Source organism: Chlorocebus sabaeus, chromosome 23, assembly GCF_047675955.1.
Source record: "Chlorocebus sabaeus isolate Y175 chromosome 23, mChlSab1.0.hap1, whole genome shotgun sequence".
In the NCBI taxonomy this organism is placed as follows: Eukaryota; Metazoa; Chordata; class Mammalia; order Primates; family Cercopithecidae; genus Chlorocebus; species Chlorocebus sabaeus.
Genome location: NC_132926.1, coordinates 62,236,634 through 62,308,722, shown reverse-complemented (window position 1 = coordinate 62,308,722; position 72,089 = coordinate 62,236,634). Strand labels below are relative to the sequence as shown.

General features: G+C 38.8%; 2 protein-coding genes and 1 pseudogene across 5 annotated transcripts; 2 read left to right on the top strand and 1 right to left on the bottom strand.

Moving 5' to 3' along the window:
- Nucleotides 1-13,901: 13,901 nt before the first annotated feature.
- On the top strand, nt 13,902-28,150 carry FAM170A (family with sequence similarity 170 member A). 4 transcript variants are annotated; one of them, XM_073010744.1, is made up of 5 exons: nt 13,902-16,332; nt 22,324-22,464; nt 23,571-24,360; nt 24,651-24,709; nt 25,324-25,368. In XM_073010744.1, exons 2-4 carry the CDS (start codon nt 22,326-22,328, stop codon nt 24,655-24,657), a joined length of 936 nt encoding a protein of 311 aa, XP_072866845.1. In that variant the 5' UTR covers nt 13,902-16,332; nt 22,324-22,325; the 3' UTR covers nt 24,658-24,709; nt 25,324-25,368. The 4 variants fall into 4 exon arrangements, with proteins under 4 accessions (XP_072866845.1, XP_008012413.3, XP_037864602.2 ...); XM_008014222.3 differs by lacking the exon at nt 13,902-16,332 and adding an exon at nt 19,223-19,411; XM_038008674.2 differs by lacking the exon at nt 13,902-16,332 and adding an exon at nt 27,623-28,150 and having other exon boundaries at nt 19,464-22,464.
- LOC103244398 (large ribosomal subunit protein uL10m-like) lies at nt 25,596-62,816 on the top strand (annotated as a pseudogene).
- Nucleotides 42,497-48,355, bottom strand: LOC140709996 (tubulin alpha chain-like). The gene is given in 2 exon segments (XM_073010797.1): nt 42,497-43,119; nt 48,295-48,355. Coding segments are annotated over 2 exon segments (555 nt in total). The 3' UTR covers nt 42,497-42,625.
- Nucleotides 62,817-72,089: the final 9,273 nt, after the last annotated feature.

Genomic DNA, 72,089 nt, shown 5'->3' with positions numbered 1-72,089 from the left:
CATATATGTGCTCTTTTCTCATCTTGGAGCAAATATTTGGCAGCCAAGTCTTTAAAGTAATAAGAGCAAAAGATATTTGGAATAATTCTTTCAGAACCATTTGTTATTTTCCACAGACCTGTGAGCAAATAGGATCGAGCCAAGGCATTTACTATATTGTATGGTTCTGCAGAGGCTGCCATGCTATTATATATACTTTTATCTCGGGTAAAACTCTGTGGCTGCTGCTACCACAATTACTCAAATACCTGAAGTGTCAAAGAAAAAATAATAATAATAATTGAAATAGCAAAGTCAGAGTCAAGAGTTTTTCCGTTGTTTCTTGAAGTCTTAGAAAGAGTGTTTCCTTTGTATTCCCTATATTCAGAATATAAAAGACTCTCAGAAATCCAATCTTTACTAGGTCAAACATTTCAAAAGGGAGTAAAATTATTTTGCAGTTGCTTTTCAGTTTAAGGCATGTGCTTTAGGAGCTTCCAAACCTTCCTCCTGAAGCTATTTATGAATAAGAAAAACAAAACAAAAAACTAAGTAAATACCATATAATCCCAGCTACATGGTCCTCACGTAAACATCCTAACGCAGCATGATGGAAAAAGTTCCAAATTGTGACCTCTGAGATCTGAGTTCCAGCCCTAGTTTTGTGAAAATATAGCTTGATGGGTTTGTCAAGTTTTGTATTTAATGATAAGGAATCAGGATTTTTTATACAGTTTCTGTGCTATTCAGTAGTACTGTCCACAAGCATTAAAAAAAAAATAGAGACAGGGTCTTGCTCTGTTGCCCAGGCTTCTGTGCAGTGGTGCGATCGTAGCTTAGCTTATTCTTGATTGACATAGTCTCTAAAGAGTGTAATGGTGATGAATGAGGGAAAGTTTCATACTTACAAAAGGTCTTCTTTTTTCTTAAATTAAAATTTTACAGAGCTTTCTATAGATAGATGTTTAAACTGCTTTTAGGGGAAGCAAGTTTCCTATCACTGGCAATAGTGAAATGTGGACTGGGCAACCTCCTGATGGAGGTTGCTATAGAAATTGAAGAATAAAAGGTGGTTAGAGAATTTCAAAGTTCATTCTAGTTTGAAGGTATTCAGATTTGCAATTCCTGAGGGTAACTCTTGCACCTTACATTTTTGCAGCAGGTATGGTTTATAAAGTGCTTTCTCCAGTGTTAACTTATTTGCTCTCCTGTGAATAGCAAGAAATTTAATCTACTGTGCCTTCCATGGAGACCTGCACAGGTGTTAAGAAAAATGTGTTTTGTAGGAGAAGCAAGATAATTACTTACCTGAATCCCATAGCGACCAACCTCGATCTTTAAAATTTTTTTTTTTTAATTTTTGTAGGTATATAGTAGGTGTATATATTTATGGGGTATATAGGTGTATATATTTATATATAGTAATTATATATAAATATATACACTATAGGTGTATATATTTAATGTATTTTATATATTAAAACCTGAGATGTTTTGATACAGGCATACAACATGGAATAATCACATCACGGAAAATGTAATATCCATCCCCTCAAGCATTATCCCTGTGTTACAAACAATCCAGTTACTCTGTTAGTTATTTTAAAATGTGCAAATAAATTATTATTGACTATAGTCAACCTGTTGTGCTATCAAGTACTAGGCCTTATTCGTTCTTCCTAACAATTTTTTTTTTTTGTACACATTAACTATCTCCACCTCCCCATCAACCCCCCACAACCCCTCCCAGCCTCTGGTAATTATCCTCCTACTCTCTATTTCTGTGAGTTCAATTGTTTTGATTTTAAGATCCTCCAAATAAGTGAGAATATGTGATATTTGTCTTTCCCTGCCTGGCTTATTTCAATTAGCATAATTACCTCTAGATCCATCATGTTGTTGCAAATAACAGGATCATTCTTTTTTTATGGCCGAATAGTACTCCATTGCATATATGTGCCACATTTTCTTTATCTATTCATCTGTTGATGGACACTTAGGTTGCCTCCAAATTATGGCTATTGTGAGCAGTGCTGCAACAAACATAGGAGTGCAGATATCTCTTCGATGTACTGACTTCCTTTCTCTTGGGTATATACGCAGTAGTGGGATTGCTGGATCATGTGGTAGCTTTATTTTTTGTTTTTTGAGGAACGGCCAAACTGTTCTCCATAGTGGTTGTACTAATTTACCTTCCTACCAACAGTGTCCAAAGGTCCCCTTGGCTTTACATCCTCACTAGCATTTGTTATTGTCCATCTTTCAGATTTAAGCCATTATAACTAGGGAGAGATAATATCTCATTATAGTTTTGATTTGTATTTCTCTGATGATCAACGATGTGATGTTGACCACCTTTTCCTATGCCTGTTCGTCATTTGTATGTTTTCTTTTCATAAATGTCTATTCAAATATTTGGCCCATTGTAAAATCAGATTATTAGATTTTTTACCCATAGAGTTTTTGAGTTCCCTATATATTCTGGTTATTAATCCCTTGTCAGATCGGTAGTTTGCAAATATTTTCCCACATTCTGTGGGTTGCCTCTTTACTTTGTTGATTGTCTCCTTTGCTGTACAGAAGCTTTTTAACTTGATGTAATCCCATTTGTCCATTTTTGCTTTGATTGACTGTGCTTGCCTCAAGAAATTTTTGTTCAGACTAATGGCCTCAAGAGTTTGCCCTATGTTTTCTTCTAGTAGTTTTATAGTTTGAGGTCTTAAATTTAAGCCTTAACTCAATTTTGATTTGATTTTTGTATATGGTGAGAGATAGGAGTCTAGTTTCATTCTTCTGAATTTGGATATCCAGTTTCCCCAGCACTACTTACTGAGGGATCATCTTTTCCCCAGTGTAAGCTCTTAGCACTGTTGTCAAAAGTGAGTTCACTGTGGTTGTGTGGATTTGTTTCTGGGTTCTTTATTCTGTTTCACTGGTCAATGTGCCTGTTTTTATGTCAGTACCATGCTGTTTTGGTTACTGAATCTCCATAGTATAATTTGAAATCAGGTTATGTGATTCCTCTAGTTTTGTTCTTTTTGCTCAGGAAAGCTTTGGCTATTCTGTGTCTTTTGTGGTTCCATATAAATTTTAGGATTGTTTTTTCTATTTCTTTGAAGAATGTCATTAGTAGAATAGTACAGAATCAATAGACTGCTCTGTGTAGTATTGACATTTTAATAATACTGATTTTACAATCCATTAGCATGGAATACCTTTCCATTTTTTTGTATCCTCTTCAAATTCTTTTTTTTAAAATTTTTTAAAATTTTTATTTTTTAAATTATACTTTAAGTTCTAGGGTACACGTGCACAACGTGCAGGTTTGTTACATATGTATACATGTGCCATGTTGGTGTGCTCCACCCATTAACTCGTCATTTACATTAGGTGTATCTCCTAATGCTATCCCTCCCCCCTCCCCCCCAACCACACTACAGGCCCCCGTGTGTGATGTTCCCCTTCCTGTGTCCAAGTGATCTCATTGTTCAATTCCCACCTGTGAGTGAGAACATGTGGTGTTTGGTTTTCTGTTCTTGTGATAGTTTGCTGAGAATGATGGTTTCCAGCTTCATCCATGTCCCTACAAAGGACATGAACTCATCCTTTTTTATGGCTGCATAGTATTCTGTGGTGTATATGTGCCACATTTTCTTAATCCAGTCTGTCATTGATGGACATTTGGGTTGGTTCCAAGTCTTTGCTATTGCGAATAGTGCCGCAGTAAACATACGTGTGCATGTGTCTTTATAGCAGCATGATTTATAATCCTTTGGGTATATACCCAGTAATGGGATGGCTGGGTCATATGGTACATCTAGTTCTAGATCCTTGAGGAATCACCACACTGTCTTCCACAATGGTTGAACTAGTTTACAGTCCCACCAACAGTGTAGAAGTGTTCCTATTTCTCTACATTCTCTCCAGCACCTGTTGTTTCCTGACTTTTTAATGAACGCCATTCTAACTGGTGTGAGATGGTATCTCATTGTGGTTTTGATTTGCATTTCTCTGATGGCCAGTGATGATGAGCATGTTTTCATGTGTCTGTTGGCTGCATAAATGTCTGCTTTTGAGAAGTATCTGTCTGTTCATATCCTTTGCCCACTTTTTGATGGGGTTGTTTTTTTCTTGTAAATTTGTTCTAGTTCTTTGTAGGTTCTGGATATTAGCCCTTTGTCAGATTAGTAGATTGCAAAATTTTTCTCCCATTCTGTAGGTTGCCTGTTCACTCTGATGGTAGTTTCTTTTGCTGTGCAGAAACTCTTTAGTTTAATTAGATCCCATTTGTCAATTTTGACTTGTTGCCATTGCTTTTGGTGTTTTAGACATGAAGTCCTTGCCCATGCTTGTGTTCTGAATGGTATTGTCTAGGTTTTCTTCTAGGGTTTTTATGGTTTTAGGTCTAACATTTAAGTCTCTAATCCATCTTGAATTAATTTTTGTATAAGGTGTAAGGGAGGGATCCAATTTCAATTTTCTACATATGGTTAGCTAGTTTTCCCAGCACCATTTATTAAATAGGGAATCTTTCCCCATTTCTTGTTTTTGTCAGGTTTGTCAAAGATCAGATGGCTGTAGATGTGTGGCATTATATCTGAGGGCTCTGTTCTGTTCCATTGGTTTATATGTCTGTTTCGGTACCAGTACTATGCTATTTTGGTTACTGTAGCCTTGTAGTATAGTTTGAAGTCAGGTAGCATGATGCCTCCAGTTTTGTTCTTTTGGCTTAGGATTGTCTTGGCAATGCAGGCTCCTTTTTGGTTCCATATGAACTTTAAAGTAGTTTTTTCCAATTCTGTGAAGAAAGTCATTGGTAGCTTGATGGGGATGGCATTGAATCTATAAATTACCTTGGGTAGTATGGCCATTTTTGCAATATCGATTCTTCCTATCCATGAGAATGGAATGTTCTTCCATTTGTTTGTGTCCTCTTTTATTTCATTGAGCAGTGGTTTGTAGTTCTCCTTTGAAGAGGTCCTTCACATTACTTGTAAGTTGGATTCCTAGTTATTTTATTCTCTTTGAAGCAATTGTGAATGGGAGTTCACTCATGATTTGGCTCTCTGTTTGTCTGTTATTGGTATATAAAAATGCTTGTGATTTTTGCACATTAATTTTGTATCCTGAGACTTCGCTGAAGTTGCTTATCAGCTTAAGGAGATTTTGGACTGAGATGATGGGGTTTTCTAAATATACAATCATGTTACCTACAAATAGGGACAATTTGACTTCCTCTTTTCCTAATTGAATACCCTTTATTTCTTTCTCTTGCCTGATTGCCCTGGCCAGAACTCCCAACAATATGTTGAATAGGAGTGATGAGAGAGGGTATCACTGTCTTGTGCCAGTTTTCAAAGGGAATGCTTCCAGTTTTTGCCCATTCAGTATGATATTGGCTGTGGGTTTGTCATTAATAGCTCTTATTATTTTGAGATACGTTCCATCAATACTGAATTTATTGAGAGTTATTAACATGAACAGCCGTTGAATTTTGTCAGAGGCCTTTTCTGCATCTATTGAGATAATCATGTGGTTTTTGTCTTTGGTTCTGTTTATATGCTGGATTACGTTTATTGATTTGTGTGTGTTGAACCAGTCTTGCATCCCAGGGATAAAGCCCACTTGATCATGGTGGATAAGCTTTTTGATGTGCTGCTGGATTCGGTTTGCCAGTATTGTATTGAGGATTTTGCAGGATATTATCCAGGAGAACTTCCCCAACCTACCAAGGCAGGCCAACATTCAAATTCAGGAAATAGAGAAAATGCCACAAAGATACTCCTTGAGAAGAGCAACTCCAAGACACATAATTGTCAGATTCACCAAAGTTGAAATGAAGGAAAAAATGAGGACATTCATCAGGGATATTGGTCTAAATTTCTCTTTTTCTGTTGTGTCCCTGCCAAGCTTTGGTATCAGGATGATTTTGGCCTCATAAAATGAGTTAGGGAGGATTCCCTCTTTTTCTATTGATTGGAATAGTTTCAGAAGGAATGGTACCAGCTCCTTCTTGTACCTCTAGTAGAATTCAACTGTGAATCCGTCTGGTCCTGGACATTTTTTGGTTGGTAGACTATTAATTATTGCCTCAATTTCAGAGCCTGCTATTGGTCTATTCAGGGATTCAACTTCTTCCTAGTTTAGTCTTGGGAGAGTATAAGTGTCCAGGAACTTATCCATTTCTTCTAGGTTTTCTAGTTTATTTGCATAGAGGTGTTTATAGTATTCTCTGATGGTAGTTTGTATTTCTGTGGGATCGGTGGTGATATCCCCTTTATCATTTTTTATTGCGTCTATTTGATTCTTCTCTTTTTTCTTCTTTATTAGTCTTGCTAGTGGTCTATCAATTTTGTTGATCTTTTCAAAAACCAACTCTTGGATTCATTGATTTTTTGAAGGGTTTTTTGTGTCTCTATCTCCTTCAGTTCTGCTCTGATCTTAGTTATTTCTTGCCTTCTGCTAGCTTTTGAATGTGCTTGCTCTTGCTTCTCTAGTTCTTTTAATTATGATGTTAGGGTGTCAGTTTTAGATCTTTCCTGCTTTCTCTTGTGGGCGTTTAGTGCTATAAATTTCCCTCTATACATTGCTTTAAATGTGTCCCAGAGATTCTGGTATGTTGTATCTTTGTTCTCATTGGTTTCAAAGAACATCTTGATTTCTGCCTTCATGTCATTATGTACCCAGTAGCCATTCAGGAACAGGTTGTTCAGTTTCCACGTAGTTGAGCAGTTTTGAGTAAATTTCTTAATCCTGAGTTCTAGTTTGATTGCACTGTGATCTGAGAGACAGTTTGTTATAATTTCTGTTCTTTTACATTTGCTGAGGAGTGCTTTACTTCCAATTATGTGGTCAATTTTGGAATAAGTGTGATGTAGTGCTGAGAAGAATGTATATTCTGTTGATTTGGGGTGGAGAGTTTTGTAGATATCTATTAGGTCTGCTTGGTGCAGAGCTGAGTTCAATTCCTGGATATCCTTGTTAACTTTCTGTCTCGTTGATCTGTCTAATGTTAACAGTGGAGTGTTAAAGTCTTATATTATTATTGTGTGGGAGTCTAAGTCTCTTTGTAAGTCTCTGAGGACTTGCTTTATGAATCTGGGTGCTCCCGTATTGGTTGTATATATATTTAGGATAGTTAACTCTTCTTGTTGAATTGATCCCTTTACCATTATGTAATGGCCTTCTTTGTCTCTTTTGATCTTTGTCAGTTTAAAGTCTGTTTTATCAGAGACTAGGATTGCAACCCCTGCCTTTTTTGTTCTCCATTTGCTTAGTAGATCTTCCTCCATCCCTTTATTTTGAGCCTATGTGTGTCTCTGCATGTGAGATGGGTCTCCTGAATACAGCACACTGATGGGTCTTGACTCTTTACCCAATTTGCCAGTCTGTGTCTTTTAATTGGAGCATTTAGCCTATTTACATTTAAGGTTAATATTGTTTTGTGTGAATTTGATCCTGTCATTATGATGTTAGCTGGTTATTTTGCTTGTTAGTTGATGCAGTTTCTTCCTAGTATCAATGGTCCTTACATTTTGGCATATTTTTTCAATGACTGGTACTGGTTGTTCCTTTCCATGTTTAGTGCTTCCTTCAGGAGCTCTTGCAGAGCAGGCCTGGTAGTGACAAAATCTCTAAGCATTCGCTTGTCTGTAAAGGATTTTATTTCTCTTTCATTTATGAAACTTAGTTTGGCTGGATATGAGATTCTGGGTTGAGAATTCTTTTCTTTAAGAATGTTGAATATTGGTCCTCACTCTCTTCTGGCTTGGAGAGTTTCTGCTGAAAGATCCACTGTTATTCTGATGGGCTTCCCTTTGTGGGTAACCCGACCTTTCTTTCAGGCTGCCCTTAACATTTTTTCCTTTATTTCAACTTTGGTGAATCTGACAATTATGTGTCTTGGAGTTGCTCTTCTCGAGGAGTCTTTGTGGCATTCTCTGTACTTCCTGAATTTGAATGCTGGCCTGCCTTGGTAGGTTGGGAAGTTCTCCTGGATAATATCCTGCAGAGTGTTTTCCAACTTGGTTCCATTCTCCCTGTCACTTTCAGGTACACCAATTAGACATAGATTTGGTCTTTTCACATAGTCCCATATTTCTTGGAGGCTTTGTTCGTTTCTTTTTACTCTTTTTTTCTCTAAACTTCTCTTCTCACTTCATTTCATTCATTTGATCTTCAATCACTGATACCCTTTCTTCCAGTTGATCAAATCAGTTACTGAAGCTTGTGCATTTGTCACGTAGTTCTCGTGCCATAGTTTTGAGCTCTATCAGGCCATTTAAGGACTTCTCTACATTGGTTATTCTAGTTAGCCATTCGTCTAATCTTTCTTCAAGGTTTTTAGCTTCTTTGCGATGGGTTTGAACTTCCTTCTTTAGCTCGGAGAAGTTTGATCATCTGAAGCCGCCTTCTCTCAACTCGTCAAAGTCATTATCCATACAGCTTTGTTCCCTTGCTGGCGAGGAGTTGTGTTCCTTTGGAGGGGGGAGAGGCACTCTGATTTTTAGAATTTTCAGCTTTTCTGCTCTGTTTTTTCCCCATCTTTGTGGTTTTATCTACCTTTGGTCTTTGATGATGGTGGCGTACAGATGGAGTTTTGGTGTCGATGTCCTTTCTGTTTGTTAGTTTTCCTTCTAAAAGTCAGGACGCTCAGCTGCAGGTCTCTTGGAGTTTGCTGGAGGTCCACTCCAGACCCTGTTTGCCTGGGTTTCAGCAGCGAAGCCTGCAGAAGAGTGAATATTGCTGAACAGCAAATGTTGCTGCTGATCATTCCTTTGGAAGCTTCGTCTCAGATGGGCACCCGGTTGTGTGAGGTTTCAGTCTGCCCCTACCAGGGGGGTGCCTCCCAGTTAGGCTACTTGGGGGTCAGGGACCCACTTGAGGAGGCAGTCTGTCCATTCTCAGATCTCAAACTCCATGCTGGGAGAACCACTACTCTCTTCAAAGCTGTCAGACAGGGATATTTAAATCTGCAGAAGTTTCTGCTGCCTTTTGTTTGGCTATGCCCTGCCCCCAGAGGTGGAGTTTACAGAGGCAGGCAGGCCTCCTTGAGCTGCGGTGGGCTCCACCAGTTTGAGCTTCCCAGCCACTTTGTTTACCTACTCAAGCCTCAGCAATGGTAGGTGCCCCTCCCCAAGCCTCACTGCTGCCTTGCAGTTTGATCTCAGACTGCTGTGCTAGCAATGAGGGAGGCCCTGTGTGCGTGGGACCCTCTGAACCAGGCGCAGGATATAATCTGGTGTGCTGTTTGCTAAGACCCTTGGAAAAGCTCAGTATTAGGGTGGGAGTGACCCAATTTTCCAGGTGCTGTGTGTCACGGTTTCCCTTGGCTAGAAAAGGGAATTCCCTTACCCCTTTCGCCCCCTGGGTGAGGCCATGCCTTGCTGTGCTTTGGCTCTCACTCGGTGGGCTGCACCCACTGTCCTGCACCCACTGTCCGACATGCCCCAGTGAGATGAACCCAGTACCTCAGTTGGAAATGCAGAAATCACCCATCTTCTGTGTTGCTCATGCTGGGAACTATAGCCTGGAGCTGTACCTATTGGGCCATCTTGGAACTGATACCCCTCTCCAAATTCTTTAATCCATGTTTTATAGTTTTCATTATAGAGATATTTCACTTCTTTGGTTAATTCCTAGGTATTTAATTTCATTTGTGGTTGTTGTAAATGAGATTAATTTTTTTTTTCAGATTGTTCACTATTGGTATATAGAAATGCTGCTGATTTTTGTATGTTGAGTTTGTATCCTGCAACTTTACTGAATTTTTTTTATCAGTTGTAATAGTTTTTTGGTAGAGTTTTTAGGTTTCTTCCGAATATAAGAGCATATCCTCTGCAAATAAGGATAATTTGACTTCTTCCTCTCTGATTTGGATGCCCATTATTTTTTCTCTTGTCTCATTGCTCTAGCTAGTACTTCTTGTACTATGTTGAACCACAGTGTTGAAAGTGGGCATCCTTATATTCCAAATCTTAGAGGAAAGGCTTTCAGTTTTTCCCCATTCAGTATGCTATGAGCTGTGGGTCTATTGCATATGTCTTTTATTATGTTGAGGTGTGTTCCTTCTATACCTAGTTTTTCTAGGTTTTTTTTCATGAAGGGATGTTGAAATTTATCAAATGCTTTTCTAATGTCAATTAAAATGATCATATGGTTTTTGTCCTTCATTCTGTTGATATGATGTATCGCATTGATTTATTTGCATATGTTGAACCATGCTTGCATCCCTGGGATAAATCCCACTTGGTCATGATGAATGATCTTTTTAACACATTATCGAATTTGGTTTGCTAGTATTTTGTTGAGGATTTTTGCATCAATATTCATCAGAGATATTGGCCTGCAGTTTTCTTTTTTAATGTGTCTTTATCAGGTTTTGGTACCGGGGTAATACTGGCCTCATAGAATGAGTTTGGAAGTAGTCCCTTCTCTATTTTTTGGAATAGCTCGAGTAGGATTGGTACTAGTTTTTCTTTAAATGTTTGGTAGAATTCAGCAGTGAAGTCATTGAGTCCTGGCCTTTTCTTTACTGGGAGACATTTTATTATGGTTTCATCTTGTTTCTTGTTATTGGTCTGTTCAGGCTTTGGACTTCTTCATGGTTCAATCTTATAGGTTGTATGTATCTAGGGATTTGTCTATTTCTTCTAGGTTTTTCAGTTTATTGGCATATAGTTGTTCCTACTAGCCACTGATGATCATCTGACTTTCTGTGGTATAAATTGTAATGTCTCCTTTTTCATCTCTGATTTATTTGGATCTTTTCTCTTATTTTCTTAGTCTGGCTAAAGGTTTGTCAATTTTGTTTAACTTTTCAAAAATCCAACTTTTTGTTTCATTGATATTTTGTATTGTCTTCTTTCAGTTTCACTTAGTTCTGCTCTGATTTTTATTATTTATTTGATTAATTTTGCATTTGGTGTGCTCTTGCTTTTCTAGTTCTTTAAGGTGCATTGTTAGTTTGTTTGAAGTTTTTCTTCCTTTTTGATGTTGTAGGTACTTGTAGGTATAACATTTGCTCTCAGAGCTGCTTTTGCTGTGCCTCATAGGTTTTGGTATGTTGTGTTTCCATTATCATTTGCTTCAAAAATTTTTTCAATTTCCTTCTTAATTTCTTCATTGACCCACTGGTCATTCAGGAGCATATGTTTAATTTCCATGTATTTGTATAGCTTCCAAAATTCCTCTTGTTATTGATTTCTAGTTTTATTTCATTGTGATCAGAGAAGATGCTTGACATGATTTCATCTTTTTGAATGTTTTTAGACATGCTTGGTGACTTAACATATGATCTGTCCTTGGGAATAACCCATATTCTGAGGAAAAAAATTTGTATTCTGTAGCTACTGGATGAAATGTTCTGTAAATATCTATTAGGTCAATTTGGTCTGTAGTGCAGACTAAGTGTGATGTTTCTTTGTTTATTCATCTACAAGATCTTTCCAATGCTGAATGTGGGGTGTTGAAGTCATCAGCTATTATTACATTGATGTCTGTCTCTCTCTTCAGCTCTAATAATATTTCCTTTATCTATCTATGTGCTCCAGTGTTGGGTGCATATATAAGATTGTTATATCCTCTTGCTGGATTGACCCCTTTATTATCATATAGTGGCCTTCTTTGTCTCCTTGTATAGTTTTTGTCTTAAAATCTATTTTGTCTGATATAAGTATAGGTACTTCTGCTCCTTTTCAGTTTCTATTGGCATGGATTATCTTTTTTCCTCCCCTTTCTTTTATTTCTATGTGTGTCTTCATAGGTGAACTGTATTTCCTGCATGCAACAGATCACTAGGTCCTGTTCTTTTTAAATCCATGCAGCCATTTCATGTCTTTTGATAGAATAATTTAGTCCATTTATATTCGTTGTTAATATTGATAAGTAAGGACTTACTCCTACCATTTTCTTATTTGTTTTCTGGTCTTCTCTCCCTTCTTTCTTCTCTTTCTGTTTTCCTTTTAGTGAAGGCACTTTTCTTTGGTGATATGATTTAGTTTCTTGCTTTTCATTTTTTCTGTATTCGTTATATGTTTTTTGGTTTGAGGTTACCATGTGGCTTGCAAATAGTATCTTATAACCCATTATTTTAAGTTGATAACAACTGTTTGCATAAACAAGCAAGCCAAAGGAAAGCTAATAAAGATGTTATGCCTTAATTTTGTCTCCTGATTTTTAACTTTTTGTTATTTCTATTTGTATGTTATTGTACTATCTATGTCTTGAAAAGTCATTGTAGTAATTATGTTTGATTGGTCCATCATTCAGTCTTTCTACTTAAGATGGTTTATACACTGCAGCTACAGGTTTTTAATATTCTGTGTACTTACTATTACCAGTGAGGTTTTTTGTTTTTTGTTTTTTGTTTTGTTTTTTTACCTTCAGATGATTTCTTATTGCTCATTAGCATCCTTTCTTTCTGACTGAAGCACTCCCTTTAGCATTTCTTGTAGGACAGGTGTGGTGTTGATTAAATCCCTCAGTTTTTGTTTGTCTGAAAAAGTCTTTGTTTTTCCTTCATGTTTGAAGGATATTTTCATGGATATATTACTTCTAGGGTAAACTTTTTTCCTTCAGCACTTTAAATATGTCATGCCACTCTCTCCTGGTTTGTAAGGTTTCCACTGAAAAGTCTGGTGCCAGATGTATTGGAGCTCCATTGTATGTTATTTGTTTTTTGTTTTTTGTTTTTTCTCTTGCTGCTTTTAGGATCCTCTTTTAATTCTTGACCTTTGGGAGTTTGACGACAAAATGCCTTGAGGTTGTGTTCTTTGGGTTAAATATGCTTGGTGTTCTATAACATTCTTATACTTGGATATTGATATCTTTCTCTAGGTTTGGAAAGCTTTCTGTTATTATTAATTTGAATAAACTTTTTGCTCCTATCTCACTCTCCACCTCCTCTTTAAAGCCAACAACTCTTAGTTTTGCCCTTTTGAGACTATTTTCTAGATCCTGCAGATGTGCTTCATTGTTTTTTTTTTTTAAGTCTTTTTTTCTTTTGTCTCCTCTGACTGTATATTTTCAAACAGCCTGTCTTTAAGCTCAATGAATTCTTTCTTCTTCTTGATCAGTTCTTCTATTAAAAGACTCTGGTGTATTCTTCAATATGTCAGTTGTGTTTTTCTGGTCCTCAATTTCTGCTTAATTTTTAAAAATTATTTCAATCTCTTTGTTAAATTTGACATATAGAACTCTGAGTTCCTTCTGTGCGTTATCTCGAATTTATTTGAATTTCCTCAAAACAGCTACTTTGAATTCCTTTTCTGAAAGATTTCGTATTTCTATTTCTCCAGGATTGATTCCTAGTGCCTTATTTCATTCATTTTATGAGGTTATGTTTTCTTGGATGGTCTTGATACTGGTGGATGTCTGTCTGTGTGGGCATTGAAGAGATAGGTATTTACTGTTGTCTTCTCAGTCGGGACTTAGCACTTGTCCTTGAGAATACTTTTTTTGAAAGGACTTGGGTATTGTGATCTAAGCTGTATCTGCTTCAGGGTGCACCCCAAGCCCAGTAACGCTGTGGTCCTTGCAGACTCCTAGAGGTACCACCTTGGTGGTCTTGGACAAGATCTGGAAAAATTCTCTGTATTACCAGGCAGAGACTTTTGTCGTCTTCCCTTACTTTCTCCCAAACAAACACAGTCTCTCTGTTCTGAGCCACCTGGAGCTGGGGATGAAGTGATGCAAACTCCCATGAGGCCACCACCACTATGATTGTACTGGGTCAGACCTGAAGGCAGCACAGCACCAGGTCTCACTGAAAGCCTACTATAACCACTCCCTGGCTACCACTTATGTTCACTTCAGGCCCTGTGACTCTACTGTCAGCAGGTGGTAAAGCCAGAGAGGCTTGTGTCCTTCCCTTCAGGGTGGTGAGTTCCCTGAGGCCCTAGGCATTTTCAGAGGTGCCATCCAGAAGTCAGGGACTGGAGTCAAAAACCTTAGAAGTTTACCTGGTGTCCTATTGTACTGCAGCTGAGTTGGCACTCAAACCAGAAGATGCAGTCTTTCCCACTCTTCCCTCCCCTTTCCAAAGGAAGAGGAGCCACACCCCATGGTGTGAGTGGCAGTGGGATGCTCTTTTATAGCCACACTCTCTTTTCTCTCACTCTCACCCCCTCCTTCACCACTGGCAACCATTAATTGATTTTTCATTTTTATACTTTCCTTATTCCAGGAATGTTTTATAAGTGGAATTACACAGTATATAACATTTTGGCATTGACTTTTTTTCCCCCTCTCTGCGTAATCCTCTGAAGATTCATCCAAGTTTGATCATTTTATTGCTAAGTAGTATTCAAAGTAAGAAAGTACCACAGTTTGTTTAATAACTTACCTACTGAAGGACATCTGAGTTGTTTCTTGTTTTTGGCTATTATGAATGAGCTATTATGTAGGTTTTTGTATGTAGGTTTTTCATTTCTTTGGGATAAATGCCCAATAATGTAATTGCGGGGTAATAAGGTAGTTATATGTTTCAGCTGCCATACTTTTGGCTATAACATTTTACATTTCTAGCAGCAGTGTATGAATGATTCAACATCCTCATCAATATTTGATGTTGTCACTATTTTTTATTGTAATCATTCTGATAGGTGTGTAGTGATACACTGTGGTTTTACTTTGCATTTTCCTAATGGCTAATGATATTGAATATCATTTCATGTGCTTAGGCTTCCGAGTAGCTAGGACCAGAGCCATATGCTACCACCCCCAGCTAATTTTTAAAAATTTCTTTTTGTAGAGATGGGTTCTTGCTATGTTGCGCAGGTTGGTCTGGAACTCCTGGGCTCAAGGGATTTTCTTACCTCCACCTCTCAAAGTTCTGGAATTACAGGCATAAGCCACTGTGCTTGGCCAGTGATACTGTTTTAATTTTGGTGTTCTTGTGTCTGTTACTAATATATAGAAATACAATTGATGTAATTTTATCTTCTGCCCTGTAACTTTGCTGAATTCCTTTATAGAAGTTTTCTCTCTCTTTCTTTTTTCCTTTTCCTTCCTTCTTTACCTTTTTTCCTCCTCTTCCTCCTCCTCCTCCTGCTTTTTCTCCTCCTCCTCTTCTTTCTGTAGATTTTCTGAGATTTTGTACACAAACATGTCACCTGGAAATAGGAAATTTTATTTCTTTCATTCTCACTTGTGTGACTTTTGTTTCCCTTTTGTGCCCTTTGCACTGGCTTGAACATCCAGTTGTATGATAAGAGCATTATTATTGAGAACATTGAGAGTAGATGGCTTTGCCATGTTCCTGATCTAACACTCAGTTTTACCATCAATGTTAACTGTAGGCTTTATGTAGATTCTCTGTACTGCATTGTGAAAGTTCCTCTCTATTCCTACTTTTATAAGAACAACTTTTAAAAAAAAAGATATGGGGTCTTTCTATGTTGTCAGGATGGCCTCAAACTCCCGGGCTCAAGTAACCTTCTCACCTCAGCCTCCCCAGTAGCTGGGACTATAGGAGTACCACACCAACCCAGCTAGAATGAATATTTTTAAATGCTTTAAAAATTTTCTCATCAGTTGATTTTCTTTTCTTCAGCCTATGTGATTTTTCTTTTTTAGCCTATAAATAGAGTGGATTATACCGATTGAATTTTGAATGTTGAATCAGTCTTGCATCCTTGGAATAGACCCCACTTGGTCATGGTGTGTAATTCTTTACACATATTGCTGAATTCTGTTTTCTAATATTTTGTTAATAATTTTTGCATCTATGTTTATTAGGAATATCGGTATGTAGTTTTCTTTTTTGTACTATCTTTGTCTGATTTGGTATCAGGGTTTTACTAACTTCATAAAATGAATTGAGAAATCATCTCTCTTCCTCTTTTCCTGGAAGAGATTGTGTAGAATTAATGTTAATTCTTCTTTCAACATTTGACAGAATTGCCCAGTGAAACTATGTAGTCATGGAGATTTCTTTTTTGGGAGTTTAACAATTACAAATTCAATTTCCTTTATAGTTATAGGGCATGCAATGTACTTATTTAATATTGGGTGAGTTTTAGCAGTTTGTGTTTTTTGAGGAATTTGTCCATTTCATCTAAGTTGTCAAATTCATGTCCATAGCATTGTTTATGGGGTTCCCTTGCTATTTTTTTTGATGTCTGCAGGGTCTGTAATTATATCTTCTGCTTCATTCTCAATATTCTCAATTTTCTAGGAGTGGCAGGCTCCCTGGTTTGTTCTTAATATGTGTATATTTTTAGTTACACAAGTTATATGTTGGTACATTTTTGTTACAGAATTCTAACCACCCAGAGTATGAAATATAAGGAGTAGAGTTCTCTTTCATTATCTTCTGCACCTGTTCCTCTCATCCTCCTTCTTGACTCAGAGGTAAGGAAAGTGAACAGTTTGGGGTGTGTCTTCCGGGACTGTGACTCCTACCCCTAAGTAATATTTGGTCACCTGGTGGACATTTTTTCTCCGACTCTTCAAGGATCAGAAGGAGCTTTGATGATGAAACTGGTGGTGGGGAAAGTCAAGGAGGAAAAGAGGAAAGCCAGAGGGGGAGGTCAGAGGGAGGAACAAACAGCCATCTTTCTCTGCTATAAGAGGAAGCTCCTTCTATCTAGTGTCCCCACATGTTCCCCATATGAAGGCTATGACTTCAGGGGCAGATGTAGAATGGGCTTGTTTGGTGGTGTACCAGATGAAGGAGTCCAGAAGCCTAGCTTCTGGAAAATATCTGATCTTTCAGCAAATTCTGTTGTCTCTTCCTTCAAAATATATCCAGAAGATGACCATTATCCATTGTTTTCACAACTAACATTGTGATCCAAACCAATCTCATCTGTCTCCTGGATTATTGCAAAAGGCCCACTGTTCTCTCTGATTCTGCCTTTGCCTTCTAAAAGTCTATTCTCAACACAGTTACCAGAGTGATCTTTTCAAATGTAATTTCTCATGCAAAACTCTCCAAGCTTCCCATGTCACTGAATCTAAAACTAATCAATTAGCAAGACCTAACTACCTGTTTACAAGGCAATGCAGCTAATAGGGAAACATCTTAGATAACACCACAAGGACACAATCAACCATTTCCAAACTGTGGAAAATTCTGGAAGATAAATTAGTTTTTTCCAACAGGTAAATGCCTTTAAAAAGGAGGGAGAACTGTTGTAGATTAAAAGATGTAATGTTGACCAATTGCAATATGTGGACTTTGTTTGGCTCTTGATCTCAACAATAGAGTTATACAAAGATATTTTAGCATATTGGGAGGAAATTGAGTATGGCTTGGTTATTAAATTATATAAAATAATTATGGTTAAATTCATTTGGTGAGATAATGATATTTCTGTTATGCTTTTTAAAAGTTCATATCTTTGGAGGTACATACTGCTGCCTTCAAGGAGAAATGACATAATGTCTGGAATTTGCTTTAAAATACAGCAAATCCCCCACTCCTCTATCTCAAACAACTAAATAAAAAGAAATGAACAAAAGATTAAAAGTGTGTGTATGCAGTGGATGGAACAAGAATGGCAGAATACTGATAACTGTTGAAACTGGATTATGTGTACATGAAGCTGCATTCCTATTATACAATTCTCTCTACTTTAGTCTGAAAATTTTTACCACACAAAAAATGCTCCTTGGCCCCTCTTTTTTAGGGATTCTTTAAGAAACTAGAGATTTAATCTCATCAGCAATTTTTTACAAGGCTACATTTGCCCTATCTTCATTCTCCCTCTGCCTGGGGACAGTCTGCAGTGCCCTTTCAAATTTGGGCCTACCTTGGTCCTCTGGGTATTTCTACTGCTTTTTTAATGCAGTGACTTCTGGGAGTCCTCCTCATACTTGTCAACTAGTAGTCCCACTGGATTGGGGTCACTGCCCCAAATGAGGTATCTCTAATTTTAGATTGGAATCAGGGAAATCCAGATGGGTTGCCACTTATAACGGGTATACATTTCAGCCCATGAGCAGAGATGTGCAGGAGATAGTATGCAATTTTCTTATATAACTCCATTTAATTTGTAATTTAAGCCTTGGTTCTATTGATGTCCTGTTTGGATTTCCACCTCTCCCTATTTGGAAATCATACAGGGCTGAGGTTTTGAGGGTGGGGTGAGAGCATAGTCTCTGGTTATTGGAGCATACAGCTGAAGTTTAGATGCCCATCAGCTCAGTTGCCAGGGCATCTTTAGGTGGTGTGGCTCCTATGCCATGTGTGAGATAGGTTGCCATGATTCTGCTTATATGCATAATACAGCCAGCCCTTCTTGAAGTTTTTGCCACATGTACCTCTTCAGCCACATTTCAGAGGGCTCCTCTCCTCCACAGTTTGAAGATCTCTCTCTCTCCCTGACCTAATCAGTACCTCTCAACACTGTAGCAGAGTAAGAAGGGGGCATGCCTAATTAAAAAAATCCTGCTTCCATTATGTTTCTGCTAACTTTCCTCTTTCCTATGGAGTTTGAGATTTTAGACATAAAAGTCAGGTAGGGTGTGGTGGCTCATGCCTGTAATCCTAGCACTTTGGGAGCCTGAGGCAGGAGGATATCTTGAGGCTAGGAGTTCAAGACCAACCTGGGCAACATACTGAGACCCTGTTTCTAAAAAAGAAAAAAAAAAAATTAGTGAGGTGTGGTGGTTTGTGCCTGGTGCCGGTTGTTCCAGCTACTTGGGAGGCTGAAGTGTGAGGATCACTTGAGCCAGGGGCTGAAGTGACCTATGATCACACCACTGCACTCCAGCCTGGGTGACAGAGGGAGACCCTATCTCTCACAAAACAAAACAAAATAAAAACAACAGCAGCAGCAACAAATAAAAAACATAGAAAGAAAAGTCAAGATGATTAACATGCTATTGCTGCTTTCAGCCCTGCCATACCCTTCCTCTGAGCAATGAACACAAAGCCTGCTACCTGCTTGAGTCCAGAAGGGAAAGGGTGAAAAAAAAGGAGAAAAGAAAAAAATTAAATAGAAACATGTTAACATCTCAAAATATTCTGCCACATTTGAGATACGAGAGAGTTGAATTCATTAGAGGACTTCTACTGGAAAAAAGGAATTGTTCTTGAAAAGGAAGTCTCTGCAGTTGCACAGACTGTGTTGGACCTAGGTCCGCAGAACGCTGTGATGTCATCATTGAGGTCAGAGAATCTGCTGTGGGCCTGGTGACCTTTGAACCTTAACAGCCCTGCAATGTAGTGAGCACTGGGCAGTGCTGCTCGTTCACTAAGCGGTCTTGAGTTCTTCAGCTATTTAGGAGATTCAACTACGTTTATTCATACTGAATCTTTTTAATGAATTTCCTGAGAGCCAAGAAGGGCCAATCTACAGGAAAAAGGGGGAGGTGGACATTAAGCATCTTCTAGAAACTCTTCTAGCTGATACCATGAAACGACGACAAAAGAGGAAACATTTGGAAAATGAAGAGTCCCAGGAAACCGCTGAGAAGGGAGGAGGTATGTGCTGGGCAAACTGTCTGGGTCACAAGCGTCACTGGCCAGCCTGAGCCTTTTTTAAAAATTTTTTTTTTTTGAGACGGAGTCTGGCTCTGTCGCCCAGGCTGGAGTGCGGTGGTGCGATCTCGGCTCACTGCAACCTCCGCCGCCCGGGTTCACGCCATTCTCCTGCCTCAGCCTCCCGAGTAGCTGGGACTACAGGCGCCCGCCCCCACGCCTGGCTAATTTTTTGTATTTTTAGTAGAGATGGGGTTTCATCATGTTAGCCAGGATGGTCTCGATCTCCTGACCTCGTGATCCGCCTGCCTCGGCCTCCTTTTTTTTGTTTGTTTTTTCTTTTTCTTTTGAAATGGAGTCTTGCTCTGTCGCCCAGGCTGGAGTGCAGTGGCGTGATTTCGGCTCACTGCAAGCCCCACCTCCTGGGTTCTCGCCATTCTCCTGCCTCAGCCTCCCGAGTAGCTGGGACTACAGGCGCTCACCACAATGCCCAGCTAATTTTTTAAAAAAAATTGTTTATTTTTAGTAGAGATGGGGTTTCATCGTGGTAGCCAGGATGGTTTCCATCTCTTGACCTCGTGATCCACCCGCCTCAGTCTCCCAAAGTGCTGGGATTAATGGCGTGAGTCACCGCACCCGGCCAGCCTGAGCTTTCTTTAGGGAGGAGGAACTGAGGAGAATGTGCTACCTATACGGTGAGGGGGAGACCTGGCTGTTGGCTGATGCCGGCACATCCATCTTGAGGGTACCCGGATGTGAGATGGACAGGAAGTCCAGATGCCACTGGCACACGATACAGAAAGCCAGCCCTGCTGGGCTGAGAACTTTTGTTCTGGGGCTGCTGGTACCTGGACCTATGTCAGTCTCCAGGCAGGTCGGGGACCCACTTACAGAGACCCAGTGATGCAGCCTGAGTCTCGTCTTTCTCTCATTCTCTTTATTTGCTCTTTCTCTGCGGTAACTGAGGTGGAAGGTGTGAAGGGTGCTGGTAGAAATCTATGAGTTGCACTCTCCCTTTTAGCAGAAACGAAAGAGTAGCCCAATGAGTTAAAGGCCTTGTTGAAAAATATCTTGAGAAGCGGAATACTTGTTAGAAAGCAGATTAAACACTTGTTTGGGGATGGCGTCATACTGAAACCACGGAGGTTTGATTTTTCAGCAGGAAGAATTAACCAATTAATCCAACAGAGTTTGTGAATCCACAGTGTGGGACTTCCCAGAGGAAATGACGCACAGGGTAAGGGTCTTCGATTGCTGTCAGTTTACTTCCCAGGCTGCATGATAATGGCAGGTATTAAATGTAAAGAAGCCGCTTATCCTGAAAGGGGGATGGTCACATGCAGGAGACAGGGCAGAAAGGAGCCTGCCCCAGAGATGGCCCTCGAGGCTTCTGCCCCAGTTAGAGCTCAGCAGCGTCTATGAGGCCCAAAGTTATAAAGACCTGTAAGTTGAGCCCTGGGAATGGAGGCATGAAGACTAGGCATGGAGAGCAGGGGGCTGGGACAGGAAGGGGAAGGCAATGGTTTTCCTCTCCTTCATCTACGCTTACATTTCAGAATTTGTCTGTCTCTGTGTGTGTGTGCGTGCGCACGTGTGTGTTGGGAGGGGGAGGACTGGAGATAATGGGAGCACAGTGGTGGGTTCTGCAGGGTGAGCTTTCTGTCACCATGCCTCGGCCTGGGCAACACTCAATACACATAACAGTGTGTACCGAATTTTTGTTGAGGGTATTCCAGGAGACAGTCACTCATATGCCCATATGTACTCTGATACAGAAAAAGAGTCACACACCTCCACACACAGTGCATACAGTTAGATACACATACCGTTCCTCTATTACATACTCACACAACCCATGTGTGTGACAGTCTTTTCTTCCTACAGAGATTTCATGTGTGTGTCTGGGGGGGTGTGTGTGTCTCCTCAACTCTCACACAAACACAGCTACCTTAAACTATCTCTAAATACCTCTTTAAGAGCCAGTCACACATCATACATGCCATATCTGTAACACATTGTGTAGCAGAGCCAGGCCTGCTTTGCATAGACCACGATGAAACAAAGATTCACCACCATCCCCTTATTAGGGTTGCCAGATAAAATACAGGATGTCCAGTTAAACTTGAATATCAGATAAACCACCAATGATTTTTTAGTATGAGTGTGTCCCAAATATGGTATGGAACGTACTGACACTAAAGATAAGTATGACAAATATTGCATGGGACATACTTACACTAAAAAATTATTTGTAATTTATCTAAAATTCAAATTTAATTTGGCATCAGCTGTTTTTTTGCTAGATCTGGTGACCCTTATATATTCATAATGAGCTAACCTATGATATACTTGTATTTCTGCTTAGTGTCTATCTTCCTTGTCTAGAATGGAAAGTCCACTGAGAAGAAGGACTGTTTTGTTCAGTATTCCTAGAGCCTAGAAGAGTGGACTGGTGTCTGATACATGGTAGCTGTTCATGAAATATTGCCAGATGAATGAATTAATGTACATTATAAATACAAGCCACACCATATAATTAGGAAAAGTTACATATTGCATAATTCCAGGATTGTAAACACAAACTATGCGCACAAACTCCATAGACACAGACACATGTTTCTATAATATACCCACACAAACCTACACATATCAAAGGCTATCTGATATGTATCACTCTTACACTTCAGACCTATTCATAGTCACCACACAGGCCTACGTTCCTAACGATACACTATCAAAATACCTGTTGACTGTAATTAAATATTGGAGTATCCACCAGAAGGCTGTCTCACAAACCATGTGTGTTCACCACACCTGACATACGTCAGCCACTCAGTAAATATTTGTTGGATGGGTAAATGATGCACAAACATTCCCCATCCACCATATCTCTGTGCCCTTCATACCTTTCTCAGGAATGTCAAAGTCCCAAGAGGATGCCCTGCAGCCTGGATCCACTAGAGTGGCCAAAGGCTGGAGCCAAGGGGTGGGAGAAGTTACTTCTACCTCCGAATACTTCTCCTGCGTTTCTTCTTCACGCAAGCTCATCCACGGTGGTAAGGGTGCAGGGCTCCTTGGGCATGTGGCTCCTTGGCTGTGGGGTTCATTTGGCATGAAAATCTTTGAGTGTGGGGCTCTTTGGGACTGGGACTGTTTGGGTACAGGGCTATTTGGGCATGAGACTCTTTGGTTGCAGTGCTGATTGAGTGTAAGACTCTTTGGGAGTGGGACTTTTTGGGTTTGGGGCTCCTTCGGTGTGACACTCTTTGGGTGTGGGGCTCCTTGGATGTGAGATTCTCTGGGTGTGAGGTTCCTTGAGTACGACACTCTGGACACAGGGCGCTATGGGTATGAGACTCTTTGGGTGCTGGGCTCCTTAGGTCTGGGACATTTTGGGTGCAGGGCTCCTTGGGTAGGGGGCAGGAGGCCCATAGATCCAAGGATGAGGCTAAGAGGAAACCCAGGGCAGTTGGATGTGATCAGAGCTCTGCAGAGGTGTCTGGGCAAGATACAGAGCTGTTAGAAGAGCATGGATATGAGCTCAGTGAAGGAGAGCATGAGCCCTGGTGTGCAGTCAGGCAGTCAGGGAGCAGAGGCCAGGAAAGTCTGCTCTTGGGGTGTAGGGCCACAGGACCAGATTAAGCACCTTCAGCAGAACTACTTGGGCTCTGACTTTGCCTTCCAGAGAAAAACAGAGTTCCTCAGCCCAGGCCTCCAGCACTGCAGCAGGACTCTAGCTCAGGCCTATACACCTCACACATACAGCCACACGCTCCACAGGTACACTCTCTGCACACATCCCACACAAATGCGTGACCTGCAGTGCCATTCTCCCACACTACCTCCCACATTCCACAAATAACACATCAGTGATGGCACCAACTCACATCCTCATAGCACACACATGCTGCCAACATTCCACATAAGCTGCAGTCCTCACCACCATACTCCACACCCCTGTATACAGACATCCCAGCAACATCCCTACACACAAATGACACTAGAATCACTATCCCACAATATGAACAACAATCATCAAGCTCACCACACAGCTGCATCACACCACAGTCCCTCTCTCCTGCACCACACATATTCAACGTATGTTCCCCCAGCTCCTGGCATGGCCTGTGCATCTGCTCATGTTTCTAATTTCCTTTCCCAGGAATCCAGAGAATACATCGTGACAGCCCCCAGCCTCAGTCACCCCTGGCCCAGGTTCAGGAACGAGGAGAGACTCCTCCCTGCTCACAACATGTCTCCTTGTCATCCCATTCGTCCTATAAGACTTGTGTGTCCTCTCTGTGTGTAAACAAAGAGGAAAGGGGCATGAAAATATACTACATGCAGGTACAAATGAAAAAAGGTGTGGCTGTCTCCTGGGAGACAGAGGAAACTTCAGAGTCCTTAGAAAAGCAGCCAAGGATGGAAGAAGTGACCCTTCCTGAGGTTGTGAGGGTAGGTACTCCCCCCTCTGATGTGTCCACCAGAAACCTCCTGTCTGACAGTGAGCCCGGCGGGGAGGAGAAAGAGCATGAGGAAAGGACAGAATCAGACAGCCTGCCAGGCTCACCCACCGTTGAGGAGACACCCAGGGCCAAGACTCCTGACTGGCTGGTGACCATGGAGAACGGCTTCAGGTGCATGGCCTGCTGCCGGGTGTTTGCCACCGTGGAAACCCTCCAGGAGCATGTGCAATATGGGATCAGAGAGGGCTTCAGCTGCCACGTCTTTCATCTCACCATGGCTCAGCTGACAGGCAACATGGAATCAGGGAGCACCCAAGATGAGCAGGAGGAGGAAAATGGAAATGAGGAGGAGGAGGAAGAGAAACCAGCAGCAAAGAAGGAGGAGGAGGGGCAGCCCACAGGGGAAGACCTTGGCCTGAGGAGATCCTGGAGCCAATGTCCAGGCTGTGTGTTTCATTCTCCAAAGGACCTTCCAAAGGACCGGAAGTGAGCAAGGGCTGGGTCGTGGGACGCTGAGGGAGCAATGGCTTCCCTGAGCCAGTACTCTCCCCAGTTCAGGCTTAGGTCTCTGTAAGGGAGATTTGGGGGTTTTATTGGCTCAGGGAACAGTGGAAGGGGACATAACTGGGATCCCTGCTTCTTGCCTAGGCATCTAATAAAGTCTTGATTGTAAGTCAGGACTTGTCTTGACCTTTCCAGCTCCTGCAGGAAATTCTGAGAATTTCTAAGGTCTCATTAACTAAGAAGTGTCTTTCTTTGGTTTGATTTTCACACAGCAGCTGAGACTTATGGGCCAGAAAATACTGGAAGATGGTGTGGCCTTCTCTTGCAAGAGGTAAGGAGTGAGATTTGCAGTTTTCTGAGGCTGTGTCATGAGGGCCCAGAGGAATCTAAGGGAAGGAGCTGCAGGGATGCACTGGGTTACCTGGCGGCTCTGCAGCTGCATCAACTTGTGGTGCACCTGGTGCTTCTGGGGGAATTGTCCTCCATTTGCTTAGACGATAAGGTGAAGAGCATTGACTGGGAACTTTCTCAATGTCTCCATGATTGTCCTCAATTCTAAGAGGAAGTACTGCAGCTCTTCAAGGCAGAGAAAACTCAGTTTAACCTCAAGGGCCAGGATTGGCTTGAAAGGACAGGCTGCCAGCAAGATCAGAGGTGTGGAGTCTGAGAGCCTTTGGCCTGAGCTGGGACCTCACCTCAGCCCATGAATATAGCCCTTGAGGAAAAGGGGAATTTGGAGAGGTAACAACATCATCCTCATGAGATACCAAGAGACCTGGAAATGTTTCAGAACCTTCATTTTGCTGCATTTGATCTGGAAATGAACTCACTGTAGGGGTGCATGACTCTGAGCTTTAAAACAAAGGTGAAGGGTAACTGACTAGTGATGCTCGTATTGTTTCTTGCCTCTTCCTGTTCTGCCTCAATTGTTTTCTTCACTTTCAGGTAGAAGAAAGAGCCATGGAGATAGTAGCAGACAGACTGCCCAAGGTATGAAGGAGATGAGGGACCAGCACTCAGTCTAACATGTAAACATCATATGTAATAAAGGTTGTGTTTCAAACCTTCCCTGGATATATTATTTAATTAACAAATTAATCTAACTATCTATTCATCATTTTCTATTGTTTTTTTTCCTTTTTCTTTTTCTTCTTCTTCTTTTTTTTTTTTTTTGAGATGGAGTTTCATTTTTGTTGCCCAGGCTGGAGTGCAATGGCATGATCTCGGCTCACTGCAACCTCTGCCTCCTGAGTTCAAGTGATTCTCCTGCCTCAGCCTCCCAAGTAGCTGGGATTACAGGCACGTGCCAACACACACAGCTAATTTTGTATTTTTTTTAGTAGAGACGAAGTTTCACCATGTTGGTCAGGCTCGTCTCGAACTCCTGGGCTCAAGCGATCCACCCGCCTGGGCCTCCCAAAGTGCTGGGATTGCAGGCGTGAGCCACGGCGCCCAACCCTATTCATTATTTTCGTCTATCTATCTAGTGGTTTGTGAACGAAGTTTTACACCAGCACTGAAGATATCTACCAGCCTTTTCCAGAGGCAGCCATACCCAAACTCCTGGGATTGATTAGGCTTCTGTGTGACAGTTTTTTCAAGGCTGGATGCCACATTTCACATGAGACCATGAGAAACTCCACTACATACCTGTTTCCATCATCCCGCTTTATTAAGCTTAGCACTTTTCTACATTTACTTCAGATGGCTTTGAAGTAAAAATGATTACAAATACAGCTGTAGTCCCCTGTTCCATTGCCTTTCATATGGATTTGGAGTATTTTTTAATACTTCTGTGCATGTTTTATACTATTATATAAATATATAAAATGTTTTGAATATCTTGAAAGTTTCACATACCATTGTACTTCGTTATTACTTTGCAACTTGTTTTTATTAAAAAGTAGGCTTTTAAGATTATCCATTGTCATACACATATCTGTAGTTAACTAATTTTTACTACTGTATTGTAGTTCATTCTATCAATATGCCAACTTTTAATTTATTATCTTTTTGATGAAATTTTAGTTGCATCCAAATTTCCTCTATTACCGTAGAGTGTGAGTCTCTCTCTAGGATGGATGTCCCAGACATCAATCTATCAATGGATGTCCCAGACATCCATTACTGTGCTGAAGTATATAGATATTTCAGTTTAGTAGTAATTGTCATTGTGTATTTCTTCCTTTGTTCAAGTACTTTTTTTCTTTCTTTATTCTTCAATAATGATTAATGCTTTTCTCCACAAATGTTATATACAATTTTTATTCGATGCGGTCCAAGGTATCTTTTCAAGGTCCAAGGTTTTCTTTTCAGTCTCCTTAGATGGCATATTTTTTCTATTATAGTTTAGAATTGGTTATTACTGATGCATATTTTAAATTTTCATTTCACATCTAGCCACCTTTTTGAAATTGTTTAGGTGTATTTCTGTATAGTATTCCGTATTTTTCTATATTCAATCATATTAAATACAAATAAAAAGAATTAGTTTTTTCCTTTTTATTTCTAGACAGCACTTTTATTTTTCTTCTGTTACTGAACAGGCTAGGACCTCTGATATAATATAAAAAAATAGTGACCATAAAAATAACCTAATTTTTTTAAAAAGGTGAGAATGATTGTTGAATTTTATGTGGGTTTGATGCATCTATTCAGATGATTTCGTTCCTTTAGTTGTTAATTTTGTGTAATGCATCATAGGGTTTTGGATGAGGAACGATCCTGGCCTCTCTGAAATAAACCTCATTTTACCATTATTGTTTGATTTTACTGAATTGTTGAATTCACTTTGCTATTAAGAAATTTAGGATTTTTATGACAAAAATAAAATCAGAGTATAATTTTTTTTCTTACATTATCCTTGTCCATTTTTTAATAAAACAAAATTAGCTATCTCCTATGCCATGATTTTTTTCCTCTCATCCCTGAAAGAGCTTCTGTGGAATGGGGGTTCACTTAATCCTTTTTTTAAAATTTAATTTTAAGTTCCAGGATACATGTGCAGGATGTGCAGATTTGTTACATAGGTAAACGTGTGCCATGGTGGTTTGCTGCACCTACCAACCTATCACCTAGGTATGAAGCCCTGCTTGCATTATCCTAGTTCAACTGATTAGTGTTGCCAGAGATTTGTTATTTTAATAATTGAAAATGAAATCTTTTAGTAGTGTTGATATTTTGTATTATTTTCTTTTTTAGATTTTCTAATCATGCCTTTATTGTTTCTTTCCTTCTTTTATAGGTTTACTCAATGTTTTCTTTTTCCAGCATCTATTGAACAATTAACTTACTGCTTTTTAATCATTCTTATTTTTAAATAAATGCATATGAAGCTCTGTAAATTTTCTGAAATATCATTTTAGAAGTATTCTGCAAGTTTTGTGTTATACTTTCATTGTTGTTTATTTCTAAATGTTTTATAATTTCTATTCTGATATTGTCTTTAATCTGTGAATCACATAGGAATACATCTTAAAGTTGCTAAAGTTTTATTGTAACCTGGTGCATAATCGATTTAAAAAGTGTTTCAGATGTACTTGAAAATAATGTGTATTCTCTATTGGATTCAAGTTCATATGCATATCTGTTAATCAGTCTCCTTTATTTTATTCAAATATTTTTTATCCTTTCTATTTTTAAGTTCGATCTTCCAGTTTCTGGTATAGCCAGAAATATTTTACAATGATTGTGAACTTGTCAATTTCTCCTTATATTTGTACAGAGTTAGCTCATATATTTTGAAACTGTATTACAAGTCATGTGAAAATTACTGTTTTTGTACTTTTTTTGGTGGATTTTCTTATTGTCAAATATTTCCCCGCACTTTTTCTCTATTAATTCCTTTCTTGCTTTAAATTCCATTTAGTCTGCTTTAATATGCTTTTTGTCTAAGAACTGTTTTGCTGTATTTACAATATTCAATCTGCTTTTTAGTAAGTGAGTTTATTTCAAAGACTGAGAGGTTCGGAATGATTTCTATCTCTTCCTCTGTGTTTTTCACTTACCATCTTTGGTAGATCATGTTCTAATATCACTCTCTGCTTCCTGCTAGCTAAACTCTGATTTTGTTCAGGTTTTGAGCTTTACTGGGCACAGCCCCAGGAGATGAATCTTGATTTGTTGAAGCTGGTCATATTGGTTCATTCCACTTTTCTAGTGATTGATTTTTACCAAATAAGTAGTAAGGGGAAGTTTGCTGGGGACCATTTGGCAGAGATTTTCCTCTTTGATGAAAAGGGAGTGACTCACGGTGAAAAACCCTGACCCCTTCCTTCTTATCTTTGAAGGTAGATGTTGGAAGGTGTAATGCCTACAGGTATGACAACTGTCTTTCAAACACGAGGGGATAGCCAAAAGAATTACAGCAAGTCCTACTCAGGGACCCGTAGTCATCGAGTCAGCTACCTCTCAAATGTGAACTTTATGAAACAGTGATGTCATGATTGTTGAAGATGCTTTTAGTTGGGCACACCATACTGATGTGCCATCTGGGACTGTCGCACTGCGATATGCCCATAAAATCTGTATTTGTTTTCCTCATGAGCATTTACATAAAGTGTATTTCCTATCCTCTTTTACAGTTAGGTGGGGCCATGGGGCAGAACTTTCTGATAGAATATGGTAGAAGAGATAAATGCCACACTTCCAGGCATGTCTCCTGCCACCCAAATCTTCCACATAATCTTCCAAGTCTTCTCTCTTCTCCTTTTTGCTAGAGTACAAGGAGCATTTAGGTTTCTGAAAGGTGGAGAGTTCACAGGGAGGATCTAATATAGTTCTTGCTTCTTCTGCAGGCATAAAATGCTTAATGGAATTGGTTCCAAACCAGCTGCAGGCAGAGTTCTCTAAGTTTCTCCAAGTGTCTGTGATTGGGAGTGGTGGCTGGAGTGCAGGTCAAGTGCAGGCTGGCTAGTCTGTAGATACTGATTCTCTTCCTGGACATACGGTCTTTAAAGTAGTTTTTCTTGTCCCTGGCCATGCTAACCTTTCTCCCTCAACACTTTTCTCCCTTTCTCTGACCTTCCAGTACAGGGAAATCTTTTTATAATTGAGGTGAGATTTATTGTTTGTTCACAAGAGTTTTTACTGTTCTCTTTTGGTTTCTGCTTTTGACATTCCATAGCCAAGAATTTTCCTTTTTTTCTCCTTTGTTTCTGCTGGGTCTTTATCTTCCTAATGCAATGAACTTGAAGTGCTTAGCTGACTGAATGGGGAAAAATCCAGCAGCAAAGAGAAGTGATAAAAAATATTTCAGTTAATTTTTCAAAGTAGCATGCAGCTATATATTTTTAAATTTTAGGAGCAATATGGAAATATTATCATCATAAAATACAAATGATATTAAAGTAATCAATGTATAAAAATAAAATTAAAGTCCCCTTCAAATTATCCCTACTCTCCTCCCAAGCCTACTTCTTTTTGCAGAGATTTTGATTATTAGTTGTTTGGTTTCAAGATCTTAGGTCCATGTATTTACATATATAACTGTTTTATATGATATATATAGCTTTACAGAGAGTTTTGATTAATAAATTCTATCATACTATGTGTAATCTAAATCAACATTTTTGTTGAAGATCTTTTAATGCCTTTAATAGAGACATTTAACATGAATCTTTAATATAGATTCATCCCATTTTTTAAGCAAGTGTAATTTATTTACTTCCAGTGATAAATCATAATATAATTAACTATCCCCTCATTGATGGACATTTTGAGAAAGGTGTTCTTTTCTCCTGCAGTTGGCTCTCGACTTTGTTAACCAGATTGCATTTCTCCTAAGCATTCAATGGTTATCACTACTGTGTAACAAAATACTTTAAATGGTCTGCAGTTTCCCTATGGATTAGTAAAATTTTAAACTCTGCACTTCAATTCTCTCTCAATATCTGGAATTTTGTTAGCTATTTCTTCACTTAAGGTTGAGTAATTACATAATTTATATAATTACTTTCTTCCTCCAAGGTACTAATTTTGACTGTGTCTTGTGAATTACTGGAAAATGCTAGTCTTGCAGTCAGGACATTGGGCCTTTGATCAAGGAACTTAACTTCTCTGGTCTTGGCTTTGTGTGTTATCAAAAGGTTTGGGCTAGCTGGCATTTAGAATGCTGTGTGTCTTTGAATCCCCCTCACTTAATTGTCTGCTATTTGAGAAGAGAGTGTTTTCTCATGAAGCCTGAGCATCATAATAGTTAACATTTACTGTTGTTTTTAACCTTGAATTGGGCAGAATTTAAACATACACAGCTTTTTAGTTATACGTTATGTTACATATATTTTTAGCTCTAAATACTTTATATAGCCCTTGGTACTATTTTAAATAGCGTTGTATTTTCCCTTACATCTTCTGATTTGCTATTTCTATTGTAGAGGGACTTGATTGGTTTTTAAATTTTTGATCTTGTAACCCTCTGCCTTGGTGAACTATATTATTAGTTTTTACTATTTTACCTGTGGATTATTTTGGATTTCCTAGATAAATGATGATATCAAATGTAAACAATGTATTCCATGAAGAACTTTAGTTCATTATAATGCATCTTATATACTTTTAAAACTCATAACTGTTTTTCATAAATTTTATGACTGCCCCCCTGCACAGAGGTAACTAAAATCAAAGATCTGCATATATCCAGTCCATGTTTTAATTATTTTCTTGCATGTATATATCCATAGCAATATTTAGAATTCATGTGAATATTTATTTACATGATTGTTATAACATTATGAAATGTATTTTGTTTCAATCAACATGTTTTCAAGATTTATCCGGTTCCATCATATGGATCAAGATCCATTTAACAAGTTCATACTTTTCCATCAAATGCATGTAAACTCATTTACGTTCTATTCAAATATTATTGAACAATTGAATTGTTTCCATTACTTCTCTGGAACAAACAGGATTTAGTAGAACATTGTGTAGACTTCTCCTGAGACTCAGAAAGCATCAGGCTGTTTGAAGGATTGCTGCTTGCCTTTAGCCCCCTTCCACAGGCCTCCTCCAGTAAGACACTTGAAGCATGGACAACATTGGTCAGGAATTTCAAGCACAGATGAAAGGAAAATTCTCTCACATGGGGAGATCTAAGCCACTGCCCAGAAGGTAACAGGTTAATTTTAGGCATCCTGTTGGGCTCTAGGGAGAATCTGTGCTGGCCTGTACCGCCGTCCTTCTGCCTCTCCTCAAAACAAATGTGGAGAAAAGGAGAATCCAAATACCATGAGCAGACAAAGGGAGTGATCTTGGGGGCTGAAGCTGTTGTTGAGATCTCAGAATGGAGTGTGAGGGCACTGTGCAACCAGATGGCTCGGCCCTGCCTTCTGAGAACTTCTTTCCAAGGAATGCTAGTGATTAAGGTGGTGCCTGACACATGCAGCTGATATGGCCCACATTGTCACAGAAATCTGCTGCTTTATGAGTATCTCTTCTTGTTCATACACTCTTGTTTCCCATTATTTGGTCACTGCCTTTTGTACTTCACTAATGTGAATCATGATACCTAGAGGACCGGGCACATGAATGACCCTTCTTACTAGGCAGCATTAGTCCATAGCTTGACGGTGAGGGAGGAGGTCAAACTAAACTCAAGAAGGAAAGATGGTGTTGAAGAGATGATCTCAGGGCTGGGTGTATTTTCTCAAAAGCTGATGAATGATCAATAGCTCCCAGGCTGCAAGTGTTTCCTGGAGGCCTACTGGCCATGGGGCTGGGTTCACTCAGTGAAGGAACCAGGTACCCCCTTTATTTCATTCCTTGCTCATGCTTGTCCTTCTGCCAGCTTCTCTGCTTTTGATATACACTCTGCAAGACTGAATTTCTCCTGAAACCACTTTCTACTTGTTATTCTAGTCTTATGAGCATTTATTGTCCCTTTCCAGTGTTCCCCTAAAATGCCACTGCAGGGAATTTATAATTTGATGATCATACTTCTTACCATATTCTCACCAAATTCTGATAAATTTTATCTACTTTATGCCATAGTATTTGCATATCAAGAATACTTATACCAACTCTGTAGCTGTAGGTTAACCCATGAGGAATCTTGTCTTTTTCTCTCTTTTGACAAACCCTTTCCATCTTTCAAGGTCCTTTGCTTGACTGTCTCCTACCCTGACTCTTTTTTTTTAAAGTTCATTTTTTGCTATTTCAGTAAACTTTCAATCTCCTTCTCTAATTTCCTCACAAGCATGTAGAATTTATTTCTTGCAAATTAAAGGATGTTTGGTTGTTGAAAAGGGATAACCTCTCGGGTATTCTTGCAAGTATGGAAGCTTCCCTGTCTGGCAATCCTTTGAAGCAGGCCCCATGGAGACTTGCAGTTGAGTTCCAAACCTTCTAAGAACGAAACTCGCACCAAGAATATGTCTCAGCAAATTAATGTCCCTGGACGACTTCCTAAGCTCAGCTTTGAATTTACATCCAATTAAGAGAATTTAGGTAAAAATCATGGGGCTATATGTGTCCTGAAATCCGCTTAAATAGAATAAGAACAACAAAAATATCCCAAAATTGGAAGAAAATTGCACTTAAAATTAGGGAATAATCCCATTTCATAAATTATGAAGAATATCTGCTATACATGATAAAGTTTCCCTATTTTTAATCTGGCCAAGGAGTGTGTGTGTGTGTGTGGTTGTGGTACGGTGAGGGTGGAGGTGAAGCTGAAAGGGACCTTTGATCTCTAGTTACTTATCCAGACAGATACAGGGGAGATCCCCATTGCCTACAAGAGCTACATCAGACCTAAAGATTCCTGCTGTTCCTGGTAGGCTTTTTGGAGCAAGATGGAATGCAGAGGCCTGGGGTTCCCTTCCTGTCTCTCAGTTAACATGCCACTCTGGGATTTCCCGGCCTTATCATGGTGCTGCCAAGAATCTGATCTGAGTACCCTGCTGCTCTGGGTCCCCAGATCCTTCTCTTCTCATTCCTGAGGAATATTTGTACAAGTCTCTTGGCCATGCCCTTCCTCTCCGAGGCATTCTACTTATTCTTCAAAACTGTAAAGCTCCATATTTTTCAGCAGTAGTTTTGATGGCTCATTAAACCTAGGGCTAAAATCACTGTCAATAGGTAAACTAGTTTATCCTTTTTTAGAGGTCACGGGAGTTTGTCTTCAAACCTCTCTAATAAGGAGGGACATATAATAATAAAATTAGCTAGATATTACTGAGAACTGATCATGAACCAAGCACTCTTCTAAGCAGTTGTTTGACTCATGCAATCAGTCTGAAGAATGACTCTAGGAGGCAGATGCTATTTTCTCTTAGGATGAGCACCTTAGTGGTTTAAGGAAATGTGGGCACAACTCCTGGAACCGTCTGAGAACTTTGTTCTTTTTCTGCAGCCTTGAATTCATCTGAGACCAGACCACACTAGTCTGAAGCATATGAAAGGGTGGATGAAGAATTTGTTCATGCCTGAAGTTACCATACACTGTAGTCACATCAGCTACTAAGAAAAAGTTCTAAGATCAGTGAAGTGCACCTGGTCCAGATAAGGCACATGATTTCAGACAGAAATTATGTGCAGAAAACCTCTGGCCTGGGGGAGTTCTGAGTTTGTTCTGTTTCTTCCCATGAAGTTTAGGTTCAGGGGATCCCCCTTCATACCATTATCACCCCTATAGGTGTTGGAGCCATCCACAACTCAGGGCTTATAAGTGTCCTGGCATAGTGGATGCAGAATAAGTTGGATGAGACACCCCTGAGTGTCATTCTTGCTGGGGAGTCACGGGTGAAGTGCTGGCTGCTGGAGATGCATGTTTGCATGGGGGCAAGCAGAGCGTCTCAGGATGCTGCTCTGCACTTATTTGTGTGTCCTTTTCTGCCCGGGTCCCTTGTTCAGCCACCTCTGACCTTCCTCCTCCATCCTCAGCCCAGGGAGTCCCTATCTTCACAAGAGTAGGACATTTGCCTCATCTTCCCTTATCATATCCTTTCTCCAAAATGTTGTCATTGTGAGTTTTTCCCATTTCCTAGACTCGTTTCTCTCCATTCATTTTTGTTCTGTCATCTCTTTCCTGCAGCCTGCTAACTCAATGGGGTGTTTCTTTCTATCCAAAGATGAAAGAAATATCAGCCATTAAAAACAAAACAAAACAAAACAAAAACAAACAAACAAACAAAAACAAACAAAAAACACAGACATACCAGGAAAATTTCAAAACATTTATCCTGCCACATTTTAAAAAATCACACAACCAATATATAGAAAGTCTCAGTGTAAAAACTCAAATGATTTAAAAATTGAGTAAAACTTAAATTTTTTCCATACTCCTTCCCCAATTTATTTTAGTCCTCAATGTTAACCTCATTAACCATTTACTATGCTAACTTTCAGACATTTTCCTATGCACACATATAATTTTCTTTCTTCACATAGAGTGTGAACTAGATCACCTCCAAAATGCTGTGATTCTGTGATTTACTCTCTCTCACTGAGCCATCCACTGATAAAATAGTCCTTTTCATGGAGAAGTAATTCTAATAGCTAATAGTTAATATCTGCCAAGTGCTTGCTGTGTGTCAGGCACTCTTCTAGCTACTTTATATATACTGTATATATTATATATACTTTATATTTGATATTACATATTATCACATGTAATTTTCACAACATCCTTATAAAATAGGTATAATTATTGACCCCATGTAACAGATAAGTGCAGAAAAGTACAGACAATACACAGAGGTCAAGTGACTCCTCCAAGACGTAAGAGCAAGTCAAAATCCATGACTTTAGTTATTTTGCTCTATTGCCGCCATCTGGGAGATGATGGTTTTGCCACAAAAACTGTTAAAAATCATGTTAGATTTTTACATCTCTTAAGACAATCATGGTACTGTTATATGGGAGAGGTTAACTAAACTGACCCTTTATTTTATAAAACTCCATGTAGCTGGATGAAGGAAAACAGCTACAGATTCAGGGTTCCCACTACCCCCCTCCCCTTTTTATAGAAAATAGCTTCTTGTATGCAGTTCATGTAATGTCAAGTCTAGGATGTAGTCCAAATACACAGGGAAAAATGGAGATATATAGAAAAGTACTTAAAGTTGACAAGTACTAGGAGTATAGTATTATCGGGGCCTAGGTGGAAATGCACGGAAAAAGCTTGCCTGGTTCCATTTCAGGCCTTTGGATATGCTCCACCAACTGCCATGGTCCCTGGGTCAGCTACTTGGCCCATTTGTTGATACAGTAGTATCCACAATTTGATAGAATCATAAGGACGCCTTAAACTTAGTTAGCAGTTCTACATTCTTGATGCAATAATATTTTCAGGGTGTGGGAGGACATCAAACTATGGAAATATCCCTGCAGAGATTTGCTTATTAAGTTAGTTTTCTTCCGTCTTCCTGGTACTTTCTGGTTTTTTTTTGCTAAACACCAGGGGTTTTGCCTTTATTTTTCAGATACATGTTTTTCCTTTGTCTAATGAACTTTTGAATACTTTTCGATAAGATATTAAGGTTGGAAAAAATAACCATGTCTTTAAAATAAGAAAGATAGTGATAATGATAAGTATATAAAGCCCTAAAACTGAAGATATTCATTATAGTCTGTTAATTGGAATGAAAAGCTCATGCTTACTAATTCAGAGTCTATAAATAAAAGCCAAGGATTATTTGGGGCATCTTTGGGGTCCTTATTCCTGATCCTGGTGAGCCTCCACCATTTCCAATGAGTAGGGTTGACACATAAAATACAGGCTGCTTAGTTAAATTTGAGTGTCAGAAAAATAATGAGTCCATTTTTAGTCTAAGTATGCCTAAGTATTATGTAGGATATACTTATATTAAAATAATTATCTGTTGCTTACCTGAAATTCAAATTTAACTGGGTATCATATTTTTATTGGCCAAATCTGGCAGCCTACTGATGGACCACAGTAGAGGCAGCTAAGGGAAGGTACAAATAGTCACAAGTTGCTTGAGTTCTGGGAACAATGTGAAATCTTGACTGCAAGTACTTCCTTGGGCTTCCCTGAGTTAAGGTGACCTTCCTGACCTTCCTCTTAAGAGCTTTCTAGTAAGTCTGGAAGCCCATATCTAAGGGGGAGCCCCAAAGTGACTCTCACCCTCATGACTTTGTTTCCAGTTCAAAATGGAATCATCCTAAAAATAGCTGCATGTGGCCAAGAAAAGATGATGAGGTTTGTGAAACTGGGATGAACACAGCTTTGACACCTATGTGGTTTTTCCATCTTAGGAGATTTAATGGGATTGATGTGAAAGATTCTAGGTCCCCAGATAGACAGAAAAAGTCCTGTTATACATCTAGATGCATGATCAGGCTCTAGTGGGTCAGAGCACACAGACGGGTGCAAGCTTAGATGTTTGTAGGGACCAGATACAGACCTGAGTTTCAAGATGGGAACAGGTACAGACCTGAGTTTCAAGATCACCTTTTATGGCCTGTGGAAACAACAATGAACTACACAGTTTCCAGAAGGGAAATCACAGAGGAGATCTTGGCTTCATCACATGTAGACTCTTATATTTTGTTCTATGTAGATGGTGTTTCAAAGACGGAGTTTGTTTACAACTTTGGAGGTCCAGGAAATTCTCTGATATACTCTTCGGACTCTCACTTTCTGAGAAAAAGCAGGGCTGAGGCTACAGAAAAGACATGAATTGTCTGGGCTGACAATGGCACTGCCCAGACCCTGAAGATGTTATGCTGCTCCTGGTACGATGCAAAGGGATTTTCATCTGTTTTGTTCCCTTTCCTGGCACAAATATCTGATATTTATGTAACACTGGTATTACAGGAGCCAAGGACAGCAAATTATTAGGATAATTTGGACCATAGTAGAGGCAGCTAAGGGAAGGTACAAACTGGTTTTTGAATAGTCACAAGTTGCTTGAGGAGTTCTGGGCACAATGTGAATAGGGATGTGTGGAATGGGAAGAATGTTGCTGGAAATTCACAAATGGCGCATGAAGAGGGATGGTACTGGGCTGTGATTTGGGTTGCAGGCCAGGGAGTGAGGAATAGCATTAGGGATTGGCCAGCTTGTCATTCATTCGTCTGTTCCTAGGTATTTATTGAGTTACTGTCAGGTGTTAGGTAGTATTCTGGGTTTTGAGATACAACAGTGAAGAAAATGAATTATCAGGCTTTAAGGAGCTTATAGTTCAGTCAGAGAGACTGATAAATAAATAGGCAATGACAATGTAGGAGATAGAAGAGGTAAGTGCAAACTGTGGAGGCAAACAGGAACATCAGCTAATTAAGTTTAGTTGTTGGGGTAGGGAATGGGGGACCCAGGAAGGACTCTCAGCAGAAGTGACATTGGAGTTCTGCAGGGTGACTAAGAATTTTCCAGGACTTTCCCAGGCAAAGATGGAGAAATGGAAAAGTTTTGGGCAGAAGGAAAGTCTGTACAGAATCTCTAAGATGAAGAGAATGTGCACATTCTTCAGTATGGTTGGGCATAAAATTCAAGGGAGAGAGTGACTGGGAAGGGAGACAGAGCTCTGTTGACTGTGTTAACAAGTTTGGACTTGTTCTATGGGCTAATAAGCAGAAAAGTGACTTCATCAGATGTGTGTTTTAGAGAAGTCACTAAGGTACCTGGGTGTGGAGTGGATTTAACTGAGCATCAGCCAACATGGAGTAAGCTCAAATTCTTCTGTGTGTGGACCAGTGTCCCATATGGGACTAGGTAGGTTGCTGGGGCTAAGGTGGAGGGTAGGGGACAGTGAGTTTCGTTTTTTTGTTTTTCTGTTTCTTACATGAGGCTGCACCACCACGTTGATTCCACTAAGAGTAACATGCTCAGTAAATTTCCTAATTCTGCAAGGCAGATCTTTCTTTGTATTATTCTAAATTACCTTAAAATCCAAAAGGGTGATCACTATAGAAAAAGGGTCTGGTGGCTGGGCGCAGTGGCTCATGCCTGTAATCCCAGCACTTTGGGAGACCGAGGCAGGTGGATCAGGAGGTCAGGAGTTCAAGACCAGCCTGGCCAACATGGTGAAACCCTGTCTCTACTAAAAATACAAAAATTAGCCAGGCATGGTGGCAGGCACCTGTAATTTCAGCTACTTGGGAGGCTGAGGCAGGAGAATTGCTTGAACCTGGGAGGCAGAGGTTGCAGTGAGCTGAGACTGCACCATTGTACTCCAGCCTGGGTGACAGAGTGAGACTCTGTCAAAAAAAAAAAAAAAAAAAAAAAGGAAAAAGAAAAAGGGTCTTGCACATGTAGTAGCCTGTTGGGGTGATCAGGTCCCAACACCAGGTCGCGGGGGTGACAAAGTCTGGCGGAGCCAAAGGAATGAGGAAAGACAGTTTAAGAGAGAAAGTGGGTCCAGGCAGCCAACGAGAGTATGGAGGCTGTGAAGGCCCCGAGCTCTGGAAGCCCAGACTATTTATTGGTGATCAAACAAAGAAACAGGTGGTGAGAATGTGGGGGTCAAAAGGGCAAGCGCATAATATACAGCTGTGATGGTTTAGCATTTCTTTTGTAGCATATGGAACATATTCTGCTACTGGAGAAAATGGGGAGCACGTTCTTCTAGTTTAAGTTAGAAACAAGGAACCAGCAAGTCTGGACTCATTCCAGGGACCACGAGGGGTTTTATGCCCTGAGCCCTGGGCATTATGTTAGACATGCAAGACCTGCCTCAACTTTTTTCCCAACACTCAGCTTTTTCCCAACAGTAGCCAAGTGAAAATAACAACTGATGGAAAAAAATGAAATTTAAGGAATTCTGGGGCAGGGACCTAGAAGTTGTAGCAGTAAGGGCCAAGACACTTGCAGAATTTCTAGCTTTATGACTCCTGGTCCTCTTTACCTTCTTTTCTTTCTATCCCCACATGCTTGTGAGGATGAAAGGGTATTTAATGACCTTTGATCATATTCCCTTTTATGGGCCCTTCCTACACATTCAATAGCTTCTTTCTTTGTCATGAGAAAAAGATTTAATTAATGATCGTGATGATAAAATGAGTTGCACCGGCTGAGGCAATGTATGCCACATGTTGTAAGCAGTGGCAAATGTGGCGTAGTTGTAAATTTCTTCAAAAAAATTTCTCTAGTCCAAATCTGCACCAGCTCAGCATGCAGTGCTGCTCCCCTAGAACAGAGCAGGACAGGCCTCGTGGGCTCACCTCAAAGGAGGCAATGGAGTTTTGATTGGACCTCACCACAGGTAACCAGTTTTTGCTTCAGAAGAAGTTATCAAAAAGCCAGAAAGCATCTCTCCTCTTCAAACTAGTTGCTGAATACATCACTTATTTAACACCCTCTCTTCTCCACCAAAGGCTGTGTGTGTGTGTGTGTGTGTGTATGTGATCCAGATCTACTCAAACATTTCAGAAGTAATGTTAAAATAAGAAATGAATTCTCTATATGAATGAATTTCAATACATTTTCGTGTATAGACTGGTCTAAGTCTCTTGGCTTTCTAAAATATTTACCTTGTTTTTATTTTAAGAGAAGAAGACTTAGGCCTACCTCAGGGGAGGGAGCCACTCCTGGAAGACTCTTTAGCTTCACTTTTGAGGAAGGTTAAATATTCCTGTGGAAGGAAGCCTCCAGTCACATTGATAAAAGATCTTCAGTTCTGTCAAGCACAGACTTAGGAAAGGTTTTCTTTTCTCCATATATGTGTGTGTATGCACACACACCTATGCACACACACCTATGTCTACATTTAGATTAACACTGAATTGTGTTTCACAACCAAGGTGCAAGAAGGAAGACTAATCACGGCAGACACCCCCACTGCCTCCCTGCCACCCTGTGTGGTTTGAAAGTAACAAAATTCCCTTAAAGGTAATGTGCTACTTATCTTCCTGTCAGTCACCCAGTACCATTTATAAATTCTAGAGGGCTACTGTTAGTAAAACCCTCTTGCTTTCTATTCCTGAGCATGTTTCATCATTATACATTCTGATCTTGGAAATGTAATCTTTAACAAGGTACCAATGTCTGTGAAATGTCACTCCAACAAAGGATATCAGTATTCTCCATGGCTTTTGTTGTATTAGGATTTGACCTTCATTGCTAATTGTTGGTCTGTCTTCCTCGCTTACAGCTTATTTGGATGTACATTTCTTCTATCTGTTACCACTTCAAAGCTTTTGTCTAGAAATTAGACTAGTAAAATAAAATAGAAGTGTTTTCCCCTATGATATCCTTTTCCTTTGATATAAATAATTGAAAATTGGGTATGATAGCATAAGAGGACTTAAAGTTTGAAAGTTTTAAGAAAGATTTGGAGAATCAGGAGTAAGAGAGAACAAATGCACATGAGTATAAAATATTATTTTGCCCAAAATGCTACTTAAAATGGATTTGAATTTAGGTTTATTATAGAAGATGGTTACACATTAGGTCTTTGAGGTTCTAACATCCAGATGTTCTTTAAAAATCTATTTTAAAGTTCTAACTGGAGATTTAGAATAAAATTGCCAGAATGTGAAGAGGTAAAAGAAAAGTCAGATTGGAAGGATACTACAAAAAATAAACTTCCCCATCAATGAACAGGCAATGTGAATGGAAGTCAGATGGGAAAGGAAACAGATGCAGAGATGGTCTTGTAATTAATGGAGCTTGCAGCTCTTTAAAAATGTTAAACTTGGCTGGGTGTGGTGGCTCATGCCTGTAATCCCAACACTTTGGGAGGCTGAGGTGGGCAGATCACTTGAGGTTGGGAGTTCAAGACCAGCCTGGCCAACATGGTGAAACCCCATCTCTACTAACAATACAATAAAAATTAGCTGGGTGTAGTGGCACAAGCCTGTTATCCCAGCTACTTGGGAGGCTGAGGCAGGAGAATCACTTGAACTCGGGAGGTGGAGGTTGTAGTGAGCTGAGATCACACCAGTGCACTCCAGCCTGGGTGACAGAGTGAGACTCTATCTCAAAAAAAAAAAAGAAAGATAAAGAAACAGAGAAAGAAAAGTGCTAACTTGAAAGAGGCAGGTACAGAGCATGAAATGAAAGCTTCTCATAAAAGATTTTATGAGAAATTTGGCCCATTTGTCAGGGCCACCAGGTGGGAAATTTCTTCATTTTTGGTACACAGGCTGTCGTTTCAAAGATATGAAGACACAGGTCTTTCTCTGAAGGTTGTGGATGGTCATATTCTTTAGATACAATTTCTAGAGCTTAGCGTATACTCATTCTAAGGAAAAGATTTCTCTCAATCTAAGGACCTAAGAAAGCAATGGGAGGCAGAAAGAGAACTTACTCTGGTTTGTTACTTCAGGAAATTTCTTAATCCCTCTAACCCTAACTTCCCCATCTGTAAATTGGTGATGATCATAATAGGGTTGCTGTGAACTTAAATGAGATCATGGATATTGGTTGCTCAAAGAAATACCTGGCACATAGGAACTGCGTAATAAATGGTAACCAGCAATTATTATTAAAATCATAGAGAGTAATTCATCTTAGGCTTTTGTCAAAAGAGACTTATTATCTTAATTGCTTAGATGACTTGTGAACCCCTCTGAATTTGCACTTGGCATTTGTCTTCTATTGGCAACTCTTTCAGTGTCCCTCTAGTATCTCTTAGATCTTACCTCTTTGGTGCACTCTGGCAGACTTCCACCTGGCAGATGGTGTCTGCCATCTTCCAGCCCAAGAGCTTCCATAAGCTATTGATGCCTGCTCTGTCTGTGTAGACAGCAGGGAGGAAGGGATGGGAGCTAAGAACTCTCCAGGAACAGCTCTTAACCAGGGACTGATGGGAGGGGTACACAAATGCCCTAGCTCCCTTCTCCTTCAAGTGGAATTTTCTGATTCCCAGAGTTTCTCTGTGGATTAACTCCAGTTGCCTATAATATTACCCAGTTAATAACAGACCCTTTAATGCTTTTTTTTCTCTTCTCTTTCTCACCATCTTACTCCCCTGTTGGATGTCCCCTACCCCATGTCTCACATTTAACTACTTGAACTAAGACGTTTATTACTGAGTTTGAGTCTGGGAGAAACCATATGAAGACATTTTCTTGAGGAAACAAAGTTGTCAAGTTGCTTTCTATTCATCTATTAATATCTATTAAATAATCTTTTAATAGATTGTTTTTTGTTTTTCTGTTTCTTATATGAGGCTAGACCATGCATTGATTTCACTAAGAGTAACATGCTTAGTGAGGTTTTTTTTGACAGTTAAAATGGAATTATTACTTTTATTGACAATTTAGGGGCATAATGGACATTTTCACAGAACAAAAATGAGACAGTCCCAAGACAATGGAGTATAAAAGTATAGCATACAGGTTAATACTCTTCACCCTCATCCTCTCCCTCAGCACTATCTGTTCCAACCTTCTCATAATCCTTTTCAAGGGCAGCCATGTCCTCACGGGCTTCAGAAAACTCTTCTTCCTCCATCCCCTCACCCACGTACCAGTGAACAAAGGCATGCTTTGCATACATCAGGTCAAACTTGTGGTCCAGGTGAGCCCAGGCCTCAGCGACAGCTATGGTGTTGTTCAACATGCACACAACTTTCTGTACTTTGGCTAGGTCCCCACTAGGCACCACAGTGGGAGGCTGGTAGTTAATACCAACCCTGAAGCCAGTGGGGCAAAAATCCACAAACTGGATAGTACACTTGGTCTTGATGGTGGCAATGGCAGCAATGACGTCTTTGGGAACCATGTCACCATAGTACAACAGACAGCAAGCCATGTATTTACCCTGGTGAGGGTCACATTTCATCAGCTGAATGGTTGGCTAAAAGCAAGCACTGGTGATCTTGCTAAAGTTACCTTTATGGTTAACTTACATTTCCCTATACACATTATTTACTTACAGTATTTTAAAAATAATTATACAGTGTAAAGGTGGTATAAAAAGCATAATGACTCTATTAATTTTATAATTAAATGTATTCACTTTAAGCATATAAGAGTAGGGATATGGTTTGGCTCTGTGTCCCCACCCAGATCTCATCTCAAAATTATAATCCTCACATGTCAAGGTAGAGACCTGGTGGGAAGTAATGGGATCCTAGGGATAGTTTCCCCCATGCTGTTCTGTGATAGTGAGTTCTCATGAGATCTGATGGTTTTAAAAGTGGCTATTTCCACTGCTCCTTCTCTCTCCTGCCACTGTGAGAAGATGTGCCTTGCTTCCCCTTTCCCCTAACAAGATGGTGTAAGTTTCCTGAGGCCTCCCCAGCCACATGGAACTGTGAGTCAATTAAACCTCCTTCCTTTATAAATTACCAGTTTTGGGCAGTTCTTTACAGCAGTGTGAAAACGGACTAATACAGTAGGTATCACTTATGTGAAATGCTAAGGGGTAAATAATCTAAGATAAACAGTTCCAATGTCATTTAATTCCAATGTCATGTACAGTCATGGAATCTTGCTGAATTCAATTGTCTGCAAACAGTAGTGATTGGTGACATAGGAATACTAGATTAAATTGATAGCTATTAACCAAGTTTAGAAGAATGGATATGAGAGGGCAATTGGCCGTCAGTTCATATTCTTTTACTACTTTATTATTTAAAAAGCAAAGTAAAAAGTGCAACTCTCTACCTTTCTCACTTTGTTCTCTTATTTGAGGAATAAAAGGAGTGAAAATGGAAGCAACGTATAAGTTCTTTCTTAGTAAAAAGCAGATTATCTTCTCAATACAACTTTAATTAGAAGGCTATACCTGCATAACTTAATAGGAGTAGCTTGATTTTGAATTTGGAGCCCATCTCTAGAAAGCAAATGAATAGAGACCAAAGGAAGGGACTGAAGGGGACAGGAAGGTTAAGGGCTCACCTGGAAACCATATATAATCACAGCTTAATATCTTACAACTGCTTCTTTATCATAAATATAAAAGCAAGGTCAGAAACACCCCACATTTATAGTAAATGTTGATAACATTTTATCATCATGACACCTATTTTTCATTCTTTCTGAGGTAGGCAAAGTCCAAATTTCATGTCTTCCCAGGTTTACTTTTCTAGTTTCATGCATTGACTGCACATTTGATTTTGGGGAACTGTTCCCTCTGTGTGTCAGGTTGGCAAGAGGTAAGAAGTCTCTCACTAGTGATGCCTACTCATAGGACGGTTCTGCCTTCCAAATACACCTGGGACCATACATTCAGTGTTTTGTGTTTGCCTATCAGGATGGTTTGCAAATGATATCAGTGGTTGTATCGTCAAAATAGCAGTTTTCAAACTCTTATTTTCCCAGCAATTGAATAATTTTTTCAGATATAATATTCTGTAGAATTCCAAAACATAATTATATATGAAAACACTGATTCAACAGACAGGTAGCTGAAAATGGTAACAGCCTGCGGTATACTCTCACTGTACTCATTATTTATCCAGCAACATGAAAGAAAGGGTAAGAAATTTTCATTTCAAAATTTGATCACCAACAATATCTAACTGCTGCTTGTATTTCTCATTATAAACATCAAAGTCAGACAGGTAAGTACTAAAATTTATAATTCAACAAAATGAAGACATGACCTGCTAGAAATTAAATTCTTATTGGAAAATCGACTATTACATGATAAGACTATGTTCCAAGCAGATTAGTCTGAACTTACGTGGCGTAAACGTGGGAGGGTCATGTTATTGCATGGCTGGGTTACTGATGTGGGAAAAATGAGTTATATAAATCTTATAGAAGATACAGTTTACTGTGATAAGCTCAAAGGATGTGCACTTAGCAAATTATACCAAGAGCTATCAGGCTGAGGGATATTCAAGGATCATGGATTCTCCATTCTCCTTGGTTCTCCCTATACAAAATTCTATCTGGTTGCAAGAAACCCAGATTAAGGCCTCTTCTAACCCTTTATAATTCAAATTTGTCACCCTGAAACTCCAGGATGATTTCATAACATGATTGCAAAATCCCATTAACCAACCCTGTAGTAACTTAGTCGCAGTGTTTTTTTTTTCACTTCACCACTAGCATCCTCTTGCTACACTGCCACAGATTATGTAATAATGACCAGGTGTTGTACATGCCCACTATGGGCTGGCTTAGCAGATAGGCCTCAATAAAGCCATCCACATATGTGGGGACTTGCTTATACATCTGAAGAATGAGAGTAAATCAGGCACTGACTTTAAAAAAAGAAAAAGAGTATATATATATAAAAGAGTATATATATGAAAAGAGTATATAAAAGGGCTAATATATATTTTCACTAAGAAATACTTAACAGATGGTCATTTATACACACAGATTTTTATAGAAGTTTTTTTTTTTTTTTTTTTTTTTTTTCCAGATGGATTTTCATCCTGTCATCCAGGCTAGAGTACAGTGGCATGATCTAAGCTCACTACTACCTCCGCCTCTTGGGTTCTAGCGATTCTTGTGTACCAGCCTCCTGAGTAGCTGGGACTGCAGGCGCCCACTACCATGCCTGGCTAATTTTTGTATTTTTAGTAGAGACAGGGTTTCACCATGTTGGTCAGGCAGGTCTTGAACTCCTGAGCTCAAGCAATCTGCCCTCCTCAGCCTCCCAAAGTGTTGGGATTACAGGCGTGAGCCACCATGCCTGGCCTATAGAAGCTTTATACTGAGATTTGCACACAAGAATGGTTTAATAAGGCAATACCTTGAAAGGATGTTCACCAAAATGTGTTAAAATCATGTCTATAATACATGTGAGTTAGTAATTTCTAGTATACTCCTAAAGTGTTAAAATATATTAAAATAAAAAATTTGGGTGAAATTATTTGTATGCAACATGCTCAACTATGCAGAATTTTAGAGCTTCTAGAAACATAGCTTGAAAATAAATCCTAAAATGAGGTCTCTGACTTTGGGGGCTGTTTGCAAATTGAATTTGGATTATTGCCATTTTACAAATGAAGAAAGAAAAAACAAACCTCTCCCCCTAAAAAAAAAGAAAAAGTCAAAGGAATTTCATTTGACCCAGTCATGATTACTCAGGAACTCAGTGGCAGAAATGAGACGTGGAACTGAGGTCTTCTGTGCTGAAGTCCAGGAACCAAACGAACTAAACTTCCAGTAAGTAGAGCCTAGCACTGAAGTTACAGATTAGAGCTGAATTATTGTAATTTGGTGTAAAACAAAATTCATTTCACTGAATTGGGAACAATTAATTGTTTAAAAATAATACTAAGATATAATTTCCTGTTACTTTGACTTTGTTCCTAATCCATGTCTGATGGCTTGGGAATGATAAACAATTGAAATGTAAAGCTATGTATAGAAATAATCATTAGGCTTTGAAGACAGAACCAGTACTGGTAGAAATTGTAAGCCACTGTATTTGGCTATAAAATCATCCATAATAATCTTCCTAATAGATTTTGAGCCATCAGATAGATTATAAAAGGTTTGTAAAAAACCAAGTGTCATTTGCTTTTCCTTAAGAAATGCTAAATGCTAAAGCACATTCCCAATAGATGATAATTTTACATGACCATCATTTAAAGAAATCCTTTTCCTCAAAGTAAAATTTAGAACAATCTAGTCTAGACTGAAGGTTTGGGTGGTTATTTGCATCTAATCTCATTCTCATGGAAAATTTTGAGCCACCCCCTCTCCCTATCATGGGGATTTAAGGGGTGGCTCAGGCAAGGTGCTCACGTTGGAAATGCATGACAAGGTTTCAGTAGTGGAGGAAGGCATGGGGTGAGTATTCATTAAAGCCATTTAGTTTGCTCACTCAAAAGATAAATTGAAAGGATGGAAAAGGATCTAGAAATGGAAGACAAAGTCAATAGTAGAATTGAGACAATGTGAAAACAGGTGGACATGGAGCATAAAGGGGTCTCTTACCTTTATTGATTTTCAAGCATGTGAATTTATTAGTTTTGGAAGGTATGTATAAACATATGTTTATGTATATGCAATCATTCTTTTCCTTTTACTGAAGATCCTTGATATCTCTGATTGGGGTCAGTGATAGTGGATATAAATCGACAAAGGAACAGATCTCATAAACCAGTTCAATTAAAGAACATTAATAACTAATAATCACATGAGAAGATATGGCAGGTTTAGGCCATTGCATACAAACAGAGGTTACATTTTTAAAAATGTTAAGTTCCAGAATACATGTGCAGGATGTGCAGGTTTGTTACATAAGTAAATGTGTGCCATTGTGGTTTGCTGCACCTGTTAACCCATCACCTAGGTATTAAGCCCTGCATGCATTAGCTATTTATCCTGATGCTCTCCCTTCCCCCACCCTCCCAACAGGCCTCAGTGTGTGTTGTTCCCCTCCCTGTGTCCATGTATTCTCGCTGTTCAGCTCCCACTTGTAAGTGTGAACATGTGGTGTTTGGTTTTCTGTACCTGTGTTAGTTTGCTGAGGATAATGGCTTCCAGCTCCATCCATGCCCCTGCAAAGGACATGATCTTGTTCCTTTTTATGGCTGCATAGTATTCCATAGTATATATGTAGCACATTTTCCTTATCCAGCCTATCATTGATGGGCATTTGGGCTGGTTCCATGTCTTTGCTATTGTGAATAGTGCTGCAATGAACACAGGCATGCATGTATCTTTCTAATAGAACGATTTATTTTCCAAAGGAAACATTTTATATGAAAAATATACTATCCCTATAATATGTATTTGTACCCAGTGGGATAATTCTGGGAGTAAGACAGTGTAATGCAGTTTGTTGGGTTGTTGCAAGGCTTCTAATGTTCTGCTCCCAAACATGACTTTCTTTCTTCATTCTTTTTGACAAGAATACTTACAGACTTGGCAGAGTAGAAACAATGACAGAATATATATTCTTAGTAGATAAACAGGTTATTAAAGTATCTTTTGATGGGACAGGGCCAAAAAGTATCATGAATAACCAAGTGTTCATTTTATTCCAAGGAGGGTGTTCAGTAAATGACTCTGATTTGGGGCCAGGAGTTAACAACCTGAGCTAGTGGCAAAGGAGACTTGCTGTGTCACTTTGGAAAGCATGTGTTGACGAACATTGTTGCTCTTTCTGATGGCAGTCTTTCTCATCATTTGCCACAGCTGAGAAGGCAGGCATCTCCCACAAAGTGGTTTAGATGACAGATGCTTCTTGCATGGACGCTCTGAGTTAACTACTTTTCTAGAGATTCCTTTCCAGCTCAAGCTGGGATTACAGAAACCATTCAGCAAATGAACATTGACTGGACCAGCTGCTCCGTATATAACATATTGAGGCTCTTCAACTTGTTTGAAGCCTGGTACAATTTATCTGCACAGGTGCTGCAGGTGGAAAGCTATTAAATTTTCATTTATGTTGGCATTTCACAGGCATTCAAGCTTTCCAGAGCTGGAGCAGGCTGCCATCTTAAATGATTGGATTTATAGGAAGTTCAAATCTTGTGGCGAGAAAAGGGAACATATAGGCATTGACCTTGTTGGCTCATAATGTCTCCTTGGTTTCTGAACTTATTCAGTGTTTTGTCCTTCCTTCCTTCCAGATGCTGTTGTGCCAGATTCATTAACTGACTAACCCTGCTTTTCATTTTAATGACAAACATTTCTAATGTCCAAATAATAAACTCTGGTCTCAATAGTGACTGCTGACTTTAATCACTGGTTATCTGCTAGTCAGCTCTAGCTTAGTCTTAAAGACTTGCCTGAAGTTATCATTCTGTAATGCTATGTGAAAAAAAAACTGATTAAAAATGATTAAAAATGGTACAAAAGACTAGATTAACATATGAATGATTTTCACCCAAACACAGATGAAAGAGACACAAATACGATAAATACATGCTATTCTGGAGCAGGGCATGTCTGCTATATGTATATATATACACTGTGTATATATATATACTGTGTATATATATTTTATATATATAGTGTATATATACTGTATATATATTATATATAGTGTATATATATTATACATAGTATTATATATAGTGTATTATATATATAGTGTGTATATATATTTTATTTTATTTTTGAGACAGGATCTTGCTCTGTTTTCCAAGCTTGGAGTCCAGTTGTGTAATCACAGCTCCCTGCAACCTTGAACTCCTCACCTCAAGTAATCTTCCCACCCTGGCCTCCCAAACTGCTGAGATTACAGGCATGACACACCATCCTAGCCTCAGATATATATTTTCTTCCTTTCCATGGGTTATCTTCTCACTCTATTGATAGTGTCCTTGGTATATAAAAGTTTTAGATTTTGATGTAATTCAATTTATCTATTTCCCTTTGCTGCCTTTGCAGTCTTTATTATTTCCTTAATGTTGACTCTCTTCATAGTATTTTTATCATGATGGAAAAATTTTGGTTACTTTGCTGTTTTCTTAAACTTTATGTTACAGACCTTTAATTAACCTCGCTGCCTGAGATGCTTTTCATTCCTGTAGATTTTGACGTCCAGCCTGAATTGTAGTGCCTTATGGAGTGCCAGCAAGCAGGCAATAGGGCCAAGGGACCTTACATGCCAAGTTGACTTCTATTTATGTTCTCTTCAAAATTGGAGTTCTATCCTGAACAGTAACACTTTATTTGGTTGGCTTGGTAGCCTCAGCATTCCACCATCTTTTTAATCTATTTATTCAACATTCACTGGTGCTTATAATTTCAATTTGTGCAGTTTGTTTAATCCCTATTTGTGTCATCTGAAAAATTAATGAGTATATCTGATACCCTCATCTAGGTCAGGTTTGGTTTTTTTTGAATATTTTATTATTTAAACTTTTTCCACATCTTTCTCCCCTACTTAATGATTTCTTACCACGTTGTTTCATAATAACCTTTTCAAATCTGTAATTTGAACTAACTCTTAGATAACTTCTGAATTAGACAAAATTATTCTTTTTTTCTCACTTATACCCCTTTCTGGCACATTTTGTATACAGAATTATGTGTTAACTAAAATTATATACTTAGTAACCTAAAACTTTAGTGGAACCCTAAAAAGCAAGAAATCCTGAATAATAGTGGGCATTTACCGGTAAGAACAATTCACAGTTTTAGAAACATATTTCCTCATATTACAACAATTCTTAATTGGAAATGACCCAGATATTAAATGAGCATTAAAAGTAACTTTAGGATTTTAATTTACACAAAAAGTTTACCTAAGACATTTATCCCATTCACTGTACTTATTACTTTTAACAAAGGAGACATGAGACATCAACTAATGTATGTAAAACAAGCATTGGTTTGGTCTGGAAAGGTGGGACAACCAAGGTGAGGAGTCTTGGGGGCTTTCAGATCACAGGTTGGAGACAAATTGTTGCATTCTTTTGAGTTTCCAATTAGCCTTTCCAAAGGAAGCAATCAGATATGAATTCATCTCAGTGAGACTGAATAGAATGGGAGGCAGACTTGCCCTAAGCAGCTCCTAGCTTGAATTAACACTGACATTTTAAAATATTTAGCAAAGACAAACATAAAATTCAGACAAAATGTACACTGACAATTCTGAAGGCATTTCTATTTTTATTCCACCAATAATTTTAAGGATAGCTTGTTTAGTAAAATTAAATCACATGAACTTGAAAATTGCTAACACTTATTTACTTAATTTATAAGCACTCTTTTACTTACAAGCCAATTTGGTAGACACGACATATAACAATAAGTGTGCATACAAATAAACACATCTAGACATGTATACACACATAAACAAAGATCCCACAGCTTGAAACCTTAGTCATGAGATAGCAATACAAGCTTGCTGGTTTTACTTTGCCCCAATAGATAATCCAAGGAAGGCTGTGAACCAAAATTTTGGGTAAAGCAGTCTCCATGGCCGTTTGATTTTTTGTTTGTTTGTTTGTTTTTTGAGACGGAAATCTTGCTCTGTTACCCAGGCTGGAGTGCAGTGGCGTGATCTCGACTCACTACAAGTTCCGACTCCCAGGTTCACGCCATTCTCCTGCCTCAGCCTCTCAGAGTAGCTGGGACTACAGGTGCCCACCACCACCCCCGGCTAATTTTTTTTGTATTTTTAGTAGAGACGGGGTTTCACCGTGTTAGCCAGGATGGTCTCGATCTCATGACCTCGTGATCCGCCCGCCTCGGCCTCCCAAAGTGCTGGGATTACAAGCGTGAGCCACTGCGCCTGGCTGGTCATTTGACTTTTGAAGGCTAAACCTCCCCAGACTACAGGAGCACTGGGGTCAAACAGTACAAAAGGAGAGCATCACACATTAACCAGGCTCCCTACTTACAATAGGAATACAAAAGCCTGGATACATGCAATGCCATCCCACTTTCCCATTAGACAGTAAACTTCAGATTTTAAACAAATTTGGGACCAAGCAGCATTGCAACCGTGAGAGAAAATTCTAAGGAGGGTTTAATACTAGGCCTCAGAACCTCTGCCAAGAGCCTCTTCTTTTGAGTGTGAGGTCCACAGAACCCACGGAGCATCCTCCTGTGGGGTCCAATCTTAGAGTTCCAGATGTCTCTGACCTTAGGTGGTTGCCACCTGCAGGTTTCCCCTCCAAAGCTTACTATGAGGTTTATAAGAATAGGAAACAGCCGCTGTTAAGACTCTTTCTCCGGGCTGGCTCGCCAAAATATGTTAAGGGTGTCCAGGTTCTTGGCATCTTGAACAAAGAATTGGACAAAACGCACAAATAAAGCAAGGAAGGAATGAAGGGATTTATTGAAAATGAAAGTACACTTCACAGTGTGGGAGCGGGCCCGAGCATAGGGGCTCTAAGGGCAGGTTTTTTTTTTTTTTTTTAAATATATATTTTTTAAAGCAGCTAAACTCCTTTTTCAAACAGAAGCTTAAGCGAAAACTCAGTACAGCTGATAAGAGCAGCAGCTGCTCTGTTTGGGGCAAGGGATAAAGAAGTTCAGACTCCTGCTTTCCTTCCTCCAGTTCCTAAAGCTTTTCTTCTGAACTTGGATAGAGGCTTTACTCAGAAGAGAAAGACCTGCTAATAAGGTAGGAAATGGAACACAGTCATTCACTCCTTCTTCCCCAGCCCTACTTACATCAAAGCAATTCTGCTTTCATATGTAAAACATATTTAGAAGTCCATGTAACATTCAACTTAAACAACAGGGTTCTCCGTGTGAAATAGCCATTCAAAGACCTCCAAGCTAGTTCACAGGGCAAAACGTCAACCCATATAGAGCTGAGGACTTGTAACCATGATACAGCTCTATGACACCCCAATGTGGATACTAACCCAGGTGAGTAGCTCACATAGGGAAGATTAAAACCCAGAGGGGGGTCACCTGGCAAAGAGACCAGTTACTGAGACACACAACTCTTAGTTTTGATTCTAGAAATTGTAAACTGGAAGGGAACTCAGAGATCACCTAGCCCAGAAGCTGCAAATGATGTGTTGGTATGTATAACATTTTAAAAATCCATCACCAGCAATTAAAAAAATAAGAAATGAGACATAGGACTTTTTGGAACTTACAAACAGGGTTGGTCCAGTGAGAGGGGGCTGGACAGAACTGCCAGAGCTTGCAGAAAGCATGCAGGTTATATAGCATTTTCACTTATCACCCTTCCCTCAACTACCTCCACCTGACAATCTTCATTTAATCCAAACAAAGGACTTTGATCACCTGTACAGCCTGTGTTCCATGGGATGGGCAAGGGCCTCAGATGTTTCTTATAGATAAGGAATTAATCTCCAGGTTGGTCATGCTCAAAAGTCTGAATTCACAGTGCCCCTGTATACATCTGTCATATGTGGGCATTCTCAGGGTATGCTTAAGTTATCACTGTCAGGTTCATCTATCATCTGCCATAAACTTTTTGTGCTTAACATAATACCCTTGAGATTCATCCATGTTGTAGCATGTGATCAGATTTCTGTCTTTTTAAAAATGGTGTAATATTTGCAATATAAACATCATAAAAGTATATAGTCACTAGCCTATCCAAGGTCAATGCTAAAGAAAAAATCTTAAAAGCAGCTAGAGAAAAAAGTCAGATCATGTACAATGGGAAGCCCATCAGGCCAACAGCAGATTTCTCAGCAGAAATACTACAAGCCAGGGGAGATTAGAGGCCTACTTTCAACATTATTAAAGAAAAGAAATTTCAAGCAATAATTTTATATCTTGCCAAACTAAGCTTCATCAGTGAAGGAGAAATAAAATCTTTTCCAGACAAGCAAATGTTAAGGGAATTTGTACCACTGCACCAGCATTATGAGAGATCTTTAAGGGAGTTCCAAACATGGAATCAAAAGTATAATACCTGCTACCACAAAGTTGCACTTAAGTAAATAGCCCATAGATCCTATAAATCAACCACCTAACAACTTTGCAATAGGATCAAACCTTAATATCAACATAAACCTTGAATGTAAATGGTCTAAATGTTCTACTTAAAAGGCTCGAAGTGACAATTTGGATTAAAAACCAGGACCCACCTGTCTGCTGTCTTTAAGAGACCTATCTCACTGACAACATTCATAGACTCAAAGTAAAGTTGGAGAAAGATCTATCGCTGAAACTGAAAACAAAAAAAGAGATGAGGTTGCTATTCTTGTATCAGATAGAACATACTTTAACAACAGTAAAAAAGACAAAGAAGGAGATTACATAATGATGCAGGGTTCAATTCAACAAGAAGACAACTATCTTACATATATACACAACCAACATTGGAGCACCCAGATTAATAAAACAAGTACTTCTAGATCTACAAAAGACTTACACTGCCACTCAATAGGAGACTTCAACACCTCACTGACAGTATTGGACAGATAATCAAGGCAGAAAACTAGCAAGTAAATTCTAGACTTAAATTTGACATTTGACCAATTGGACCTAAAAGATCTAATAGAATATTCCACTCATCAACCACAGAGTATACATTCTTTTTATCTGTATGTGGTACATATTCCAAAATTAGGACACTTTTTTTTGCTGGCCAAAAGCAAGTCTCAATAAATTTAAAAAAAAAAAAAGAAAAAGAAAAAGAAATCATTCCAACCATACTCTCCAATCACAATGGAATAAAAATAGAAACAAATACCAAGAAGATCCCTCAAAACCACACTATTGCATGGAAATTAAACGCTTGCTCCTGAGTTAATTTTGGGTAAGCAATGAAATTAAGGCAGAAATTTAAAAAAATCTTTGAAATAAATGAAAATAAAGACCCAACATACCAAAATCTCTGGGATGCTGCGAAGGAAGTGTTAAAAGTTTACTGCACCAAATGCCTACCTCAAAAACTTAGAAAAATCTCAAATTAAGAATCTAACATCACACCTAATAGAAATAGAAAAAAGGACAAACCACAAAGCTAGCAGAAGAAAAACAACTAAAATCAGAGAACTGAATGAAATTGAGACCCAAAAATCTACACACAGAATCAATAAACCAAAAGTTGGTTTTTGAGAGGATAAACAAGATTGATAGACTGCTAGCTATGTTAACAAAGAAAAAAAGAGAGAAGATCCAAATAGGCATAATCAGAAATGTCAAAGGTAGTATTACAACTGATCCCACAGAAATAGAAAATTCCTAGAAACACACAACTTCCTAAGACTAAACCAGGAAGAAACAAGAACCCTGAACATGTCAATAATGAGTAATGATTATTACTCCCAGCTACTTGGGAGTAATTATTACTTGGGAGGTTGAGACAGGAGAATCACTTGAACCCAGGAGGTGGAGGTTGCAGTGAGCTGAGATTGTGCCACTGCACTCCAGCCTGGGCAACAGAAAGAGACTCCAAACAAAACAAAACAAAACAAAACAAAACAAAAAAAAGATAAAAAGATAAAAAGATAAAAAGAAGAAAAATGTCATTGGTATTTTTGATAGGAATTACATTGAATCTGTAAATTGCTTTGGGTAGTATGGCTATTTTAACAATATTAATTCTGCTTGTTTATTAGCATGTGATATCTTTTAATTTGTTAGCATCGCTTTCAATACCTCTCATCAACATTTGTAATTTTCCTTGTAGAGACCATTTATGTCCTTTGTTAAAGCTATTCTTAGGTTTTTTGTTTTTTTTTTTTTTTTGTAAATGTTATAAATGTGATGTCTTCCTTATTTTTTTCAGATAGTTTGCTGTTATGGTATTAAAATGCTGCTGATTTTTGTATATTGCTTTTGTATCCTGCAAGTTGTTTATTAGTTCTCACAGTTTTTGGTGGCATCTCTGGGGTTTTCTACATATTAGATCATGTCATCTGCCCATAGGGACAATTTAACCACTTTTTTCCAAATTGTAGGCCTTTTCTTAATTTCTCTTACCTAACACTTCCGGTCAGGACTTCTGGTATGTTGAATAGAAGAGGCAAGAATTAGCATCCTTCTCTTTTCTAGATATTAGAAAAAGTTTCAACTTTTCCTCATGAAGTGCTATATAAATTGGGTGTTTGTCATGTATAGTGTCCATTTGGTTGAGGTATACCCCTTCTATACCTATTTTTTTGATAATTTTCATTATAAAAATGTTGAATTATGTCAAATCCTTTTCTGCATCTGTTGAAATAATCATATGGCTTTTTTCCTTTATTCTGTTAATGGCATATATCATATTTATAGATTTGTTTGTGATGAACTATACTTGAAACCCTGGGATGAACCACATTTTATCATGGTAAATATTCTTTTCGTTGTACTGTTGAATTTGGTTTGATAGTATTTTTTTGAGGATTTTTGCATCTATGTTCATCAAAGATATAGTCCTATAATTTTGTTTCCTTACAGCATCCTTGTCTGGCCTTGGTATCAGGGTAAAACTGACATTTAAAAATGAGTTTGAAAGAATTCTCTTCCTTCCAATTTTTTGGAATAATTTGAGAATTAGCATTAGTTCTTTAAAAAATATGTGGTAGAATTCAGCAGCAGAGAAGCCATCCAGTGGTCTTTCTTTGTTGGAAGACTTCATTACTGCTTTAACTTCATTACTTGTTATTGATCTGTTCAGCAGTCTCGTTCTTTCTTATTTAATTTTGATGTATTGCATGTGTCCAGGAATTCATTCATTTTCTCTAGATTTTCAAATTTTTTGATGTATAGTTGTTCATAATAGTCTCTAAAAATCCTTTGTATTATTGTGTCATCAGTTGTAATGTCTTTTTGGTTTCTGATTTTATTTGGTTCTTGTCTTGTTTTTTAGTCTAGATAATGATTTGTCAATATTGCTTAATTTTTCAAAAAATTAACTTTACTCTGGTAAAAATCAATTTTGAAATGTCCATGTAATGTAGTACCATGCAGGTATTCAAGATAATTAGGTATATATTTTTGTGATGCTATGTTGCAACATATGTGATGCTATGTTGCAACGTTCACTGAGTGAAGAAAGGAAGTTACAGAATAACATATTCAGTATAATATCATTTGTTTACAAAAAATGAAGACAAGAAAGGAAATATTGCTTACGTATGCTTGTATATGTATTCTTTATGGAGGGATACAAAATAAATTGTTAATAATGATTTTAAAAACAAAACTGACTTTACATTTCTTATTTAGTATTTTTTAGTCTCTATTTTAATTTTGCTTATCTTTTCAAAAAACTAATTTTAATTTTGTTGATCTTTTGTATTATATATTTAATTTCAGTTTCATTTATTTCTCCTCTTATCTTTGTTATTTTTATCCTTCTAGTAGTTTTGGATTTGTTTTGTTCTTGCTTTTCTAATTCCTTGAGATACATTATTAAGATGTTTTTTAAAAGTTTTCTACATTTTTGGTGCAGAAATTTAGTGTTACAAACTTCCCTCTTATGTGCTTTTCCTATATCCCATAGGTTTTAGTATGTTGTATTTATACTTTTATTTGTTTCAAAAAGTTTAAATGGCACATTGGCTATACAGGAGCATCTTGTTTAATTTCCATGTATTTGTGATTTCTAAAGGTCTTCTTGTTATTAATTTTTAGTTTTATTCCCTTGAGGCCAGAAAAACTGCTTAACATGATTTAATTTTTGTAAACTTGTTGAGACTTTTGGCCTTACATATACTCTACCCTGGAGAATGTTTTATGTGCTGATGAGAGGAGTGTGTATTCTGCCCGAAGTAAATGAAATGTTCTGTAAATGTCTATTAGGTCCATTTGTTCTATAGAGCAGTTCAAATCTAGGGTTTCTTTGTTGATTTTCTGTCCAGATGGCCTTTCTAATAATGAGAGTGCAATGTTGAAGTTCCTTTCTATTATTATATTAGGGCCTATCTCCCCCTTTAGATCTATCAATATTTGCTTCATGTGTCTGGGTGCTTCATTGTTGGGGGCATATATATTTATAATTGTTATAGTGTCTTGATGAATTCATCCTTTTATCATTATATAATGATCTTTGTCTCTTTTTTACAGTTTCTGACTTAGACTCTATTTTATCTCATATAAATATAGCTACTTCTCTTTGATTTTGGTATACATTTGCATAGAATATCTTTTCCCATCCCTTTACTTTAAGTCTGTGTGTGACATTCCAGGTGTATGTTTTTTGCAGGCAGTGTTTCTTTAGTTTGTTTGTTTTTTTTCCTGGTTGTTTTGAATATTCTTTGTTACTTTATTCCTCTTTTTGTTGTTTATTTTTGTGGTTTGGTGTGTTTCTATATTGATAAAGTTTGATTCTTTTCTTTTTCTCATTTGTGTATCTGCTATAGCAGTGAGTTTTATACCTTCAGTTGTTTTCCTTATGGTAATTATCATCCTTTTTCCCCCAGATACAAGATTTCTAGCTAGCTCAAAGGCCTTTTGAAACAAAAGACCAGAGATTCTCTCACACAAGAGTAAGAAAGTGGAGTTTATTTTAAGATTATGTATTATAAGAACTAGAAATATATTTGAGTTCTAAAGCATCTTTAAAGTCCAGTTAGTCTTTTATAGCCAAGTTGGCAGGGCTAATTTTTTCACAAAGATAAAAGGGAGAGGTATTGTGGATAAGCTGTAGAATGCTTCAAGATTTATCCAGTACAGATTTATATGGAAGCTAGCCAGGTGTCTTTAGTACTTTTACAAAATTGTGTCAAACAGTTTCTTATTTATTTTGGGGTAGCTTAAAACTTGTTTCAGCTTCTATTTTTTGCATTATTGAAACATTCTATCATCAGTGCACTTCACAACAGACTCTCTTTTACAGTCCCTTAATATGTTTTGTAACTAAATGAAATATAGAATTAACTGGACATGAGGGAGATAGTTTATGATTAAGAAGAAGTGCCATTACCAAAATTTGTAATTTTATTTAGTGTAATTATTTATAGAAAATGGACTATTATCTTGGGATTTGGTGTTAACTATTCAAATTATGATATGCACAGAGACTTAAAATTATTGTAAATACAACAAGTTATCTAATTTAGTAGAGTTAATCAGCTATTGCACAAATTCCTTAGTCATTTTTGTAAAAATCATAGCTGGGTATAATAATCGAAGATAGACATTATTTTCATGGTATCCATCCACATTCATTCTGTAACGATGCTGTGGGTTGTAAAAATCCTGACAAAAGGGCTGTATTTTGTGTACTTTCAAGTGACTTTCTGTGGCAAAGTGTTTACTTGTATAATTTAAAAGCAAGTTCAGGTGTAAAAACAAGTACATTTGGATATGTATATGTGAAAATCAATTTTTCACCTTAGGATTTTAGAACTAGGTTCAATGACTATGTATTCTTTCAATGCTCAATGGCTTCTATTTTGTATATATATTTACCTTTACATGCCTGCCTAACAAATCTTAAAAATCAAGGCTATTACAGTGTGTTAGGTTTTAATACTCTGTATAGTCATATGAATTGCTTTCAACTAGTTTTAGCAACAAAAATAGCATTTTACGTTTTCATTTGGTGCCTTCACATCCTCCCAATAATACACTTTTTTTTCTTCTCTACCTCTTCTGAAATGGATCTACTTTTTGCCCACTAAACAATAAAGAACATGTTTTAAGTATTGTTTTCCTTCACCTCAACTTTGGCCCAGACTGTTTTCTCAACTTTGATTATTATTCATGAATTTGTTCATGGGTTTGTTCTTACTTTTGAATTTTCCTCAGCTGTCTTTTGCTATTCTCTTTAATATGTGCCATTAACACATATATGTAAATACTTAAATTCTTCAGAAAAAATAAAATTGTGTTTTCTGCCTACTTTGTTAACAGTCTCTGAATATTCCCTGCCAGACACTGTGGCCATGGTAGGTTTTTAAAAACCTGTGGGAATGAATGACACCTGGTAAGCAGGTGTTCTCTGAGCTGATTTTCCACTGTGCCCATTGTTGATACCCTTGCTTTATGACCTGGTTTCTGACCTCAGATATTGGCTACTTTCTAAGACTCTGCTTAACTTTGGTGCCAGTGTGTCCCTTGATCTGACTTTCCTCTTAAATTTTTGCTATCTTGAACGGGGTTTTGTGGATAACCCCTTTCTTGTTTTTGAACTCTAGTAAATTAAACTCCCCATAGCTAAATGATGACATATCCCTAACCTGGAGCTTTTACCAAGCAGCAGTTCTTTTTGGATCTCTCCTATTGAGGACTCTCTTTTTTCCCCAGGGCAGTCATTATGATTAATTCACAGGATCACAGGAGAGGACCTTTTAAGTCCATTTAGGTACATTCTGGAATGTAAGACTATCCTGTGGAATAGTGGGATAAAATGTGTAAAATGCCCTCACAGGCATACTTCATCTGTGAGGACCTGAGAGCAGAAAAGCTTTGGTAATTAATTTGATAGGTTCTGGGATGGGTACTGGACTTTGGTGGTGATAAGTGAAGAGATTGTTATTTGAATGTGAAGAGAGCTGTATGTGCTTTTCCATCTCTGAGCAGGGAGTGTAAAATCTATTTAGAGATGTAGCCATCAGCCAAAAGTGAGAAGTCTCTTAAAACAAGCAAAAAAGGCACTGCTAATAATTTTGATTCCTGCACCAAGTGTTCTATAAAAGTCGTGCTAAAAATGCCACTCTTAGCAAATTGTATTTCACTATAATTTAAAGCATGTTACAACTTCTTCAAGTGATAAAGCTAGAGAACAAAGTGTTTGAGAATGTTTAATATGGGGATTTACATTTGAGTTAACTGAGCTAAAAAAAAAATCCCCATAGAATTGAAATTATTGATAACTTATGTGATTACCACGGAGGCTTGTTGGGATTCAGCATGAGAATACTACTTCCTAAGATGCAAAGAAATGTACATTATTGACATTAGATAAATCCATATAGAGGATATGTGGATCCTACTGGCCCTTAAATATTTACTTTTTAAAAAGTTACTGTTCTGTCCATTCTTGAGGTGGAGATGGCTGCGGCTATGGTGGTGATGCTGCGAGGGGGTCTCCTGCCCCAGGCGGGCCAGCTGCCTGCCCTCCAGACTGTCTGCTATGGCTCCAAGGCTGTTACCTGCCACCATCGTGTGATGCACTTTCAGCAACAGAAGCTGATTGCTGTGACTGAATATATCCCCCAGACACCAGCCATCAACCCAACATGTCGGCCATCTCCTCCCGGCCCCCAGCAGGAGGCATCACTGGAAGCCCTAGAACTTACCACAGAGGGAGCAAGGTTGCCAGGAGAAGTGACAGCTGATGTACCCTTGGTTATTGCTTTCCAATTTCAGGAGAGGGGCCTCATCAGGCTTCTCCACCGGGAGGTAGCAGCAGTTTTCCAGGACAACCGAATGGTAACTGTCTGCCAGAAGGTGGCTCTGAGCGCAGAGGACAAGCTTCTTATGTGACACCAGCTGCGGAAACGCAAGATCCTGATGAAGGTCTTCCCCAACCAGGTACCGAAGCCCTTCCTGGAGGATTCCAAGTGCCAAAATCTGCTGCCCCTTTTTGTGGGGCACAATGTGCTGCTGGTCAGTGAAGAACCCAGGGTCAAGGAGATGGTCTGGATCTTAAGGACTGTGCCATTCCTGCCGCTGCTAGGTAGCTGCATCAGTGACACCATCCTCAGCAGGCAGGGCATTATCAACTACTCCAACCTCCCCGGCCTGCCCCTGGCACGGGGGGAGCTTGTAGTAGGCCTCATCTGCCTCACTGCCCAGACCCAGTCCCTGCTCCAGCACCAGCCCCTCCAGCTGACCACCCTGTTGAACCAGTACATCAGACAGCAGCGCGAGGAGGATTCTGTTTTGTCAGTCAATGGGAAGCCAGATCATCCTGACCCTGCTCCGGACTCTTACCCAGCTGGTTAGCCAGCCCTGCCCATAAATACACTGTCCGATTGGCTGTGCTGTCCACCATGGGAGATGTGGAAGAACTTGGGGTGGGGGAGTGCGTTTGTCACTGGGCTTTACTAACACTGGACAATATCACTCCCACACTAGGGGAGTGATATTGTCAGGTATAGGGTCACTTGGAGATGCAGAGGATTCCATTTCAAATGGAGGCTGTCAGTCACTGGTTTTATCCTTAGTTTTCCTAACTCGGGACCCAATAGGAGCAAAGGTCCAAGGCAGAGAGGCTGAAAAGATAAGGCTATTACCCCCTGCCTCCTTGGTCACTGCCCCTTGCTGCAAGGGCTTCTTAGCCCACTCCCTTGGGGCACAAACTGCCACTGCCACGGTAGCTCAACCAAGCAGTCGTGCTGAGGATAGCACTCGGTGAGAGCCTGCTGTGTGCCAGGCTTTGTGCTGAGTGCTGTACGTGCGTTAATTCCTTTATTCCTGACCACATTGTACCCATTTCACAGAGAAGGAGCAGAGAAGTAGCTTGCACAAGGTCATGCGGTTAGTAAGTGGCAGAACAGAGACTTAAACCAGGCCCTCTCTGCTCTGAAGACAGCATCCTGAATTTCTACACTAGAGCTTCCTCATCAGGTTACCCAGAAGTGGGTTCCATCCACTATCCAGGTGTGCTCGGATGTTAGTTCTCCACCCTCGGGGTGTGCCATGCTATGGAAAGTTTGGGAGCACTGCTTTATGATAAAACGAAATGCATTCTACTTTCTCTATTTTGTGGTTTACATGGTTGTCCCTCCTGTAGACTTATTCTCAGGGACTTCTCTGTCTTCTGACTTTCCTCACTCTCATTTCCCATCCTAGGAAAATCCTCTTCCCCTGTACCTGTTCCCACAAATGGCATCCCGCGCATGCTTGCCCTGTGAAAGGCAGCTGACAGCTGTGCCCACTAGCTAACATTTCTCTGGTGGTTCTGAACAAAAGGGCTGGGGGGAAACTAGGATTCTCGGTTAATGGGGGATTCTGAGGGCTCTAGAGTAGGAGGCCTCATGCAAGTCTCCGTGAATCAGAAATTCCTAACAAAGGAGATTGGATGCTTAACTCAGAAAACAAACAAACAAACAAAAAACAAACAACAACAACAAAGTTACTTGTTTGATACTTGAAACAAGTTATGTCTGAAAGAGCAAATAAGGTATAAACTCTTAATTGGGGGTTATATTTCAGTGTAAGATGTGTATATTAAAGTCTCTTGATGTGTAGACTAACTTTTTATTAATTGACCACTGTCCACAAATCAGAGCAAACAGCTGCTTGCCACAGAAATGAAACTACTGCAAATTCTGGAAATGTTGCCACCTTGAGAAGATTGTTCATTGGAAGATATTAAATTGCAGGTTTACTTACAACACCTGGGAATGTTTCTTCATTGGAAAATACCTAACTTAAAGTAAATTAAATTAATTCATACTCTGTTTAGTTCCAAAAAGTGTAAAGTCAGCATTGATGTAACTTTTCTGTAACTTAGGATAATTCAAGGTTGCCTAAGGAGACAAAGTGCATCCATCGTGGAGCCATCTCTGTGCCGTCTGCTGACGTTTACGAGTAATCACCAGAATCATTCACATTTCTGTAAGCAATATTCTTCTACACTGGAAAAGAAGTGCAGGGTGCACTTAGCCAACTTCTTGGCAGTTGTGAAAAACGTAGTAATCAGAGTAGTTGTCAGGCACCTTAATTGAAGGTCTCCTTGTGACTATTTTGCGTACGCACATTATGCTCAGTGACTATCATTTGGGAGGAAATGTTAAGGCGAATAAGTTAGCATTTAGACTATTGATTAAAAAGAAAGAGAAGATTATGCGGGAAGTCAGGGACCCTGAATGGAGGGACCGGCTGAAGCCATGGCAGAAGAACATAAATTGTGAAGATTTTATGGCTTCTGTCAGGGTGGATTTCCCTGATAGAAGATCTTGCCAATGAGTCAAAGAAAGAGTTTATCTAATTAACTTGCTGTTTTTGCCCTGTACCTCAGACTGTAGTCAGCACACACCCTGCCACAAAGACAGAACAGCATGGAGGAGGTCTTTTTTTTGGTCCCTTTTGATCACCGAAGAGCCTCCATTTACATATTGAGAGATCTGATAAACTCTGATTGTGTATGTGCAGGTAGGTTGGGGTGTTTTGTCATAAATACCACAAAAACATTTATTCTAGTGAGATTCTGAAGGGAATATCATGAAAAGAAACTATCTCTGATGTTTCTCATGCTGATCTGTCAATGGTCTTGAAATTGAGAAAAATGAGATTTGAAAGGAAGCAATGGGAGAAGTTAGAGAAGGCAACTGGGGATGAGGGACAAGGAGAAGATAATATATCAACAAGTCAGAGTGATGGAAGGGCCCTAACAAAAATTTAATGGAAGAGAGTCCAAGAAAAGGAGAAATTAGAGAAACAAAGATAAATGGACAGAAAAGAAATATTTGGTGTCATTAAAAAAATCAGGATTCAAACTTTGTTTTTTCTTTTGTTGATTATTGTGAGCACTTTCTGTGTACCAGACACTGTACTAAATGCTTTGTCTTTTAATTTATTATTTTATTTTCTTGTTACAACCATATGAGGAAGCAGTGAAGCTAATAGTGTTTGTTTATGTATTGTATTATTTGTTTAGAGACAGGGTCTTGCTTTGTTGCCCAAGCTGGAATGCAGTGGTGTGTTTATAACTCTTTGCAGCCTCGACCTCCTGGGCTCAAGTGATCCTCCCACCTAAGCCTCCTGAGTAGTTGGATCTACTAGTGTGTGCCACCATGCCTGGCTGACTTTTAAACTTATTTATCTTTGTATGTTGCCTAGGCTGGTTTGGAACTCCTGAGTTCAAGCAATCCTCCTACCTCAGCCTCCCAAAGTGCTGAAAGTACAGGCATGAGTCACTATGTCAGACGACTAATAATGTTAAATGTGTGAACCCTAGAGCTTGAATATCTGGATTGGAATCCCTGAGGTGCCACTTACTGGCTTTGTGATCTTGGGCGTAGTAAACTTTCCATATCCCAGTTTCTTCATCTGTAAAATGGTGATAATAATAATAATGGCATATACTTAATAAGGATATGGTGAGGATTAATAGGCTGATGAGGATTAATTGGGTTAATAGGTGCTTGAGGATTAACATACAGAGCATTTAGAGCAGAGCCTACACACGGAAGCACTCAATGAAGGCTGACCACTGTTATTATTTTATTTTTATTAGTATTCCAGTTTAATAGTTGATGCTTATAAAAGTCAAGGCACATTCTCAGGGGTCTTAATGAGTGTCAAATCCAGATGAATTTGTCTTAAAGATCCATGTTTATAATTCATATTTTCCGTATCAGTCTGTTCTCATGCTGCTATGAAGAAATACCTGAGACTTGGTAATTTATAAAGAAAAGAGTTTTAATTGACTCACAGTTCTGCATTGCTGGGGAGACCTCAGGAAACTTACAATCATAGTGGAAGGCAGCTTTTCACAGGACGGCAGGAGAGAGAATGAGAGCTAGCAGGGGAAATGCCAGATTCTTATACAACCATCATATCTTGTGAGAACTTACTCACTATTATGAGAACAGCAGGAGACTGCCCCCATGATTCAATTACCTTTCACTGAGTCCCTCCCATGACACATGGGGATTATGGAAACTATAATTCAAGATGAGATTTGGGTGGGGACCCAGTCAAACCATATCATTCTGCCCCGGCCCATCCCAAATCTCATGTGCTCACATTTCAAAGCACAATTATACCTTCCCAACAGTTCCCCAAAGTCTTAACTCATTCTGGCATTAACTCAAAAGTTCAAGTCCAAAGTCTCATCTGAGACAAACAAGTTCCTTCCACCCATGTGCTGGTAAAATCAAACACAGGTTAGTTCCTTCCAAGAGACAATGAGGGTACAGGCACTGGGTAAATACACCTGTTCCAAGTGGGAGAAATTGGCCAAAACAAAAGGGTTACAAGCACCAAGCAAGTCTAAAATCCAACAGGGCAGTAATTTAACTTTAAAGTTCCAAAATGATCTTTGACTCCATGTCTCACATTCAGGGCACACTGATGCAAGAGGTGGGCTTCCATGGCCTTAGGCAGCTCTGTCCCTGTGGTTTTGCAGGGTACATCCCCCCTCCCTGCTTTCATAGCTGGCATTGAGTGTCTGTGGCTTTTCCAGGTGCATAGTGCAAGCTGTTGGTGGATCTACCATTCTGGGGTCTGGAGGACAGTGGCCTTCTTTTCAAAGCTCCACTAGGCAGTGCCCCACTGAGGACTCTGTGTGGGGGCCATGACCCCACATTTCCCTTCTGCACTGCCCTAGCAGAAGTTCTCCATGAGGGCTTTGCCCCTGCAGCAGACTGCTGACTAGATATCTAGGCATTTCCATCATCCTCTGAATCTAGGTGGAGGTCCCCAAACCTCAGTTCTTGTCTACTGTGCACCTGCAGGACCAACACAATGTGGAAACTGCCAAGGCTCTGGGCTGGCATCTTCTGAAGCAATGACATGAGCTATACTGTGTCCCCTTTTAGCCATGGCTGTAGCTGCTAGGATTCAGGGCACCAAGTCCAGAGGCTGCACACAGCAGGGAGGCCCTGGACCCTGGGCCTGGCCCAGGAAACCATTTTTCCTTCCTAGGCCTCTGGGTCTGTGATGGGAGGGGCTGCTGCCAAGTTCTCTGAGATGCCCTGGAGACATTTCCCCATTATCTTGGTGATTAGCATTTGACTCCTCATTACTTAAGCAAATTTCTGCAGCCAGCTTGAATTTTTCCCCAGAAAATGGGTTTTTCTTTTCTTCTGCATTGTCAGGCTGTAAATTTTCCAAACTTCTATGCTCTGTCTTCACTTGAATGCTTTGCTTAGAAATTTCTTCTGCCAGGTACCCTAAATCATCTCTCTCAAGTTCAAAGTTCCACAGAACTTTAGGGCGGGGGAAAAAAGCCATCAGTCTCTTTGCTGAAGCATAGCAAGAATGACCTTTACTCCAGTTCCCAACACATTTCCCACCTCCTTCTGAGGCCACCTCAGCCTGGACTTCATTGTCCATATTACTATCAGCATTTTGGTCAAGGCCATTCAACAAGTCTCTAGGAAGTTCCAAACATACCCACATCTTTCTTCTTCTGAGCCCTCCAAACTGTTCCAGTCTCTGCCTGTTACCCAATTGCAAAGTCACTTTCACCTTTTCGGATATCTTACAGAATTGCCCTATTCTCTGTGTACCAATTTACTGTATTAGTCCATTGTCATGCTGCTATGAAGAATTACTGAAGACTGTGTGTTTTATAAAGAAAATAGATTTAATTGACTCATAGTTCTGCATGGCTGGGGAGGCTTCAGGAAACTTACAATCGTGGTGGAAGTTCTTCCACCTTCTTCACTGGGTAGCATGAGAGAGAATGACACAGCAGGAGAAATGCCAGATGCTTATAAAACCATCAGAACTTGTGAGAACTCATTCAGCATGGGGGAAACCGCCCCCATGATTCAATTACCTCCCACTGACATATGGGGATTATGGGAACTGTAAGATGAGATTTGGAGGGTTGGGGGCACAGCCGAAACCTATCATACTCTAAGGAGATGGAAGACCTGGTTTGTAATTCTAATGCTAATATTAGCCATCTCTTTTGTAAGTTACTTAAATGCTGATTTGGCTTGAATTCCTTCATAAAGCAGATCCTATGTCAAGGGCTTGAGAAATAGTTCCCATGTATATAGTGTATATATATGTATACTATCAACTATTGTAACCCAATCCCATAAAGCAGAATATAAGCATGATGAATTGGGAAGAGTGAAATGGGAAGGAAGGCAGCCCATCTAAGGATGCATTTTTAAGAAGATGTCTGGGGGGAGGTGGAGGTCAAAGCTGCTCTATACAATGTGCTTCAGAATCATCCATCCATGGAGATGTGTGCACCTCTCACGGGGAAGATGGAAATATTTATCTACCAGTTACTATCCTCTGTTGATCGAAGGTTGCTCCAGGGTTGTTAATATTCTCACACTTCCAGGTTTGCTCATGACTCAGCATAGACCAAACTTCATTGGACAGAGAAGCCTGGGGCAGAAAACAAATGAGAGACAGTGCAGCTTGAGGGTCATTTTATCAAGCTGTATCTGAGGCACCACCGATTGCCACATAAATGGCTTGAGTAAAGTGACAGGCAAAGGGGATGTAAGATGGGCTATAAAATGTATTTGGCACACTCCTTTTCATTAGCATACACATAGTTGGATTATGTAAGTTATTTGCTCTACATGTGTTGATGTACATTTTCTGTTATTAGAACTATGCCAATGAGGAGATTAAATGAGACGTGTGTGAGAATGCCCTGAAATATAAATCATGTAGAGTATACTACTGTTCATTTTATATTAAGATCTCCAAAATTGAAGGTTAAACAGTAGTTGAACTTTTTTTGTAAACTTATCAGTTTATAGTTACTTGTGAAATCAGTGCCTCCTCTTACTTCACTATATAACTGTATGTGGATTTCAGCACAAGAAAATTGCCTTGAAGACCCAACAGGACATACATGACTAAATTCCAAATTGACATTGATGTGATCGTTGAATTGTAAAAGTCTAAATAATTAATCTGTCTAATGCCTACTCATTTGGCTACTTACTTTCTTGGATGCTCTACCCCTAATATTCTGAGGTAAAAATTAAGTAGAACAGAATAAAAGTTTATCCTAACTAGGTTAAAATGAGAGGCAGTGTGGCACTTCCTATTCTTTAGTGGAAACCAATCTGTGTTTTCAGAACTAAAATACAACTTTGAAATGTTTAATCTAATGCGTTGTCTTCCTGCTTTATGCTTGAATTCTCACTTCTTCACTTAGCCACTAGGGGATGTTGGTCATATTGTTGAACCTTTCTGGGCTTCATGTTCCTCACTGCAAAATTGGAATATTAATATTTAATCCAATGAATTGTTATGAGGATAACTATAATGTTTGGAAGAGTTCTTGGAACTTAAAGACAGTAAGGGTTAACTGCTATTATTACAATTATTATCATCATTTGTTTGACAAAGATCTGCAGCTTTATTTTCTGAGGGTTTAAATATAATGGTTATTTCTATTAATTCAATTTAATAATGAGCTTCTCTAATCTAACATTTTATATAAAACATAAAGACTCTGAGAGTTGTCTTAATGTCCTGACTGAGAGATATTAAGTATAAAATCTTTTGACCCTTTGATGATCCTTCTGACATCAGGAAAGCACTTAGTCTTTCTAAAGTTGATTTTCTAACAGAAAAATGATATCCCTGCCTGTATTTGTTTCAGCACTGTTATAAAGAACTACCTGAGACTGGCTAATTTATAAAGAAAAGAGGTTTGAGTCACAGTTCCACATGGCTGGACAGGCCTCAGGAAACTTTCAATCATGGTGAAAGGCAAAGGGAAAGCAAGGCATGTCATCTTACATGGTGGCAGGAGAAAGGGAAAGAGAAAGAGTGTGAAGAGGAAAGTGCCACACTTTAAAACTATCAGAGCTTGTGAGAACTCGCTTACTATCATGAGAACAGCATAGGGGAAATCCACCTCTATGATCCAATCATCTCCCACCTAGTCCCTCCCCTGACACGTGGGGATTACAGTTCTACATGAGATTTGGGTGGGGACGCACAGCCAAACCATATCGCTACCCATAACAGATTTAGAAACGACTTAAAAAGTCAAGTACCTTGAAGAGGAGTAATGATTTTGATGATAATGCTGTGTATTTATAAAAGTAGTTTTCCCCTCAAATAGTTTGATGTGCCCTTATTTTTCTTCCATTTGAGTCACATGTTCTCTGTGAAGGAGATTAGGGCACACATAGCATCTATGTAACAGATCTCTGTCTCATAGCCTTATATAAAAGACCGTAAGTGCAGCCCAATGTAATGAAGAGTTTGATTTACTTTTTTGATGATTGACTGCTGATATCTTAAGCCTCACCCCTGCTTCTTTCCCTTCTGTCCCAATTTTGTGCACACTAAGAAATACTGGATATTTCCTCCTTTGGCCCCTGTGGGAAGTTCAAATCACATAAGCCCCTGCCTGGGCATAGGAACCCTCATGCCAGCCTCAGCCCCTAACCACCATAAAAATCTCATGTCAGTCTCCTTTCCCTGTTCTTGCAAGCCATTTTCAGTTCAGCTTGGGAAGGCAGCCCTACTTCCCAGAAAGCCTCAGGTAATTAAGAAAGCTTCTCATAGCCTGATGGTATGTGTCATCAATCTTGGCATTCCAACTAAATATATTCTTCCACTCAACAGACTGTCTCTTTACTTTGTTGATTATTTTCTTTGCTATGCAGAAGCTTTCAAATTTGTAGTCCCATTTCTCTGTTTTTGTTTTTGTTGCCTGTGCTTTTAAGTCTTAGTCATAAATTCTTTGCCTAGACCAAAGTTTAAGAGAGCGTTCTCTAGGGTTTTCTCCAGCATATTTATATTTTTGGGTCTTATGTTTAAGTCTTTAATCCACCCTGAGTTGATTTTTGTATATATTGAAAGATAGGGGTACAGTTTAATTCTTCTGCACGTGGTTATATATTTTCCCAGTACCATTTATTGAAAAGGGTGTCCCTTTACAAGGGGTGTTCCCAGTATAAATTTTTATCAGCTCTTTCAAAGATCAGTTGGCTGTAAATATGTGGCTTTATTTATAAGTTCTGTATTCTGTTCCATTGGTCTATGTATCTGTTTTTATAGCAGTACTATGCTGTTTTGGTTTCTGTAGCCTTATTATATATTTTGAAGTCAGGTAATTTGATGTTTCCAGCTTGTTCCTTTTGCTTAGAATTGCTTTGGCTATTTGCCCAGTTGGTTATTTTCCCATTTTTTTTTCTATTTCCTTTAAGAATGATGTTGGTGTTTTGATAGCAATTGCATTGAATCTTAGGTTGTTTTGGGGAATATGGTCAATTTAATGATATTAATTCTTATGATCCATGAGCATGAGAATTTTTCCATTTGTTTGTGTCATCTTCAATTTCTTTCACCAGTGTTTTGTAATTTTCCTTGTAGAGATCTTTCATCTATTTAGTTAAATTTATTCCTAGGTATTTTACTTTTTTGGTAGCTATTATAAATAGGATTGCTTTCTTGATTTCTTTCTTGATTGGATCATTATTGGTGTGTATAAATGCTACTGATTTTTGTATGTTGAATTTGTATCTTTCAACTTCACTGAATTCATTTATCAAATTTAAGAGTTTTTTTGGTGGAGTCTTTAGGTTTTTCTAGAGGTAAAATCATATTATCAGCAAAGAGGGACAATTTGAATTCCTCTTTTCCAATTTGGATGTCTTTCGTTTCTTGCTCTTACCTGATTGCTTTGGCTAGAGTTTTAGTAATATGTTGAATTAGGAGTGGTGAAAATGTGCATCCTTGTCTTGTTTCGGTTCTTAAAAAAAAAAAGTTGAAAGCCTTACAAAAAGGCTTTCAACTTTTCTCCATTCAGTATGATGCTAAATGTGGGCTTGTTGTATATGGTCTTTATTACCTCGAGGTATGTTCCTTCTATGCCTAGTTTGTTGAGAGTTTTTATTTTGAAGGGATGCCAAATTTTATCCAATTCTTTATTTCTGTCTATTGAGATGATCATATGGTTTTTGTCTTTTCTTGTGTTGATGTAATGTATCACATTTTTAAATTTGCAAATGTTAAAATATCCTTGCATCTCTGGAAAGAATCCCACTTGATTGTGAGGTGTTATATTTTTGATATGCTGTTGGATTTAGTTTCCTAATATTTTGTTAAGCACTTTTGATTCTATATTCATCAGGGATATTGGCCTGTGGTTTTCTTTTTTTGTTGTGTCCTTGCCTGGTTTGGCAATAAGGTAGATGTTGGCCTCACAGAAAAAGTTAGGGAAAATTTCCTAATCTTCAGTTTTTTGGAAAAGTTTTAGGAAGACTGGAATTAGTTCTTTGTACTTTTGGTAGAATTGGCTGTGGATCCATTTGGGACTGGGCTTTTCTTTGTTGGGAGACTTTGTAGTACCTATTAAATCTCACATCTCATTATTGATCTGTTCAGGTTTCCTATTTCTTCCTGATTCAATTTTGGTAGGTTGTGTGTTTTCAGGAATTTATCCATCTCATCGAGGTTTTCCAGTTTGTCAATGTACAGTAGTCTCTGATGATCTTTCGTATTCCTGTATCAATTGTAATGTCTCTTTTTTCATTTCTGATTTTGTTTATTTGGGTCTTTCTTGAATAGTCTAGCTAGTGGTTTATACATTTTGTTTATCTTTTAAAGGATGAACTTTTAATTACTTTCTGCTCTGATCTTTATTATTTATTTCTGCTAATTTTGGCTTGAGTTGTTCTTGTTTCTCCAGTTTCTTTAGGTGCTTTGTTAGATTATTAATTTGTACTCTACTTTTTTTTGATGTAGGTATTCATTGTTATAAACTTCCCTCTTAGCAAGGCTTTTGTTATCCCACAGGTTTTGGTATGTTGTTTCAATTTTCATTTGTTTCATGAAATGTTTTAATTTTCTTCTTAATTTTTGTTTGTTTACCCGATGGTCACTTTAGGGAATGTTGTTGAATTTCTGCATATTTGTAGTTTTCAAGGCATTGATTTCTAATTGTATTCCCTAATGGCCTCAGAAGATACTGAATATAATTAAAATTTTAAAAATTC

Excerpts from the sequence above, each read along its gene's own strand:
- FAM170A (XM_008014222.3), top strand. The coding sequence starts at position 19,342 with ATGAAACGACGACAAAAGAGGAAACATTTGGAAAATGAAGAGTCCCAG. Across the intron at positions 19,412-22,323 it reads AACCGCTGAGAAGGGAGGAG|GAATGTCAAAGTCCCAAGAG; the intron begins GTATGTGCTGGG and ends TACCTTTCTCAG. Across the intron at positions 22,465-23,570 it reads ACGCAAGCTCATCCACGGTG|GAATCCAGAGAATACATCGT; the intron begins GTAAGGGTGCAG and ends TTCCTTTCCCAG.